Source organism: Aptenodytes forsteri, unplaced genomic scaffold (genome assembly GCF_000699145.1).
Source record: "Aptenodytes forsteri isolate BGI_AS27 unplaced genomic scaffold, ASM69914v1 Scaffold249, whole genome shotgun sequence".
Classification (NCBI taxonomy): Eukaryota; Metazoa; Chordata; class Aves; order Sphenisciformes; family Spheniscidae; genus Aptenodytes; species Aptenodytes forsteri.
The window spans coordinates 1,085,766-1,142,257 of record NW_008796188.1 but is presented as its reverse complement, the minus strand read 5'-3'; the positions used below and the strand labels follow the sequence as shown (position 1 = coordinate 1,142,257).

The 56,492-nt window shown below is 58.7% G+C and overlaps 3 protein-coding genes and 1 pseudogene across 3 annotated transcripts; 1 reads left to right on the top strand and 3 right to left on the bottom strand.

The window, feature by feature from the left end:
- Positions 1-752: 752 nt before the first annotated feature.
- LOC103906098 lies at positions 753-10,498 on the bottom strand (annotated as a pseudogene).
- A 13,292-nt stretch (positions 10,499-23,790) lies between these two features.
- On the bottom strand, positions 23,791-27,974 carry LOC103906050 (1-acyl-sn-glycerol-3-phosphate acyltransferase alpha). Its single transcript, XM_009287875.1, has 6 exons — positions 27,790-27,974; positions 25,230-25,363; positions 24,769-24,944; positions 24,534-24,629; positions 24,218-24,290; positions 23,791-24,032 (listed from the first exon to the last, which is right to left on the bottom strand). The coding sequence occupies exons 1-6, from the start codon at positions 27,972-27,974 to the stop codon at positions 23,791-23,793; spliced, it is 906 nt and encodes a 301-aa protein (XP_009286150.1).
- Positions 27,975-30,890: 2,916 nt separating this feature from the next.
- Positions 30,891-34,457, bottom strand: PRR29 (proline rich 29). Its single transcript, XM_009287936.1, has 5 exons — positions 34,361-34,457; positions 32,405-32,520; positions 31,348-31,484; positions 31,089-31,156; positions 30,891-30,922 (listed from the first exon to the last, which is right to left on the bottom strand). Exons 1-5 carry the CDS (start codon positions 34,455-34,457, stop codon positions 30,891-30,893), a joined length of 450 nt encoding a protein of 149 aa, XP_009286211.1.
- An 8,333-nt stretch (positions 34,458-42,790) lies between these two features.
- On the top strand, positions 42,791-54,354 carry LOC103906049 (vasoactive intestinal polypeptide receptor 1). The gene is made up of 14 exons (XM_009287874.1): positions 42,791-42,862; positions 45,771-45,894; positions 48,872-48,979; positions 49,925-50,034; positions 50,310-50,407; positions 50,959-51,091; positions 51,720-51,841; positions 51,939-51,970; positions 52,663-52,723; positions 53,009-53,075; positions 53,184-53,275; positions 53,516-53,645; positions 53,957-53,998; positions 54,262-54,354. The coding sequence occupies exons 1-14, from the start codon at positions 42,791-42,793 to the stop codon at positions 54,352-54,354; spliced, it is 1,284 nt and encodes a 427-aa protein (XP_009286149.1).
- The last annotated feature ends 2,138 nt before the right edge of the window (positions 54,355-56,492 follow it).

Here is a 56,492-nt window from a genome sequence, read left to right as displayed (position 1 = left end):
CGTGCGTCTGCGTCGGCCCCTCGGCTATGGCTCCGTTAGGTCCTGGTGGGAGCTGTGCTACAGGGAGAAGTGGCTGAGTCCAGAGCGAGCCGTGCTGTGCTGGGTGCCAGCGGTGCTGTGAGCGTCTCTGGGCCACCTTCTGCCACCGTGGAGGGTCGGGGGCCATGGCCGTGGCCAGGGTGGGAGCAGAGACTGTCCTGGTCCTCAGTGGCTGAGGGAGTTGGGGCGGGCAGAGGGCACTAGCTGCCAGGATTTAGGCTGTGCTAGGAGTTTTCCTGTTCCTGACCGTCAACCTCTTCAAAATCAAACACGGGCGTGCTGTGAGAGGAGAGCCCCTCTGCCCCCCCAGCAGAGCACCCTTGGCTGCCCCTGTCCCTCCAGCTGAGCTCCATCCTCGGGAGCTCAGTGTCTCATCCCCTGTGTGACCCCAAACCCGTGGATGGGGAGCTCCATAAGGTGCACAGGAGGAAGGCCAGGGCTGATGGGGGTCTGAGCCCCTTCAAAGCGGCACAGGTCCTCTCTGCACCCCACACCCTGGACTCCTGGGTCCTCCCTGACCTCTAGTCCCCCAGGCTCTGGCCAGCAAGTCCCCATCGATCAATCCAGGGCTCCAGGCTCCTGGCTGGGCTCCTCCGTCCCCACTCACTGCCCTCCTTCCCGTGGGTCCAGGGGCTCAGCACAGCCCAGGTTGGCCCTTCGGAGTCAGCGGGTCCCCATCAGGGTCCCGATGGTGGGGTGACCCCTCTGCCCTGTCACGCTTGGCCCCTACCTGAGCTGCAAGGCGCGCTGTAGGCAGCATCCGTGCGGTCGCCTGCAGCGGGAAGGATGGTGACCAATGGGCTCAGGGTGAGCTGCTCCCGTTAACGAGCCAAAGCTCGTCAATGTGAACTGAAAGCTCAGCCAGACTTCCTCTGAGCTATTGGGGCTGCAGGGCGTGGCAGTGGGGCAAGGCACCCCGGGGCCACGTCCCCGGCAGGGCTCACCCGTTTCGTAGTAGTCGTACAGTGTCACTGTGGCCAGCTGGAGGTTCCTCACTGGGAAGTCCTGCATGGCAGTGAAGGCGAAGGTCTCCTCTTCCTTCGTCAGCTACGGAGACACCCCAAGGGTGAGATGCAGCTGTCCACGATGGGGAAGCGTCCCCACGCCCCAGCACGCAGGGGTCCTGCTCCTGTCCCCATGCCCCATCTCACCTGGTCCAGGGTTTACCTGGTCGGGTGCATCACCTGGTCGGGCTGCACCTCCACCTTCTTCACCAGCTTCTGCCTCTTCAGCTGGAGGGACATGGCTCAGGATGAGCAACAGCTGCTCAGTGGGTGCCCCAGCCAGGGCCAGCACCTCGAGTGGGTGCCCCTCCGTGTCCCGCTGCCCCTGAGGGGTAGGGACTCAGTGGCAGGGTGGGTGCCCCAGTGGGGCAGCGAGGGTCCTGGGGACAGCAGGGTCTTCTCACCTCCACCATGGAGCTCTTGTCTGGGATGTAGCCAGATGGCAGCTTAGCCTTGATGACAACCATGTTGGTGGTTGGACGCTCCTCAGTGTACCTGCAATGGCAGAGCCCCAGGGTGGAGTTGGGGTCTGCCCTCCCCCTGGCTGTCCCCAAACCCAGGGGGCAGCCCCAGCCCCTACCGTGCCCAGAGGAGGAGGTGGAAGCGGGCGCTGGCATCCCCCATGCGCTCCCCGGGCTCCGTCTCTACGCGGAGGTCGAACATCCCTGTGCTCGGAGGGGATGGCACGTTATAGCGCAGGGTCACCTGGGGTGATGCAGGAGGGTTAGAGCCACCGAGCATGCACTGCACGGGGACGGGGAGCCCAGGCCCTACCCACCTGCCCCAGGGCGCAGCCCTGCCCGCGGGCTCGCACCCCGCACATCCCCAGCAGCTCATGCAGAGCCACCCACTGCAGCAGCAGCCGGTTGCTGTTGTGCAGCACAAAGTCCTGCACGGTGCCCGTCAGGGACATCACCGTCACCATGAAGTCCCCGTTGCCGCCGTATGTCAGGGCGGTGTACTTGGCCAGGGCTTGCAGGGCCACCACGGTGGCCTGGGCATGGAGAAAGCACCGAGTCAGGGTCACCCCTAACTGCAGATATAGGGGTGGTGGTGCTTGGAGCAGCCCCATGGACCCTGGTGCCGGTACCTGCGTGGAGGCAAAGTCCCCGTAGGGGTTTTGCTGCTTGCTAAGCCAGAGGACGATTTGGGAAGCCGTCCCCAGGTCGGCAGAAGACACTTGGGGCTGGGAGAGGTAGGCCAGGAGGACGTAGGCGGCCATCTCCACCTCCGCCGGTGCGGCGGCAGCCCAGGAGGGCTGCGAGGGGGGCAGAGCCTTCCCCTTCCTCTGCCAGTAGAGCTGCTCCTCTGGGAGAGAAGGGGGTGGGAGCTCAGCCCCCCTGCTCTTGGGGTCCTGGGGGACTGGGGGTGGGACGGGGTGACCCAGGCAGAGGGTGGCACTGCCCGGAGGTGCCACTATCTGCGCCAGGTGGTACCTGCGCTGACGCTGTGCTGGGCCAGGCTCTGCAGCTGGGCTTGCTGCTGCTCCCCGCGCCCCACCAGCGCAAAGACGTAGGCGAGCAGTGCCTGCGTGTAGGGGTCATCCGTGGCCGAAGCCTCCAGGCACTGCAGGGCTGAGCTCACCTTCGGGTCCTGGCACGGGGCCGGAGTCAGGAGCCAGCCCACGGGCGTGGGCATCGCTCAGAGACCCCAGTTCTGCCCAGTGAGACCAGTTGCACCCAGGTCTGGCTAGGACGTGGCCTGGCGCAGCCAGACCCCCTGTCACAGCACCTGTCCCCACCCCCCAGTGCCTCCGGGGAAGATGGGGTCATCCTTACCGTTGGGGACAGCCCCAGCTCCAGCAGTACCGTCGACAGCGAGATAAGTTGACCGATAAGCCGACAATGAGAGCTTGTCCGAGATGCCACCCTGCAAAGGGGACAGGGGGAATGGGTCTGGCCATGCTGTGCCACCGGCACATCCCCCACACACCAGGGACGTGCTGGGGCCAACCCAGCTCTGGCCACGTGTCCCTGTGTCCCACCCCACCCCACCAACCCACCTGCAGGACGTTGCTGAAGAGCTTCCCCACGCTGCGGAAGCAGCCCGTCTCCTGCTGCTGCTTCTGCAGCCAGCGCAGTGCGTCCATGATGTGCCGCTCCTCGATGGCCACGTAGGCTCTGGCTTGCCCGAAGGACTTGAGGACAAATGCTGTCAGCCTACAAGGCAGAGAGATGTCAGAGGTATGGGAGACTGGGGCTGGGGTACGCTTGGTGGCAGGAGGAGCCCCAGGATGGCCGGTCCCCAGAGGGATGCCGCTGCACAGCCTGCCTGAGCCCCATGCAGTCCCTCACCGGGTATTGCCCCTGGGATCGCTCTTCCCGAACGCGCTGTAAGAGCCGTCATCGTGTTTGTAGAGCAGCTCTCGCTGGTACCCTGCAGGGAGGAGATGGGGACAAGTCTTTACACGGTGGTCTTTACACCCTCAGGGGACCCCAGAGGCAGCCTGGAGCCCAGACCCGCCCCGGGGCGCAGGTAGAAAATGAGGAGGGGGGATATGGGGCGGTGGTGTCCCTTGGCAGCAAGGCAGGGAGAGGAGGGGACCGGGGACGCTCACCGCTCTGCAGGAAGCCCTGCGCCTTGGCGCGGATGTCGGGGTGCAGCTGCCCGCTCTTCAGGTACTTCTGGATGTAGATGTTGGGGGTGAAGCAGACCATGTTCTGCTCCCTGCAGCCACAGGGCATGGCCAGAGGTGGTCCAGGTTCTGCAGAGCACTGCCCATGATGTCGCCTGTCCCGGGGGGACATGGGGGTCACCATCACCGGCTGTGTCCCCCTGCCACCAGCACCCCGTATCCCTTCCCATCTTAGCTTTGGGCAGTCCCACCTCCTGCTGAGCTTGGGCCATGGAGCTCTGCACCCTCCCTGCCCCAGGTGGTCCCCTGTCCCCCACCTGTCCCTTACCCATCACGGTGACATGGGCTCGCTGGGAGCCCTCCAAGATGTTTGCAGGAACCTCCAGGGACATTTCTTCAGCGACTGTGGGGATGGAGGGCAACAACAGTGGGGATGCCCAGCTCCTCCCGGCCCGGCCCCACAGCACCCTCGCCCACACCCTTCCTGCTCTGACCCTCCATGGGCTCAAGGCTGGGTTGGGGCATCTCAGCCAAAAGTGTCTATGGACCCTGGTCCTTGGCTCCTCTGGCCTGGTGGCCCTTGCTACCAGTGGCCAAGCGTCCCTGCCGCACGTCCCCACAGCACTGCCAGACACCCCCGGCCAGTCCTACCTTCCTGTCAGAGCAGGGAGTTGTGCGCCTTCTCCACCAGGATCCCCCGGGCTGTGGGGAAGCAGCATCAGAGTCGGTCAGAAGAAGGGACCAGCCATGTCCCCCAGGGTCATGCCTGCAGCCCAGGCTCGGGGCTGGGTGCTGTCCTGCTCCCGGTCCTCCCACTGCACCCCGAGGGCTGCTTGGACCCTGTCCCCAAACCCATCCCACTTTCCTCCTCCATAAGTAGCATCAGGGGGCAAGGGCAGGAGGGGGAGCCATCTCCCATGGAGGAGCAGGACCAAGCCACAGACATGAAGGTCTCTTCTAGACAAGGATAAAATCAGGCTCGAGGGTTTGGGGATCAGGGCATGGGTGAAAGAGACTGTGACGCTGCCATACATCTGGAGCAGGATGGACCTCAGGGCATGCAGCTATGGACAAGCCACGGAGCGATTCCCCCATCTCCAGCAGCCTCCGCTCACCTTGCCAGGGAAGCACTTGGCCACCTTGAGCTCGGCGCTGTCAGCCACCATCTCACTGTCGGGCAGCACCACATAGCCCAGCACCTTGGCCATGGGCGCCAGCTCGGGGCCGATGGGCAGCTCCAGGGAGAAGGAGCGTCTCAGCCCTGGGCCATGGGAAAGGAAGGGAGGTGAGGACCAGGCACGGAAAGCAGAGCCCTGCACAGCCCGTCCGTGCCTCGGGACCTACCAGCCTCTGCAGCAGCTCTTTCCTGAGGACAGAGGCAATGGTCCCCTTGGCCAGGACCTACAGAGGCGGAGATGGGAACAATGAAACCAATGCCGAGCGGGGAACCAAAATGCCCTGACGGAGGATGGACCCAAGGGCGAGAATGTTGGGATGGTTTTTGACCTTGCCCAGTCTCCATCCCTCCCAACATCTCCTATTGGCGTGCAGGTCCAACAGTGCCAGCAGACACCTCTACTAACAGGCGTAGGTCCCTCGGTCTAGCCAGGACAGATTGCTCATTGTCTTGTCCTCAGGGACACAACCGTGAACATGAGTGTAGATGTGGACCTTCATGCACAACTGCCCTAATGCCTGCTGCCCTCCCTCCCCGGGCCGGGGGTCACCAGGAAGACCGCATCCAGGCTCTCCAGCTGAGTCCCAAGGCCTCCTTGCTGAAGATGTAATCCACCCAGAGCTGCTGGGGCTGGCCGCAGGGCAGCTCGCTCTCCAGCTGGTGGATCCACAGGAAGCTCCTGCTCGCCAAAAAGAAGGGGCTGAGGTATGCGTAGGCATTTTGCTGGATGAGTGTTGAGCCGTTGTTCTGGGTGTGAGCTGCCTCGTTGACTTGACCCTGAGCGATGGAGGTAGAAATCAAGGTGGTGAAGCCATCCAGAATCCATGAGGTGCTGGTCCCATCACCGGGCACCATTGATGCAGGTTCTTGGCTTGGAGAGGTGCACAGCCCCGTACTACTGGAGAAAGCAGCACAGGGACCCCCGAGGGGTGGGAGACGGGTCACTTACATACGGGGAGACCGTGCGACTCCAACCAGAGGTCTCCAGCTCGAAGGAGGCTGTCCCCGATCTGTCTGTCAGGAAGGTCTGTCTCATATCTTTTCCTTGCCGGCTAACGATGAGCAAGAGCTCTTGGAGAGGTGCACAGCCCCGTACTACTGGAGAAAGCAGCACAGGGACCCCCGAGGGGTGGGAGACGGGTCACTTACATACGGGGAGACCGTGCGACTCCAACCAGAGGTCTCCAGCTCGAAGGAGGCTGTCCCCGATCTGTCTGTCAGGAAGGTCTGTCTCATATCTTTTCCTTGCTGGCTAACGATGAGCAAGAGCTGCTTCTGCGGCAGCACAGCGCCGTTGGCTCCCTTCAGCAGCATCTGCACCAGGAGGGAAGGGGAGATGCCCCAGATTGGGCTGCAGGCATGGGGCAGAGGGCAGGGGTGGGAGAGCGGGGTTGGGGGTCAGTGGGGCCCGGATTGTGTGCAGCAGGGTGCAGGGGAGCCCTGCGGGGTGCGGGGACTCCCCCATTACCGTCCCAGTGTAGAGGATGCCGGGCTTCTAGAAATCACAGGTGTTTTCGAAGGTGACAGTGAGGATTTCAGGTAAAATCTTACAGCTCTTGGTGTTTTTCACCTTCTCCAGCCCTGTGGAGAAGGAGTGGGGAGCGGAGGGTGTTGCGGGGACACAGGGCACAGGTTAGCTGCTGCCAGCTCCCCCGTCGCAGTGCAGAAAATGTCCCTGGACATTTTAGGCTTTCCCTCTGCAGGTGGCAGCTTCGAGCACAGCTCGCACCTCCTGCAAGAGGAGCAAAACCTCTACGGCATGTTTTAGACCTAAAGCCAAGGCACAGCTGGCTTCAGAGACTTCACAAAAGGTGCTTCACAAAAGCGCCACGATGCAGGGCCACCTCAGTGCCGGTGGGCCTGGGACAACTCCTGGTCGTCTTCTTTTTTTCTAAAGCAAAGCCACTGGCAGTCATTTCTGGTGGGACCGAGGTGGTGGGTGAGGTGGATTATCTCGAAGAACGAAGCCACACCACCAGGCTGGGTGAAACCACTGCTCTGTGTCGCAAGGACTCGACTCGCTGCTAGCCATAGCATCGGGAGAGTTGTTGGATCTTGGAGAAGTGTTTTTGCCTCCCGACCATTTCTCTGGTCAGAATTAGAAGTATTGCCTGGCTGACCTGGCTCACATCCCTGCCTGGTCCTTGCACACGTGCACCTCTAAATCACAGTGTTGCTTTTGGGCTTCCCCGGAGAAGACCAATACCCCCGTGCCACGTGCATTTGGGTGCACACGGGGATGAATGCAAAACCATGCACCAGCAGCGATGCCCATTCCCAAGCAGGAGAACACCGCCGTCCCTACCTGTCCCGTCCTCCACCAGTGATGCCTGGACTTGGACTTGCTTCTGGTACGTGGAGCTGGTCAGGCTGAAGGCAGTCAACAAAACCTCTGTTGAAAAGCAGCCGTTCTTCTCGGTCTGGAGGGACAGTCAACCCCATCAGCAGCAGTCCCGGGAAGGGGCTGTCCCAGTGGCACCCACACTCCCTGGCAGTGCTCACCTGCCCGCCAACCTCGAGGCAGTTCATCTCTTTCTGGGGGACACCGTGAAGTCCGTGCAGGATCCTCATGTGCCTGAAAGGCTGGCACAAGCTGGCCTGGACCTTCTCCTGGACGGGCTTCCCGTAGGTGTACCTGTTGGGTGGAGGGTGGTGAGGGTGTGCCTGATGGGCCACATCATGTCAGATCCCCCCATCCCCTCCCTCTTCCCGGCGTAGCCTGTTTCAGGCTCACCGTCCACAAATCTCCATCTGGAACTTCTTGTCCTTCTCCAGCACCACAGCGGGGAGATCAATGGTCATCTCCAACTTGGGCAGCACTGATGGAGAAGCAAAAGGAGAGGGGGTTGTCGCTCCCAGGACAAGAGCAACGGTGCCTGGGTGGCCAGGGGGGCAAAGACATGCTGCCCACAGGGACATGCTGAGGTGGGGCTCCCACCCCCCGTGCACCTCCCAGTCCCCACATACCATATTCCTCCATGCTGAAGGAGCGTCTCTTCCCCTCCACCTCGATGATGTGCGTGCCCAGGGCCAGCTCTGCAGCCAGCGGGAGGGACAGGTCCACGATGCCCTGCTGTGGGCTCACCTCCTGCCACTGCGCGATGCGGTTCCCGTTGGGATCCTGCACACAGGGACACGCGGCATCAGCACCCGGGGACCCCAGCACCCCGTGATAAAACAGCCCATGGCTGCGTTATGCTTCTCCTCTCCCAGCCACGCTGCCTTCCCAAGCCCACACTGCCCAGGAACCTCCCTCCATCTCTCAGACTGACCTTCAGGAACACAAAGGGTAGCTGCAGGGAAAGAGAAGGTGGTTAGAGGAGAAATTCAAAGCCTTCCTTGGGGCCTCACCAGGGTGGGGACACCTATGGAGCTGTGGACGGAGTAGAGTGAGGATTATTTGTGGGATGCTGCGAACTTCCAACCTTTCGGTTTGCTTTGGGATTGATTTTGAGCCTGTGGGCAGCTCTAGCTGGGATAAGCCGAGGGCACTGCCAGCATGGCATGGAGATGTGGCATCTCCTAGTGCCTTCGCAAGAAGCCAGCAACCATTTCATCTGGGAACCTCCTGCACTTCCAGAGACCCAGATGATTGCTGGAGGGTGCCAGAGACTAAACTCACCTGCAATCCTGGCGTCTGATGACTTGATGGATATCAATAGCACTTTCCCTGCTTCCCACTTGCCATCACTACATCCCTAACCGAAAGTTTAAGTGGGTACGTTCCCATGTCACACGTGCAACTCTGCTTTCTCTTTCCTTAGCCTGCTGAAGCCTGCGTGAACAGCACAGGGCATCCCTGCCCCTGGGGAACACAGACACCCAGGCAGAGTTGGCTGGGGCAGGATTCCCAAGGGGAAAGGCACTGGCTGACTCCCACAGCTCTCTCACGGCTTGCCGAGACTGTAGGAGGGCAGTGCAGAGGAGCCCTGTCGCCTCCCCCCTTCCCCAGTCCTGCTCTCACCTTCTTATTGCTGGGAGTGAAGTCTTTATCCAGAGACAATTCGAAACTTCACTGGAAAGAGCAAACGGGGATGCAGGAGTGAGTGGTGGGTGCATCCGCAGGGAGGGGGGTTCCCCATAGGGAAGGTGGATGGAAATCCACCCTGAGCCCTGCAGTGGGGCACTGCCCCCCAAGCAGCACAGCCTCCAGCGCTGCCAGCATGTCCTGGCATTGCCCTGGGCCAGTGCTGTGGGTCCCAGTGCATCCCAGGATGAGCCCTCCTATTTCCATGCAGCGTAGGAGCAAGGCTGAGCCTCCTGCACCCCTCTCCCACCAGGTCCTTCAGCCCAGAGCAGGGTGGTCCATCCTGCCCCCCTCACCTTGCTGCCCAGGCTTGTAGACAGCCTTGTCTGTCTATATGAAGATCCCAGGCTCCAGGGCTCTCAGCATCACCTTCTTCTTCTTGGAGACATCCAGGGAGTCTCCCTGGATTGAGATGTGCAGGTTTACGATTTCCTCCTTCCCTTTGGCAGGAGCTGGAGCCTGCCAGGGGAAACACCAGGCACCGGGTGAGGACAAGGGATATGCCATGGCCAGGATGTTCTGCTCACTCCAAGTGACCCACAGCACTCCCCACCCACAGGGACACCTTCTCCAAGCCAGGGGCTGGGAAGAAATGTCCCCCCAACACCCTGTCCTAGTCTGCAGGTCTGCTACCTGGGGATTATTTCAGCCACCGAATAACTGGGCTGAGCCTAGAGTCGTTTTGCCTGGGGGGGGGATGAGACCCTACCAAAAGACAGGGAAGTCACACCTGCTCCCAGCCCCACGTAGGACCACAGCCCCACGCTCAGGGGAGCTGGTGGAAACTGCTCTGCCTGGAGACAGCGGAGTGCCTAGGGCATCCCCCTCCACGCTTACGGCCGTGCATGGAGTGACACGGGGAAGGTGATGTTCAGGTACAGATGAGGCTCCTGGACCTTCCTCTCCAGCAGGGTGACGTTATGGGTCCTGTCTGCTCTCTGCAGCTGGACGGTCACCTGGACGGGCTCGTGGAGGCCACTGAGATGGACCCACAGCGTCGCTGTGTGTGGGTGGTAGATCACAGCTGGGGACGTGACCACATAACTCCTGGCAAGGAGAAGTGCTGACATGAGAGGCATAGGGATGAGGCACATCCCGGTACAGACCCCACGGAGGTCTTGAAGAGCTCCTGGGTGCACAGAAACCTGTGCCGGGGTGCAGAGCCACCTCCCCCAGCCTCCCCGCTCTGCTTCTGGGCTCCCCTTGACTTCTCAGCTCAGCAAAGCAAAGGCTCTGCTCACACAGCAGCTGCAAGTGAGGCAGCACCTACAATAAACCGTCCCAGAGCCACCAGCCCCAGCAGCCCCAGGGTGCCAAGTCCTCGATGCTCATGGATAGGGACAACCCACCAGCCCGACCATTTCCACCCTGGCCAACAATCACATGCACGGGAGGGATTAGCTCCCACTACGTACTGTCAAGGAGCCAAGACTAAATGCCCTCCCACCAGGCACGGACAGACAGACAGACACAGAGAGGGCTTACAGTGCTGCAGACGCCCCAGCTGTGAGGGGCAGGATGAGGAGCAGCAGGACGGGCAGGGCAGCTGGGGACCTCATGTCTCCAGCTGCAAGCGGACGTCAGGGATGGCCACAGCCTCCTTCTCCAGGTGTTGGATTGCTGTAGACCTGCGTCTGCTCTGCTGCAGGCTCTGAAATGAGATCTTTGCTTTCCATCCAGCGAAAAAACAAGGGTTGGCAGAGGGATCCAGCGTGGACCTGCAGACATAGCCAAGGCAATGTTTACCATCTGCCCACAGCCTCCAGGGTTCAAGGCTCTGATGGATTTTTGCAATTTGAGGAAAGGTTCCCATAGGCTACAGAGGTTCAAAACCAGGGGGCAGGACACACTGGTTTGCCGGGAAATGATGGCAGGAGGGAGTGGGAACGAGTTCCCCAAATCAAAGTAGGCAGCACATCACGAGAACAGTCTGTGAGCTGGTGGCGATTTCTCAGAAGGGCTTGTTTCCAGGTATTTCAGATTTAGCCAAACAGCAGCTCTTTGGGCTGATCGCAGGTCTCAGGCTGTCTTTTTGCCCAGTTTCCTCCAATTTCATCACATCAGTTATGGGCACAGGAGCAGGACAGCGTTGGGCTTGTCGTGCCAGCTCCACCCTTTCTCATTCCTCTGTGCACCGTGCCTGGGAGCCGGACACCAGCTGGGGCATGGGCTGAGCTGCCTCTTTCTGTCCTGGTGGGAATTTAGGAAAGTTGAGGCAGCTCCATGACAGCCACACGGTGTCCGGAGTGCACCCCCTGCTCTGGGGTTTTGCAGTCCCCTTCCCCTTGGGTACATGGGGAGAGGTAGAGGCAGTGCTGCGGGAAGCCATGGATGGGGCTGACCTCTTTCCCGTGGGCTCTCGGCTGACCACGACTGCTGTCCCCATGCCTGCCCTGCTTGAGTATTGCTGGATACAGTCCTGTGCTCACCTCCCTGCCCTTTGGGAGCAGCCCCACACGGTGTCGGTGTCCGGAGGAGGCTGGTCCCCACCACCCCCAGGGACGCGAGGCTGGAGCAAAGCCCTGAGACCATCCTGCCACCCCAAGATGTGGGCATGGGTCAGCGCCCTGACAGGCATCCCAGGGACGGTTCAACATGACAAGGAGCCGGGGTCATCGGCACACTGAGCCCTTCAGGGCACGGGGCAGGATGCAGTGGGGGCCACGAGCAGCGTGGCCAAGAGGGGATTGGTTCAGGAGCAGGGGGGGCCTCTGCCTCTCCGATCGGTGCCTGTGGGGCTGCCGAGCGGAAACATTGCACGGAGGATCTGTCATTCGGTGCTGCTGGTGACTTTGGAGCAGGAGCCAGAGTGCGTTGTCCCCCAGCCACTCCTGAACAGGCACCACTGACCCCACGTTGTGCTGTTTCTTCTGCTGCTTTGCTGCCCGTGCAATGAACGCTCTCTCTGGATTGGTCTCAGCTTTTTATTCAGCAAAGTGAAGGCACGGCCCCTCTTGCACATCATTAAGATGGACAGGAACGCTGAGCCCCTAACACAAAGTGTGTTTTGGGACACAGGGCTGGCTTTGGTCGGGGATGGTGGGAAAGGGCCTGAAGAAAGGGAGCTTTTTTGCAAGAAAAACATTTTGCTGCTTCCACTTCCCTTATCCCACTTGCATTTTTCTTCATTTTTCAGCCTGGCTGAGCAGGGACGGGGACAGGGCTGCACTCAGGGCAACCCTGAGCATCCTTTCCACGCCCAGCCATCAGGCTTGTACTCATCTCCCAAGGCTTTTTGTCAGTCCAGGGTCAGCTCACCTGCCCTGGTCCCCTCTCTGAGGGATTGCACTGGCATCAGCTCAAGGGAAACCACGACTCCACGGTGGGCAGCACCTGACCCCCATGGGATGGCAGAGCTGCTGGGGAGAGGGGCTGGGTTTCGGAGTCCTCGTCTCAACCATGTTGCTGCAGGTTCCTGCCGGGTCAGATGAAGGGGACGAAGGGATGGGAAAAGGCTGCCAGCCCTCGAGACCGTGGCTGTCTGGTGGGGTACGACGGGGTCAGGAGCAGAGGGACAGCCAGGCAGCTGCAATTTTCCTTCACATCAGTCTTGGAGGCTTTAAAACCAGGAATACAGCATGTATGAGTCCAGGATCAGAGTCAGCCTGCCCTTCTCTGTCCCAGAAATGCCTCCCCTCTGACAAATGCCCCACCTGGAACTCGTCCCCACCAGCAGCCCATCGGCTCTGATGGGCCAGGAGAGCTTAGGGCCACCCGGGCCAAGCCAGGCTGTCCTTGGAGCAGCCCCGTGCACAGTGTGATGAGGGGAGCAAACTGAACATCACACAGCCAGCGGCCTCAAATCTACCAATCTCACCCCAAAAGGGAAGGGAAGGCACCATCCCACTGATGGTACCTAAGCATGGACACAGACTTTCCCCTTGCTCTGGGTGCTGGTGCTCTCCCCGCACCTTGCAGCGCCCACAGGCACCGTCCAGCCTGGCCGAGGGATGGGGAGATGCTCTGGTCCGCTCTGGGGGCAACTGCTTTGGGTGCAGCTCTGCTCCCGGCGAGAGGACGGTGCAAGCCCACCGCCTCACTCTGCTCACCTGCACCGTCAGTTTTGTCTCAGTGTCCACGCCCGCCTCACTCTGCTCACCTGCACCGTCAGGAGTTTTGTCTCAGTGTCCACGTGCCCCTGGGCTGGCACCACGGACATCTCGGTGCCACAGAGCTTCTCGGAGCGCAGGGCCTTGGCGATGACGGTGACATTCACCTCCCCTGCAGAGGCAGATGTGGGACATCGCTGTGACACTGCCTCAGGGGCTGGCTCCAGCTCAGAGCCATCCTGGGGAGCCAGGGAAGGAGGAGGGTGCAATGGGTGCAACGGGACCAGGAAATGGAGGGAAGAGGCTGGAGAGTAGACAAGAGAAAGGGGAGAGAGGGGAGGGGAGAGGGAGCTGGGAGGGGGAGGAAAGGATCAGAAAAGCAGTGACAAAGAGGAGTTTTGCAAGGAGTCTCACTGCTGGGTTCTCCTCCCCCCTCCCCAGCCCTTTGCTGTCCCCTCCGTACCCAGGCTGGTGGCTCACACACTCCACTGGAAGGTCCTCTCTTCGTCTTCACAGACACAGCCTCTGTACGCCCCGTCTGTGCCCACCAATACCTCCAGCTCTGCCGACTCCACCAGTGTCACCCAAAGCTGCTGGACCACGGCCATGGCTCCATCAGCCCCCGCTGGACCCCAGACCCAGGGCCCCCTCTCCACCCCCACTCACCCGCAGGCACTGCCGCAGGTAGTTGATGATGGTGGCCACGAGGGTGAAGGTTTCGTGGCAGACCACAGCATAGGGCAGCGCCAGCTCCACGAAGAAGGGCTTGAAGGTCGTGAGGGTGATGGCAGGGGCCAGCCCCAAGCCCAACAGGGATGTGCAGAACATCCCGGCTTCCCACTTGGTGACGGCATCGGGCACCGGCACCTCCGCAGAGTTCCCCTCCCTGCAGGGCGGTAGAAGGTGGACAGACCTTGCAGGCTGGGTCTGATGGGCAGAGCCAGCAGAAGGAGCATGCCAACACACTTCCTCTAGGTCCTGGGGACCATTGGTGGCCATCACACGCTTGGAGATGGGCAGAGGTGCTCTTACCTTTTACCAACACACTTCCTCTAGGTCCTGGGGACCACTGGTGGCCATCACACACTTGGAGATGGGCAGAGGCATCTCCTGCCTACAGGACAGATTGCCCCGGTCTCTCCTGGGATCGGTGCTGAGGTCCAAGGGAAGGGGCTGGACATGTCTCAGTGTCACTCCTGGATACATGGACACTGAACCTGAGGTCCAGGTGCTGCACCCAGAGGTGAAGCTGATGGAATAAGGGCAGTCCCCTGGCTTGAAGTCTGCTGGGGCTCCTTACACACCCCACGGGGACCAGCTCCCACAGCCGTGTCCCCAAGAAATCCATCCTGTGTCCTGCATGACACCCGCCTGCTCATCACCCTCCAGTCCCGCTCCTGCAGACAGGGGCACAACTTGAACGTGCCGCCGGAAAGGATGGAAAGAGGCAGGCTGTCCCCACCCGTCCTTCTGCAGCCAGCATGGAGCCTGTTACAGATTCTCTCCACTCACCTTGGATGTATAAAGGGCTTTGGTAGCTTTGGAACTGGATGTTTGGTGCACAGCCCAGCTGAGCGCCCGTGACAGTTTTCAAACCTGCATCCTGAAACATGACACGTGAGAGAGAATAGCACCACGCTGAAGCCCAGAGATACCCAAACGCCTTTCCATCCCTCTCTGAAGCAAGGAATCAACATGCACTTAAAGCCCCATGCCAGAACAGAGCTCCTGAAGATCAGGACCCCCCTGCCACGCTGCAACGGGAGTGCAGGAGAGGAATATCTGTGCCAGGGGAAGCTGCTGCACCAGGGACAGTTGGGAAGGATCTGGTGGATCTGCTTTGCCCGCTCCATTCCCAAACAGCCCCGACCCCTGGGTTTGCTGCCAGTGGGAGACACGCACCCCCAAAAAAGCAGGGGAATGCCAGACCAACCTATGCTGTTTACTCCAAGCCCAGATTTGTGATGGGAAGAGCAGAGCTTAGTCCTGTCCCTGTGAAATGCTGCTGTGCCTGGACTGACAGATGCATTTCACATGTCTGTCCCGGGCTGGCGAAGCGAGGGGCAGGGCATGTTATTTGGACGACGTAAGAGCATGGTTGGTGAGCGCAGACATGGGCTGGGTGGGGGACCGGGTGCCCCCAGCACCCTGAGTAATCCTTCCTGGGAGGAAGAGGAGTGTGAGGTAGGGCTGGAGGGCTCATACCTTAACCAGGCTGTAGGAGCCTGGCTGGATGTCAGACACGGGTGCCTCCCTCTGCCACAGGCTGCAGCGGCAGCCTCTCCAGCTATTTCCTGGCACGTCAAAACAGTTGATGGCTGGAAGGGCTGCTGTCGCACCTCCGAACCCGTTTATCCAACAGTGAAGTAAATCAGGTTCTTCAACTTCAAAAGGATAGGTGTCTTCAGAAAATGTTGGCAGTAAGTTGTAGACCTAAACCGAACATGTGAACTTTGGGTGAGAAAGACATGAAATGCTCCTGGCCCAGCTCCAACCCCTTTTGCCCCTGGCATCGCCCCGTAGCTTCTGCACCTCCCCGGGCATGCCCTGCACCAGCCCTGGCCCCTCCGCTGGGACTCATCACTGCCACATCTCTCTTCTCCCCAAGAGCAGGGGATGCTTCCCACTGCCCACACCCTGTTTTCAAGATTTCCACCCCAGGAGGCATCGCGTGGCAATTCTGTGGCTCAGCGCCCCCGGTCAGCGATGCACGATCTCCCCTGCAAAGCCCCAAAGTCTGTGGGTGGTGGCAGGGGCTCGCTGGGGGGCTTCCGCACACCCGGCATTCATCCTGCAGGGGCAGCTCCCCCAAGGTCCCTACCGTCTTCCCCTAAAATGGGTGACAGTGGAAAGAAACTGCTGTCCCCATGCCCCAGCAGCGACTCCAGTCCAGCCCAGGACCAGCCCAGCACTGAGGTTACTCCAGACTCACCATGCTGGGGTTGAGCTTGCCCTTGGGACCGGAGGACTGCATACGTTGATCCATGGCATAGACAGAGCACAGTGTCCCCGGGGCAGCCTGCACCTTCAGGCGGAGCCGTGAGCCCACCAGAGCCCTCTGCTCTGAGAAGGACAGATTCACCTGGAGAGAGGGGAAACCTTTGGGTTAGGGGAGAGGGGAGCTGGCCCCAGGAGGGACCTCTGTGCCACAGCCTGACCCCAAACGCCAGCGGAGGATGGAGAGTGAGGACTGCGATCAAAGCCAGGAGGTGGTTTGCAGCAGCAGCAACAGGAACGGGAGAGGAAGGAAACCCCCCCCGAAAGGAGTGTCTGGGACCAGCCAGTTGCAGGGGACGAGGAAAGGCTCTGCTGAAGAGCGAGGCTCAGTGCCCACATCTCCCCACCGAGCCCGGCAGCAACTCCCCCGACTCCAGCAGCCCCCGCTCACCTTGCCAGGGAAGCGCTTGGCCACCTTGAGCTCGGTGCTGTCAGCCACCATCTCACCGTCGGGCAGCACCACATAGCCCAGCACCTTGGCCATGGGCGCCAGCTCGGGGCCGATGGGCAGCTCCGGGGAGAAGGAGCCTCTCAGCCCTGGGCCATGGGAAAGGAAGGGAGGTGAGGACCAGGCACGGAAAGCAGAGCCCTGCACAGCCCGTCCGTGCCTTGGGACCTACCAGCCTCTGCAGGCAGCTCTTTCCTGAGGACGGAGGCAATGGTCCCCTTGGCCAGGACCTACAGAGGCGGAGATGGGAACAATGAAACCAATGCTGAGCGGGGAACCAGCACAAGCAGATGAGGGGAGGCCATGGAGGATGCTCAGGGAGAGACTATTAGAGCTGCATCCTGCAGGAGGGATGGAAATGGTGCCCCAAGACCTGACAGCTCCAAGGTCCATCCCCAAGTCCTGAACTTAAGAGTACCTGCCCAGGGCTGGCTGGAGATGGCTTCTGCTGGAGGGGAAGGCTTAACCCCACACCCCAGACAGCCTCATTCTCCTCCCCTGAGCTCTGCCCTTCATGCAGACTCCCATCTCTCCCCAGGTGAAGGCTCACCAGGAAGACCACATCCAGGCTCTGCAGCTCGATCCCCGTAGCTTTCTCATCAGACAAGTAATCCACCCTGAGCTGCTGGGGCTCGCCACAGGGCAGCTTCTTTTCCACCCTGCAGATCTTCAGGAACCTTTTGCTGTCCGAAGAGAAGGGACACAGGTAGCGAGTGACACTTTGGTAGTTGAGATATTTCTTGCCTTGATGCTCCAAGGCTGGAGGGTCATCCCTGAGCTCACCCTGAGGGGTGGAAATCAAGGCTTTCAACCGCAAAGATCAGCTCAGCAGCAGAGCACGGTAGGGGTGGAAAGCCATTCTGCAGCTGCAACTGCCACGCGCTTTGCTGTGACATCCCTGAGGAGCATGCCAAGAAACGCAATCCAGCTGCGCTCAGCACCCAAAAAATAGAGCTGCATGCCACCACGGGGCTTGTCCAAAGGACACTCAAAGGGGTAGCCAGTGGATGGCAAGAGGAGGCAGGCACGGCTAAGCAGCACGTGTGGGCAGATGGTAGGAACTGAAAAAGCATCCCACAACTATCTGATCTTGCGCCCAGATGGTGAAGGAAGAAAGGGTCCTGAAATTTGTCAGTGAAGTATGAAAACAATAAGGCAGAGAGAAGGAATTAGAGGATGAACTTGCAGAATGCATCAAAAGTGAGAGTAGCCCCTTTTCCCAGCGCAGGGGGAGCAGGAAGGGTACTGGGGTCTGTAGGGTCCGACGGGCAATCAAGGTATTAAACAGGGCTAATAAATACATGGAGCTCTTTACCATAGGATGCTGTGGGTGCAAAAAGACCAAATGGGGTCAAGGGGAGGCTGGAAGATTTTGTGTAAGAAAACCTCTGTAATCTTTACCAAATCCAGGGTGCCTGAGGGGTGTGGGACATGGGTCACTTACGTGCAGGAAGACCTTGTAATTCCAACCGGAGGTGTCCAGCTCGAAGGAGGTTCTCCCCGATCCATCCGTGAGCAGGGTTTTTCTTTGCGTTTCTCCTCTAGCATTAACCACAAGCAGGAACTCCTTCTTCTTCAGGGCAGAGCCATTGGTTCCCCTCAGCATCATCTGCACCGGGAGGGAAGGGGAAATGCCCCAGTCTGGGCTGCAGCTGTGGGGCAGAGGGCAGGGGTGGGATAGCAGGGTTGGGGGTCAGAGGGAGAGGGATTGTGTGGAGCAGGGTGCAGGGGGAGCCCTGCAGGGTGCAGGGGCCCCCCCGTTACTGTCCCCATGTGGGGAATCCCAGGCTTGTAGAATTCATCAGTGTTTTCAGAGGTGACTGTGGCCATTTCATACACAATCCTGCAGCTTTTGGTCACTGTACGCCACATCCCTGCAGAGAGGAGGGGGAGATGAGAGAGGCACTCAGCAATTTATCCTGGTGATTCCCCCCAGGAAAGACGGGTCAGAGAGTCTCAAACACTGAGCGTTACCCGTCTGCTCCCTACTGCTGTCTTTGCAAGCGGCCATATGAAACAAAGCTGTCCTCTTGCAGGCAGTGGTTAGGGGCAAGTTTGCACAGTGCAAAACCACACTCGTTGGGCAACAAATGCAAAAAATGGTCCTCGGGTGTGACGGGAGCTGTAGTGTGAGCAGGACCACGCTCAGCCAAGATCTGCCTGCTACCGAAATACCAAGCTTTACCCCAAAATGCCCCACTTAATGGCTGCAAGCAAATAGAAGAGGCAGCTCGCAACTACACTGTGCTGAAATTGGGCTTTTTACTTGACCCTAAGGATGTGTCTAACAAGCCCTCCCAGGCAGATAGTGGCAATTTATAAGTAGATTCTAAGTCAGAAAGACCCAATAAGAAAAGTAGTTATCCTGGTAGCTCTCCAGGCACTAATGAAGCACACTGACTAGTCTCAGGGAGGCAGAGAGTGGAGAAGGAGAGGTGGACGATGGAGGGATATCTGGGGGTGGGAGGTTGGAAGGGGAAAAAACTCCTGATCAGCCTTCAGGACCTAAGGGATTGCTCCAGCAGTCAGGAGTAGAGGAAAAATGGCACCAAAGCAAGTAAGGGCACAGAGCAGCTGATGCTTGGGGATGGGAAGGACAGAGATCCTGGGGACACCCGAATGGAGCAGTTGTGCCACGTCCTCCAGGTGCCACCACCCCAGGACATCACCGGGTGGCTGTCGGCATGGCTGTGCTCACCGGTCCCCTCCTCCAGCAGCGACACGTAGCCATAGAGCCAACTCTTGTAGTGGAAGCTGGTCAGGTTGAAGGAAGCCACCAGCACCTTGGTGGAGAAGCAGCCGTTCCTCCCCGTCTGAAGGAGAGAGTCACCCGCGTTAGCAGCAGCCCTGTGGCTGGGCCCTTGAGTGTCATCTGCTGTCATCCTTGGGCTCCTGCTCGCCTCACTGCTGCTGCCTCCCTCCATCCTGTCCTGCAACCCTTGGATCCTGCAAAATTGCCCCCCCCCCCACCCCCGGGGCTAGTACCACGCTCTGCCATGCAGCTGGTTGTCCCATTTACGCTGAAATAACGGCTCTTCCCCTCCACCTCGATGGTGTACGTGCCCAGGGCCGGCTCTGCAGCCAGCGGGAAGGAAGGTCCACGATGCCCTGCCGCGGGCTCACCCCCTGCCACTGCGCGATGCGGTTCCTGCTGGGATCCTGCACACAGGGACACGCGGCGTCAGCCCTCACTCACGGGGCTGAAGATGGGGTGTGTGGTGGTGGTGGTGGGCTGACAACCTCAAGGACTCAAGTCACCCTGCGCATCCTCGCAAGAAGTAGAGGTTTTGCCCCGCCATCACTTTCAGGGTGGCCCTGAGGGCATCACGTCTCCAGAAGGAAAATTTCCCCCCGGAGGCTGTATTAGCTGAGCTCCAGCCTGGCTGCAGCAGCCGGAGCTGACAGGGAGATGTTCCAGCCTGGACTGGGAGCTCAGGGGGGTTCTCCAGTTTGGGTCAAAGTCTCTGTGGCAATAGCCACTGCCGTCTTCATCCGTGTAACCTGTCCCTTAGGAGCATCTCCCCAGAGGACCCCCTGCCTTGCAGGCAGACAGCAAGCTGACCCTTAGTGGGCTGGAAATGCAGACGAGGAACCCAAGACCTTCTCCCTCCTCCTTGTAACTTCTCTCAGCACCCGCAGCGGGGATGTCCCTGTCCCTCCTCCTTGTCCCCAGCATTACACACATGCTGGGGCCCTTTGCTCCTCCCAAGGGAGCTGACAGGCTAGCACAGGGTGACAACTCACCTGCACAGGCACCAAGGGAAGCTGCAAAGAAAGAGAGAAGAAGCATTTAGTGTGATCAAAGCACGGAGGGCTGAGCCGATAGCTGAGCCGGGGGCTGAGCCTGTGGAACTGGCTTGGCACCTACAGAGCTGGTTGCTGGGCTGAGGGCTCAGCAGGGCTTGGAGCCGCTGTCATTGCCCAGCTCCTGCTGCCACATCCTCCGCCGTCACGCTGCCTTTTCCGAGCAGCGGGAAGTGGGCAGAGAGGCTGCGTTGTGCAAACAGCGTTAGCTGTGCAATTGGGCCTGCCAGCACGGCATAACACCGGGAGTCTAAAACCAGTGGGCGTTATAATGGTGCATAAAAGCTACATGTGAGAGAAGACAGGCAAAGGGGTGCTGTAAAGGGAATAACTCATCTCCTGTGCCAGTGCCAAAAGCAAGGGGCTGTACCCTGGGCACTCAGGCTGGGAAGAGCTGTGTCCCAGTCACATCCCACGTCCCTTCGGTGTTTGGGGGATTCCCTCCCCACACCCGTCTCCTCCATGCTCATGGGGACACTGAATGCTGGGACACTGCTGCCAAGACCAATCGTCTTGGGTGCGTGGGGATCCTATTGCCTCTGCGCCCCAACCCCATCTCACCTCCCTGTTGCTGGGAATGAAGTTTTGATCCAAACGGACAATTCGAAACTTCACTGGAGAGAGCAAAGACAGGAGCAGGAGTGAGCGCTAGGGCCTGGGACCCAAACCTCGGACCCCATCCCAAGAGCCTGTGAGCTCTTCCAGCAGCTCCCGCCCCTCACCAGTTTGTCCAGGCTTGTAGACATCCTTGTAGACAAGGTCCCCAGCTCCAGGGCTTTCACCAGTACTTTCTTCTGCTCAGAGACTTGCAGGGAACCTCCCTGGATGGAGATGTGAAGATGAGCAACCTCATAGATCCCTGCAGGAGGGGTAGAAATCTGCCCCCAGGGAAACAGCAGAAATGGTTGCAAAGCTTTTATGTTGGATGCCAGTGAGACATCATACCTGTCCCCCATTGTCACCACCCCGTTGCCCCATGAAGGCACCAGGGAACGGGTGTGCATGGGAAGATGACACAGATACAGCCCGCAAGGTCTCTGTATATGCCCCATGTCCCTCCACTCTTCACCTCACTCGTTGCCCATCCAGGATGGACCCCATGTCCCCCCCCAGTTCCCCCAGCCCAGCTCTGGCAGTGGGTAGGGGATGGGTACCCCTTCCTGAGGTTCTCAGCCCTGCCGCGGGGCCCTGACTCACATTGGAGAAGCAGGGCCAGTTCAGCTGGAGGATATCGCTGCCCTGCTCCTCCAGGGTGACGTTGGGGACGCCGTGGCCGCTCGCCAGGTGGAGGGTCACCCGCACGGACTCATCCAGGTCCATGAGGTGGATGTGCACTTTGTGCGTGTATGGGTAGTAGAGCGTGGAGGGGAAGAGCACCATGTAGTGCCTGGGGAGGGGACACCTCAGTAGTGGAGGAGAGCAAGGACCCCTCACCAAATCCCAGTGCCCCCCTCCACTCCAGACTCTCAAGGCGGAGGGCACTTGGGTTTTTTCCAGCCCTGGATGCTCTCTGCAGGGCTATGACACCCAGCCTTCCCCACATCTACCCAGGGAGGCTGGCCAGCGCGCAGACCAGAGCAGAGCCCCCTTTGCCTAAAGACCTTGGGAAAGAGCCGAGGGGTCGATCTGCGGATCGAGGAAGGGCCCTGCTCACCCACTGGCTTTTGTGTGAGATTGCACCTACACCAAAGCAGCCCAGAGACACCAACCCCAGGTGCAAAGTCCTCTATGGGGACAACCACCACCCCAAGCATTTCCACCCCGGCCAGCAACCACAGTCACAGCAAGGATTGTCACACCGCTGAGACCAACCACCGTCCCGCCAGGCATGGACAGGCAGACGCAGAGAGGGCTTACGGCTTTGCAGATGCTCCAGCTGTGAGGTATCGGATGCAAAGCAGCAGGCAGGGCAGGGCAGCTGCAGACCCCATGCTTGGAGGACCAGTGGAAGCGAGGTGGTCCCAGAGCCCCCGTGCTGAGTTTTCTTCCTCTCCTCGAGCTTTCACCTCCCCGCTGGCAGCAAGCAAAAGCCAGCGAGGTCTCTGGCTGGGACCCGGCCATCCAGCTAGGACAATGCTTAACGGCCAGACCCAGGCTTTGCTGGGTTCAAGGCTCTGGGCAGCCAAACCACACCCATGGTGGTGGCACCACCGAGCCAGCTCAGAGCTGACAGACTAAGCCGCACGTAGGGAGCCCTGGCAGGAAGGAAGGGAATAAAGGGTCTTTCTGGGAAATGAGATCCTTCATGTGCACGGTGCCCTTGACCATCTCCACATGACAGTTCCTGATTGGTGAGTTGTTACTCATGGGAAGCCTCTTTTCTGTTGCTAGTATTTTTGCCTAGTGGTATCTGTCTGGGCGGATGACTGCCACGGTTTTGCAGAATTTCCTCCATAATGAGCTAGCCGCTCCCGAGAGCAGGAACGATGCCAAACCGGAGCGCCGCGCCCTTGGTTGGCCATGGTTTGCACATCTTATTTGAAGATGGGAGGTGAAGCTTGCCCACCCTGCTCCCAGCACTGGGGACAGCCACGCACTGCGTTTCTCCCTGCCCTACTGTCACCCTGGGGTGGCTGGGACAGGAGCTGCTCAGCTGGGAAGGAGCCAGTAGATGCCTAAAGCCCTGCCTGGCTGCAGGGAACAGGCCAGGGGAGATGGTAGCTGGTGGATGGGTCTGGTTGTGCCATGGTCCGGAGGCCATGGGGAGGTCCCTCCTGCTCCAGGTGGGCATAATCCAGGCACCTCTGCCCTCTGAGGGTTTTGGGCTTTAATGGATGCTCTTCCTGCGCACTTACTGCTTGTCCCTAAGGCAGTGGAGAGGTCTACCTCGGGGGCAGACCTAGTCCGCCCCAGTGTAACTCTCACCATGCCACATGCTCCTCGCACCGTCCAGCGCTGCACCCCATGGAGAAGCTGCGGTGTCCATAGGGATGCTCCGCATGCAGCGATGCAGGCACCCCGCGTGGCCGTAAGGAGACAGATCCCCCTCCCCATGCTCCCTGAGGCACCCGAGGCACAGGCAGGACACCGTGCACACACACCACCAGGTATGGACTGTTTAATCTTGCACCCTTGTCTCATAGTTCAGCATCAAAGATGGTCTTCCCACACGGCAATAATCCCCTGGACCTCCTGCCCCTCCCCGAGCCACACGCTGCGTTCTGGACCCCTCCCCAGAGCTGGCTGCATCTGAACAGCATTGCCAGCTTGCAGGAGCCTCTGGAAGAAGCAACCCAGCAAGCCCACTGGTGAACCCCACCGCGAGTCACACCATCAGGGGTGGAAAATGGTGCAGTGAAGCCCCAGCCCTGCCTGGCACGTCTCTCCCCCCTACCCAGTGTGCAGGCAGGAGCCATCCAGGCAGACAGGGTTTGCTACCCGGGGCCAGACACAGCACCAGGTTTGGGGGAGACAGGCAATGACCTGGGGAGGGGATGCACAGCCAGAGCCAGGGGTTTCTGGGGGCACCTTGCACTGTTTTCGGAGTGCTGCCTGGTCCCCGTCCTGCACTGCTCTGCTTCCCCTTGCACCAGGGCACCATCCTGCTCTCCCAGGCTGCCAGGGCGGTGGCAGGTCTGGTGGACACGTCCGCAGGGGACAAGGGGACAGCATGGCCCAGCCTCTGGCTGTGCCACCTCCCTTACACCCCCGAGAGGCTCGGTCCCTCTGCCTAATTGCTGGTCCCGGTTGTGTCCTCCTCGCACTGTGGGCTGCCCGTCCCCCTGCCAGCACCAGCCGCAGCGCAGTGCAGGAGCGGAGGCTGCTCAGCGCGCTGGTCCCCACAGTGATTTGCAGTCATATCAGCGAGGGCATCAGCCATGGCCTGGCGGACAGTCTCTGTCAGTTCGGGGACATCCTTTGGGCTCAGGCCCTGGGTTTCTACCTTGGGCAGGATTCGGATGGTGCATGTCCCTGGAGAGAGAAGGGAAAGGCCAGGGATACTGTTAGATGAACCCACCAGGAACCAGGTCTTTCCACCAGCATCCTCCACCACCAGCTGCCTCCCCACACCTCAGTGTCCCACAAAGAGACCTCCAAGCCTCATCCACACTGCCAGCCCTGCCTTCCGGCGACAGGGCTTCTTGTCCATCACTTACCAGAGGTGAATTTCTTATCCTTGGAGCTGAAGAAGTCCCAGTACGGGGAGATCACCATGGGGAAAATGGGAACCTGTAGGAAATGGAGAGTCCAGGGGTGTCCTCCATACAGACCCCCTCCCCAGGTGGGACTCCATCTCCTGCCGTGCCCCAGGCTTCAGCAGGTCCCCATCCCCTCCCTGGGTCCTGCACAGCAGGGTGCCTGTCCCTGGGGACTGCAGACCCCAAAAAACCCTAATGTCCCCCATCCCGCTGCCCCAGAGTGCACGCCCATCCCACTCCGTCAAGGGCAAGTGGAGGGGGAGGATGGCCTTACCTGAGCCTGCACGGCCAAGTGGAAAGCCCCACGCTTGAAGGGCAGCATGGGTTTGTCCTGGTTCCTGGTGCCTTCAGGGAAAATCAACACTCGGAGCTGCACAGGACAGGGAGAGATGTGAGCATGGACCCCGACCAGAGCACCCTGGGACCTGCTATGTCAGTCATCCCCGCACCCCCCTTGCCCCATCAGTGTTTGCTCCCCGACTCCCCCCTGCTGTCAGTCCCCCCCTCACATTTTCACGCCGCATGATCCTGGCCGTCTGTGAGATGACATGGATTGCATCTTCTCTTTTTTGGCGGTTGATGAAGATGATGCCACTGAGCCAGCAGGCCCACCCCACAGGGCCCATGTACATGAGCTCCTTCTTGGCGATGGGCACACAGCGGTCAGGAATGACCTCCACCATGCCTGGAGGATGGATGGGAGAGGAAAGGATCCGTCCCTGCCCAATGGCACCCAGAACCAACCAGCCCTGTGGCTGCAGTGACCTGGCGTCATCTTCCATTGTCCCAACCCTCTCTCTGCGGCACACCCACAGCCCTGAGCTCCTGTCCCACCAGCTCTTCTGGCCTATGCCTAATCACACTGCCCTCTACAAATCCTGCTGCTGGCCTCACTGGGAGGCCTCCCACCCCTGCAGCACCCCAAAGGCTGCCCATGCAGTGATGAGCCCCCCCTCTCCCTTGCACGTACCCATGAGGTCAAGGGAAGCTTGGTGGTTGCAAACTATCACATAGGGCTCTGTGATGTTCAGATGCTCAGAGCCCCACACCTGCATCTTGATGCCATAGAAGTGCTTGAGGGGCAGGATCGCAGCACGCAGGAGCCTAGGCAGAGGAACACACGTGGGGAGCAGATCGACACAGAGCGGGGCTGCTTGGTTTTTTCCAGCCCTTCACAATCACTCAGGGAGCAAGGTGCAAGATGGGCCAGGCTAGATCTGGTCTACATGAGCAAATAGTGTGTCCCAAGGTGGATCTGTGTTCAGTCTCAGTGATGCTTTGCTTTTCTAAGCACATTTGTAGCCTGCATAGCTCAGAGCTAACCTTGTAACTATCCCCAAGGGGAGACCAGCTGCTGTCTCAGTAGTAGGAAGTCTGCATTGGAGCTGCTGATGAAGAAGAGCAGCCAGCACAAGCTGGTGGGAGAAAAAAAACAGGCTTTTTGAAGTCCAGGGATGATGGGCAAGCAAGAATGTCTGCCTCCAGCCAAGGTGCAGATCATCACATCCCAATGAGGACAACTGCCTCTGGCCAGGTGAGCCTCACCCTGAGGCTCCTCCACGTGCACAGCTGGATCTGTGTGTGCGGGCTGGAAACCCAGACACCAGGCTCGCAGCCTGCGCTGCAGATAGATACCTAAAGCCAGAGGAGCTGGATCGCAGCCGAGAGGTGCTGAGCTGTAGATGGATGGGCACTGAAGACGGACATGCAGAGGAACAGTCTTGAGACAGACGGGTCTGCAGGGATGCGGATGTCTCCAGGGACTGTCCCTGCAGAGCAGCCAAAGGGCAGCGCTGCAGGCACCAAGCTTTGTGCTGCAGGTGGAGGGGGAAGAGAGCAGGGAAGGGAAAACCAACTCAGCTTCATTCATTAGAGGAAGTCACAAAGAATAGCTCCACTGGACCTGCAGTGTCGGGAAGAGATGGAGGTTTCATCTGTGCAGATGGAAGGGGGAACAAGGAAGAGTGGTGTCACCATCCAGGGAGGGTTGGACAGGAAGGGTAGCATCAGGATGGCAGTGATGATGAAGGGTGACGCTCTGTATGAGAATAACAAGAGGAATGGAGGAAGGATGGAGCAACGGGGATTGCAGCACTCACAATGGAGATAAAAAGCTGGTACGCTTTCGGTGTTGAAATGGGGCACTCTCCAACCCACAACATGAAGAGCACCCGTGCCAGGGTCCACGCATCTGGCAGCAATTGGTCCCAGGGAGCCCGCAGGGGACAGGGCAGGGGACAGGGCTGTCAGCAAGAGCTCAGCACCAGGTAGGGATGAGACTAAGTTTGGGAGGAGAGGGTAGAGGCCAGCACAGAGGGAGGAGGCGGCATGATGCTTAGAGGGTCCATTGTATCAGAAGACCACCCATCCCTTGGGAGACGCAGGCTCAGAGATCCCTGTGTCTGCAGAGAAGCAAAACACTTGTGGCAATGCCCCAAAGCCAGGATTAATGACAGGAACATGCTCCAAGCCGGAGGCTTTGGGATTTGGAGGCTGAGGAGGAAATGGAGCTGGGCGTGCTGCCCCGGCAGAGGATGGCTGCAAGGTGTTGGTGAGACAAGATAAAGCACCGTGAGTCACCGCTGTGTCACGCCAGGTATTTCCACTAAGCCGGAAGCGTTTGCGCCAGGGCTCGGAGCACCTCCGGATGCGTGCGTGTATGCTGAGCATTTCTGCACAGAAAGGACGAGGGAGAGAGGCTACAGAATGGACTGATAATATCAAACCTCTGACCATCCTGCCGAGGGCCTGAAATCCATCAGCACAAATACGTGATGGCTCGAGCTCAGCAAATACCAGAAGCTCAGACATTTTTCACTCTGACATAATTATATCCCTTCTGGTATGCTATCATGCCCAGGAATCCAGTAACAAGATTGCAACACACTTGAAAGCAACCAGACCTTCCTCTCGTGTTGCACAGCGATGTTATCTCGGCTGCCACCACCCTTGAGCACAGCTGACAGCACCAGCGCACGACTCGCAGGGACATGACTGAGCCGTGCCCAACAGCTGATGGTACCGAGACATCCCAAAATCCCTCTGCCAAAGTGCGATCCCTGGGGCTCCCCCTGAGCAAGACCTGGCTGCGCTGCCAGGGAGACAGCAACGGGTGTGCATTTGCATCCTGCTAATGATTGTACCTCCAACCTTTGCCAAACCCCCCCTATCACCCACCCAACTGATGACCCCAACGTTGCGATGGCCAAGAATAATCCCTTTTATGCTACTTCATCCTCCAGGGACCACTAGTCCCAACCCAGCTGGCCGCCTCCATCGTGGCGTAACCCTCCCTGGGCATGGCCAGCACCTCTTGACCACACCACAAGATGCAGATGCACCCTTCATTGCCACATGAACATGACCACAGCCCTCGCTGTGGCCCCAGGGCTCAACCACCGGACGTAACACGGCTGTGGCTATGCCCAGAGCCGGAGAGAGCATGTGTCCACAAGACCACATGAGCTCCTCCATCACAGCCAAGCCCCAGCCATCTCCACATCAGAAGCACATCCCCAGGCCATACTTACCTCATGTTCTCCACGGAGCGTCCCCGAAAAGCCGCAAAGGGGGACAGGAGGGTGGCCATGGCCACGATCCAGCAGTTGAAGAAGGCCATCTTGCAGAAGTAGCGGAAGGTGGCATTGTACCGGTAAAGCAGCAGGGCTGCCAAGGGGAGGAAGAGCAGCAGCCCGTGGAACAGGACCACCTCCATCATGCTGCCCTGGTGGGAGGATGCTGGGGAGTTCAGCCCGCGTCCCCGGGAGCAGGGTGAGTGGAGCAGGGGATGCCAAGGAGAGTGGCAGGTGAATCAGGTGTATCAGCGCGTGGGTGTTTGGGGTTGGTCCAGGGGAAGCTGCTGTGTGTATCTCACCCTGTACAGAGGCTTGAGGATGGACTGGCTGAGGCGGGAGGCAGGCTATCCGACTGAGGGTGGAGAGTGGTAGTGAGTCAACACCAGGAACCCTGGGTCACCCAAGCTGTCACTGCTGATAAATGCCCTCATGGGCTGTTAAAAGCCATTACAGTGCCTCTGACTTGATGCGATCAGATCTGTTGCCCGCAAAAGGGTCCATGCTCTGGGCACCTCTCCTGGCCACAGGGACCCCAACCCCAGGAAAGGGGGATCTCAGCTGGTAGGGACAGCGGGAGCTGGTTCTGGTCCATGCCCATCACCCTGGCAAGGCTTGTCGCAGATCCCTGTTGGCATCGTGGCTAATCCCCAAACCTCACCCCGCAGAGTATCAGATTATTGGAAAATATCTCCTTGCTGCTCCCTGCCTGGGTCTGCAGCAGGCACGTGGTGCCAGTGCTCCCCGTCTCTCTGCTCCCCTCCAATCTGGGCTTCAGGAGCCCCTCTGCCCTTCCTCTCCCAAAGCCCAGCATCTGTCACCGAGGTCCAAGCAATGCCACAGGGGCCTGAGCCCTGCCACCCCCATGCTCCCACCCCTGGGCCGAAGGAGATGCCAGCCCTCGCCCCAGTTGGCAGCCAGGGGCTGCATTGCATTAGGTGTTTACATAGGTGCCATTAGCATGCAGAGGGCTGTAATTAGCTTCTCCTCTTGCTCTGTTGCTTTCGCACTCGGCACACAGGATCCAGGCCAGCTCTGGCCTTGCTTTTAAAAAGCAAGTGCTTGTCATTGCAGAGGTAACTCTGGCCTGGTCTCAGCCACCAGCAGCTTCTCCCAGCCCGGCTGTTCCGCGTCCCAAGCCCTGCCAGGGACATCCACATGCTGCTGCCCAGACCCATCGGTTTGTCTCTGACCCTTGGGGCAGGAGCCTGCGAGCAGAGAGCTCTGCTCATACCTTCCTATAACAACCCCACCAGGGCTCTGGGGCAAACAGTCCCATTATACCGTGCTGGGGAGAGGCATCACATCACCTGGCTCAAACCCAGCAGCCCTGCCCCTCATCTGACACAGCCTACCTTCAGCAAAACCACTCTGCATCTCCCTTGCTCTGTTCCCTTCCGTGCCCGTGGCTGCTCTTTCCATCCACACCTCCTCCCTGTCCCTGCCAATGTGGGTGCAAGCAGATGCCTTTGGGCTCCTAGCTGTGCAATGATCTCCATGCTGCCAGCTGAAGGGTACCCTGGTTCAACCAGTGTGACCCAGAGAGGGCTCCAAGGGTTGCTTCCACCATGGGTGTTGCAATCCCCATTGCTTCATCCTCCCATTCCGCTCATATTCAAGCTAAGATTGAGCCATATCTTGAGCCCACCCTTCCTGTCCACCCCATCCCCAGGTGACTCCTCTCCTCCTTCTTCCCTTTCTGTCTATACGGATACGGAAACCTCTGTGCACCAGCCTGGCTTCCCATCAAACTCAGCTCAGCTTTTGGATGGTCTCCTTCACTTCTGCTCTTGCTGCTCTGCCTGGCCACTCTTGCAGCCTCTTGGGGAGCTCCCAGCTGGAGATGTGCCTTCACGCCGCAACCCAATGTGGCTCTTTTGCTCCACGTTGAGGAGCTTCTTCTCCAGCTTCAGCAGGAGCCAGGCTGAGCTTTGCTGCAGGGGAAGATCTGCCTGTGCCAGAGCACAGCTCGGGGAGGATGAGCTCTCCTTTCCATAGGGATCTCAGAAGAAAGACACAGCAGTCCTCGTGCCCGATGGGGGCAGAAGGAGGGGATTTAAGGTGCAACTGCCTGGGCACCATCTTTCTGCATGCTCTGAGCTCCAGATGACCACCAGCCCTGAAGTCCCCTGTCAGGAGCTCTGCTCATAAGGCAAAGCCTCCTGATAACTGGCATGTAACCCCACTGGGATCAGAGCTGTCACCCCCCAAGTGGGGTTGGGGAGGTAGCAGAGGCAGGGGACAGCTTCCAGCACCCAAAAATGCATCTGCCCCTTTTTTCCTGGTGAGCAGAGGGGACGCTGAGTCCTAGGGAACCCCGTGCTGCATCCCCTTTATCAGACTGCTGCCCTGACCGCATCCCCACCAGGAACAAGCTGCAGGCCACATCCAGCTCTCCCCATGCTGTGCTCAGCCAGCAGCATCCCACTCTGCTTCCCAGCCCAGCACCAACCATCAGCAACTCCCTATATTGCCCCAGCACCCGCATCAGGCACTGATATACCTCCCCCCCCCCGGGTGCAAAAGGTTCACGCCCCCCCAGTTTGGAGGGAGCCCTGTGCTCAGGCACGAAGCCAGCAGTCTGGGTAATTACAGATGCTTAATTAGTGACAGCAGGACACTTTCTTAACAAAGCAAATTAATTACAGGCAATGTGCTGCATTAGATCTGAAGGGACTCATGAAGACCAGGACCACCTGGGCTGGCATCACCCACGCCCCCCACCCACGGGGACACAGCACAGCTCGTGCCGCAGAGTCCTCGTGGCTCGGCAGAGACACGTTCTCCAGCCAGGATTAGGATGTCACACCTAACCTGCTGAGGGATGAACCCTCTGCAGAGCATGGAGATAAAGCCTGTCCTTGTTTGGGGTCCCGCTGTCACCTGGGGTCTGGTGCCAGGCTTTGTGACACCCCCCTGCATTGGGGCACGTTCGCTTCCTCCCCGCGAGCCACCCCGAAACTATGGGTATCATGGAGCACCCATGCTCAGCACCTGCAGGATTTTCTGGGGTTGAGGGCTGGGACGTGCAGGAGAAATCATCTTGGGACGCATGGAGCTCACAGCCTCTCCTCCACCACGTCGTAGTATTCTGCGGAGAGAAAAGGGGACCTGGAGGATGTGCAAGGGCAACCCCCAGGATCCAATGGGCGGAGGGAACAGGGAGGGCTCAGCCTTTGACCGAGGGGTGCCCGGTTGATGCACGCCTGAGGGCAAGACGTCCCTCGTTGAGGGACATGGGGAGAACGTGTCCTTACCCGACGCTGGTGGGACGTTGGGTCCCACGGTCTCTGTGGTGCTGGGGGGTGGAGGGGGGGGCACCGCACTGCGGGAGAGGAGCAAGGACAGGAGTAAGCACCGGCCTAGTGTTGCATCTTGTGTCCCAGCTTAGGCTGGAAGTCCTGTTACACCAGGGGCCACAGGGACACGCACGCAGCCCCACGTCGGGTGGCACAAAGCAGCGCCCTCGTTACTCACACCTCCCCATCCTCGGCTAATGAGCCTGTGCCCAGGTACCGCATGGCCGCCGGCCCCCGATCCCACTCCAGGAATGGCCATGCCAGGACAGGAGCAGGACCGGGGTAGGGGATGTAGTGATGGTGGAAAACCACAGCCTCCTCTTCCTCTCCGGTCTGCAAAGGCACCGCCATCGCCTGCGGGGAGGAACAAAAGGCAGGGCTGTGCCGGGCCCCTTTCGGCAGCCATCACCCTGGGGCACTGCTCCCCAAAGCACCGGCGAGAGAGTTCCCACGGAGCCGTGCTTAGCTGCGATGCCGCCGGCACGGCACAGCTCTCCCAGGGTCTGGCTGGGTGGGCTCGATCCCACACAAAGCCCCGCGGTCGGCCAGCGTGGGAACTCGGCTGCTGGGGACACGGGGAGGTGGCAGCCCCACAGATGGGACCTCAAAACACTGCTGGGAAGAGCCCGTTTGATCCAGCCGCTGACATGCGACAGGCAGGGGCCGGTCTTGGCCAGCGTGGTGAACTGGTGGGCGCTGGGTGGGCAGCACGGGAGGGCGCGTGCCTAGAGATGCCAGCTGGCAGTGAGCCAGGCAGCTGCCCGCAGCCCGGCTCTCGCCCCCGCCGAGAAAGCAGCATTTGTTTCTCCCCATGGAGATGAAATGTTTAATGTGATTTTGGTTCGAGATGGACTTTTAAATGAAAGCCCTTGCAGAGCCATCCTGCCTAATGAATAGTGCTCAGCCTTGCTGCTCGGCTGCTGCAGCCCAGCGCTGCACCCTGCCCATGCCGCAGCACGCGGGGAGGGTCCTGGCTCTTCCCAGCTGGGCTAAATCGCCTCTGAGCAGCCTGGATGTGATCTGTGCTGGCAGACCTGGGGGTCAAACCAGCACAAAGAGCTCCAAAACCCCAAAGGGCTGCAGAGCCTGGACTGAGACAGGCTGAGATGACCCAGCTTCTGCACCTGGAGGGGTCCCACGCTGTGCCAAAGCGGGACACAGGCATTCTGCTTTCCCGAGCAGCTCTGGAAAGGTCCCTTTGCCCACCTCTTTGGTCCTTTTGGTCATCTTTGGTCTTATGGTCCCTTTGCCCATCCAGCATCCCTGACCCTTACCTGGGCAGCAGCTGGGGATGGCCCGAACCCGAAGGACGTCAGGGCCGACACAGCCAGGCTGTTCATCACCACCTGGTGCATTTGGGAGTTTTGAATCATCATCAACTCGATTAAATCTGCCGGAGAGTAAGGGGCTCTGCGTCAGAGAAAGATCAGAGCAAGGGCACGAGAAACATGGCCATGGGAGGAGTGCCGGGGATGGGGCGGCACCAAGGCTTGTCCCTGTGCCCCAGCAGTGAGAGCTAAGCCAAACTCCCCCCAGCCCGATTTGGAAGGCCCATGTGGCACTTAAAAATTATTTTGCTTGGATAAAGCTTTAAAATAGCCATATTTCAGCCTCTTCTTATTTGCAAATGTGATTAAACATCTGGTCTGGCTTGCTGAAGGCTGCTCACAAAAGGTGATTAGTGGTGCTGGAGGCATCAGACTTTCCGCCCATTCGGAGGAGAATTGCTCTGGTCCTGGCAGCACTCAGTGGCTTGGCAAGCCTCTGCCTTGGCACCAGGCGGCAGAGCCGGTGTCCTGGGGGTGGCACCGCATGGGGAGCACGCCAGGGTCAGCTCCATTTTGCACCACGTCATGCACGGGGAAGCTCAGAAACCCCCCCAAGGAGGCAGGAGCTGGGGCTGGACCGTGGGGGCTGATCCCATCTCCATGCCCAGGAGCAAGCACCTACGGAGCTGGGTCCAGGAGAGGAGCAGGCTGGGGATGCTCGGTGCCTCCCCAGCCCCTGCCTGGCTCTGCATGAGGAGCTGGGACCTGGAGCGGCCGTGCACATACAGGTTAGCGTCCCAGTCCCCTTGGCTGGATGCCCAAGCTGCAGTACAGCTGCTGACGGCAATCAGGCTGCAGGGGAAGCACGGCATCTGGCTCTGCATCCCCATTAAAACATCCCCATTTGCTGCAGGCGTGAAGTTCCCCTGCAAAATGCCTGTAAACCTGCTGGAGGGGCTGCCTCCGAGATCCCGCTGGCTTTGTGCATGAGACCCGTGAGTCCCCGTTAGCCGGAGCCATGGGTAAAAAGGGGTTTGGGCATCCCCCTGTCCCACATTCCAGATCCCAAAATGCTTTCACAGCTGCAGGGACGGGCTCCCAGGGCACCCATGAGGCAGCTGACCCTCCAGCGAGGAGCATTACAGAACAACTCGGGGGGGTGGCCGGAGCTGGAGCTGTGAGGAAGGAGTGGGCCAGCAGCCAGGCATTGAACCGGGAGGAGAAGGGGCTGGCGGCTCTTAATGGATCCCACCCGTCCCACTGGAAAGGCAGCCAGCCCCCACCGCAGGGCTGCGAGGGGCCAGGCTGGGGTCTCCATTTTCTTCCCACGCCAATTTTGGGCATGCCCTTTCCTCCGTGTACTTTTAAAGACAGCTCAACCTTCCCCCATCCCTGCAAGGCTGCACGGCTTCACCCACGGCATGTCCCAGGGACTACAAGCCCCCACACGCACACCTCTGCTGTCTGCTCCCCCAGCCCAAATTGCTGGATCCTGGGTTGCACAAGGTTGGATGAAGCCCCTATAGACAGTTGGCCTTTGCTCCTGCTTGCTGCATCCCACGGGCTCTGGGGCTGGCATGTGTCTCCCTCCAGTCCCCCCTAGCATGGCCAAGGAGCCCATATCACCCTGGCTTTCCCTGGTGATGCTGCCTACACCCACATGAGATGGGGTTTTGGAGAACAAAGAGAGGTGGGTTTCAAAAAACACCCCAAAACCATTCCCCGGGAGCATCCTGGTGTGGCCAAAGCCAGCCCAGGCTTCAAGGTTGGTAAAACCGCCGAAAATTGCATCGCATGGGGCAAAGCAGCCATCAAAGCATGGTGCGGCCAGCCCTGTGAGGCTGCGGAGGGGGGGTGCAGCCCCCCTGCCTGCCTCTCATACTGAAAAGGCTGGAAAAAAAAGAAGAGGATGAGGTTAAGCTGGTTTTAACGCTGACCTCTACGACGTCTACCATCACGCACCTCCCCGGATGTGCGGGGGTCCGGCGGGGGGAGCCAGGGCAGCCACGGTCCTGGGAAACTGCTGGAGGATCATCACTGGCTGCTGGGGCACCGGCATGGCCCCACCAGATCTCCCAGGTTGGAGCTGAAAGGCAGAAGGGGAAGGAAAACCCCAGGGATCTCCCACTCTTGCTTTAATTTAGTGCCCTGTTAGTGCTGCAGCCAGGGAGGAGAGGGGAGAGGAGCTGGTGGCAGGGAGGAGAGCCACGCTGGCCCCGGGGGGAGCAGGCATGAGAGCCTCAGAGGAAGGGGTGGCTTGCACTGACCCCCCCTCTTTCCAGGGGTGCAGCGCTGCAAGCCTGGATGAATTGCACACCTGGCAAGTCCCAACCCCAGGGGACATGTCCCCGTGCAGAAGTGTCCTTTCCTGGGGCCCCGGGGTCTGCAGGGAGCAGGGAGGCGTTTTGTGAAGAGCAGCTTTGCTGCCCCAGACCCCAGTGCCCACCCGAAACCCTGACCTCATCCCTTCTCTCCTCCCACACCATCCCATTTTCCCCACCCTACCCCTGTGAGCCCTGATTATCTCATAAATCCAGAGACAGAGCTGCTCTCCAGGGCTTACCCCGTGCGGGATGACATATGTCTCTGCTGGGGTGTCCCCCCAGACCCCATGGGGGTCCCCCGCTGCCCCCACCTCCATGGCTCGGGCAGGCACGCAGGCGATGGGGCGAGCAGAGCTGCTTCAGGCAGCAGGGCTCGTTGCTATAGCTGCTGGGGCTAAACAAACCCTCCCCGGAGGTTTGGCCAGCAGAGGAACGTCCCTGAGCTGGTCTTCCCTGCCGTGCATCCCCAGGATAACCCCTCCACTGCAAAAGGCTGTGGGGCAGGGATAGCTTGTGCAACCCCGATGGCATTTCTGAGCCTGCAGGACAACCTTCCCTGCAGGGAAGCGAGCTGGGAGCAGGGGGCTGCAGGTTTTTCCGAGCCCTGCTGCTGGTCCCAGTGGCAGGAGAGACCTGGTCCCAGCGCTGGGGCTGCTCAGCCCCACTGGCATCTCACAGCTTGTGGCTTTGGGAGCTTTCCTAAAAGCCCAGGTCCTGGCACCCTGTGGTCTCCACAGGTCCCATCCTTCGCAGCCAGTGGGAGATGGGTCTGCTCCTGCCCTGTGGCTTGTGCTTTTTGTACCTCTGTTTCCCAGTCTCAGGGGCTGCATTTCTGAGCTGGGAGATATTTGGGGACACTGAGCCCAAAACACAGCCACCCCGGGACAGAGCAAAGGTCGTTCAGCCAAGGGATAAGAGGGAAAACCTGCAGTGACAGCTGCCTGCTACCTTCTCCTGAGCTTTGGCAATCTGGGGCTCTGGGACATCCCAAGCCAGAGGCGATCCCGTCTTTAACAGCCTTTTCTTTCCAGCTTAAGGGCCATTGCCTTGCGTTGGCTTCGAGCCCACTGCCAGCTCACGTCCCCGGGGCGGAAGGCAGAGAAATGGGAAAACAAGGATGGGGTGGGGGCTGGTGGGATGTGCTTTCCCATCGGAGCGGCTCACTCCTCGCCACACCGCCTCTTTGATTGGGACTTACTGAAAGGTCCTTTCAAGAGCTGGCAGAAAGCACCCGGAGAGGCCGGGAGGCGGCTGCAGCGCGTCCCTGCGGGGCTGAGCCATGTCACCTGCGCCTGGGGGGTGCTCCGGGATGTCGGAGCAAACCTGGTGAGGTGCCTTTTCAGGGAGCGTTGGGAGATGGGTCTGGGTGAGAGTCTGGGATAGCTTTGGATGTCAGGCTGGGACTGTATCTACAAGGCTCTGCGGTGCCTGCCATCGGATGGAGGCATTTCTGCCTGTGCACCACAGGTTTGGGGTCTCTGTCGGTGGAGGGAGAAGGTCTTTCCATCCCATGGGATGTCCTCTTGCAGGTCCTCAGAGACAACATCCCCACAGACACGACCAAGGCACAGTGGCTGGGGATGTCGCTCAGCCCTGCCGGTGCCACCCGAGGTCTGGTCCCCAGGGTGCCTGTGGCACAGCGCCGGGTCCCCTGGGTCTGGCTCCCAGCCTCGTGGGCCACTTCCCCAGGGATGCAGTGACCGGCCACCGCATCCCCCCATGGAAACCCAGGCAAGGCTTAGCATGAGCACGAATCGATTGCACCAGAGCCCAGGCTGCCTGCCGCTCTCCCCTACCACGAGTCCCTCCCAGGATGCTCACAAGGGGATTTGAGTCCAGCAAACTAAAACCAGCTCACATTTTCTGTTTATCTCCCCCTGGCCAGAGAGCTCTGCGTGTCCGAGCTCATCCCAGGGAAACACTGCGGCTGGGAACGGTATGTCTGTACAAAATATTTAAGCCCCAGCAAACCCATTGCAATGAAGAACCGCTTTCTCCCCCAAAACAGCCCAACTTCCCACTGGCCTCAGGTATCTTTCCTCTACCTCCATCAGCTGTATTTCCCCAGACTGCTCTTCTGGGTGATTATTTCCATCAATATTACATCCAAAATCCGCTGTCCACCGATAGCGCAGATCTGGGAACTTTTCCCAGTAACCCAGCCTGCAGCCAGCCCTGTTCACCAAGCGGGAACAGATCTCTCCAAAAACTCTTGTTCTGCCCCAAAATGGCACTGGAGACACCCCCAGATGCCAGGGGAGGGGTGCTCCGAGGCCGGCTGCCTTAGCCCTCCTCTGTTGGCTCCAGTCGGGCTATTTTCTGCTTGATTAGATTTTGCTCTGTGTTCCTAATTTCTCCAAGCCCCTCCGGATTATTTCTCTGCCTTTTGTTATAACTCCCAAATTCCCATTATTTGCACATTTAATTACTGTGCTGATTACCCCCTGCTTCTGGCAGAGCCTGCCTTGCTCTGAACAGAGCCTGGGTATCCGTCTCGCTGGTACTAATATTGTTCTTGTCTGTAAGAAGGATTCAAGCACCAGGGCGAAGGGCTGAGCAGCATAAGAAAACCTTCTGCCAGCAGTGGGACAACAAGGGGAGACAGGAGACCTGCTCTGAACATCCTCAGGCCTCCCCCCGGTGGCAGCCTGAGCCCCTTTGGGGGTGTTCTTAGCTGCCCTCCAGTGCAACCCACGGCTCCGATGCATCTCGTGCAGCGTTGCAGGACGGGGCACAGGCTGGGGGCACAGCTACGGGCAGGGCTGTGCTCGGCTGCAGCCTGTCGCCGTGGCATGTCCCTTTTTAAGTTCCCCAGCACGTCTGTCACACAGAGGGAAGGTTTGAGCATCAGGGGGAGAGAGGGAGCCGGAGACACAGGCATCGTGCACCCATCTGTGCATGTCAGCCTGGCTCTCCATCTTCTTTAAATCACAGCGCCATTGAACTAGGGCTGCAGGTATCAGCGCGGGGGCAGTCCCTGCCCAGGCCCCCTCGGGCAGGAGCACTCATGGCTGTGTGGGTGAGCGGGAGGATCGACTGCCAGGTGATGGATGGATGTCGAGTGGCATCAGAAGCGCTGGCCGGGAAAGCACGGTCTGGGTGCAAAGAAATGCAAGTGTCGAGGCACGTGGGATGGGGACAGAGAAAGGCAGCTGCGGCTGTGCTGTCCCCAGGAAACTGCCCAGAGACACCTTTCACAGGTAGAAATGACCCTCCGGTTGGAGATACCACCTCTTCTCACCAAGGAGGTGGGGTGAGGACCCCCATCAGCCAACTCACCTGCACTGGGGGGAGGTGACAGCCCAGGACCAGTTTATGCTCCCCATCTTGGCATGCTTGGTGATGGCACACAAGCCATCCACATGTGCATCATAGAAAACCAGGGCTCAGGAGGGATCAGAGGATTATGAAGTTCTGGTGGGGATGGACCCTGCTGTCCCCAGTAAGAGCCACCTTGCCAAACCCAACCCCTAGACCGAGATGTGTGCCAAGAGACACCCTGAGGATGCTCAGCAGATAATTTTACTAGCAGCCCTCACTTTGGAAGCTGTTGAGCCTCTCTCTTACTTTAAGTCTGGGATTTCTTGTTCTGGAAACCCTCACCTAAATCCGCACCCTAAATCAAACCCAAGGCCTGGAACTCAGCCCCATCCTCTGGTTAGGCAGAGCATGGGCTCCACCAGAAGCTTTGCTTTGGGCCATGGTCAGGACCAAGGCAGTGGTTCTGAAACAGGGTCAATCCCCTGGGGACCAGGAGGGACAGGCACCCTCTGCCACCACCTTGGACATGAACATCTGTACCATGTAGGTGCAAGCAGACGCCACAGCGCAAGCCAGCACCCTCTGCCACCACCTTGGACATGAACCCAACATCTGTACCATGTAGGTGCAAGCAGATGCCACAGCGCAAGCTGGGAGCAGGGGGTGATGCTGCACCAGGCATCTGGAGCAGGAACAACGTGATCCAGCCCCTCGGAGGCACGCGATGCTCTCTCTGCACGGGTCTCTGCTTGCAATGCAAGCATTGAAAGCTTGGCATCAACAAGCTTTGGCAAATTAGCCGAGCAGCAGAGCAGGCGCACCTGGGGCATGATGGCCGTCCGTCAGACCGGGAACACCGGGACGGTGATGCATCAAGCCCGGATGAGCTGTGCTCTGGTATGGCCTGGCAGCAATGACTCACTGAGCTGCCCTCCAATAACTGGGGGAGGACAGCGAGGTGATGGCACATCCCTTGTGCCATCCCCCTTCCCTGGAGACAAGTTGGAGCCGGAGGGATTCCCAAAATGAGGAAACACAGGCAGGAGGCAGCAACCTTGCCTAAGACTCGTGGAAGATGAAGTAAGCACCACTGAGGCAATACATCCCCCCATAATCACTGCTGGCTCCTAAGGGGTATAAAAAAACAGTCCAAAAACTAGTTTGTCATTGCACATGTAGTCAAACCCCAGATACGGAGTGGCAGCTTGGCAGCCACTGTCCCCTGTACTCTGCATCATGCTGTCACACACAGCCACTCGGGCACACACCTCTCGGGGATGCTCTGTGGGTCCAGGAGCCCGAATGGGTGAAAGCATGTCATTTTGAAAGCTAATTACAAAAAAATAACAACTTTCCCCTTCCAGGAGGTCTCACACTGCTGGTGCTTTGAGCTCCACCTTCCCCGAGCCATCATCCAGCCACCGTGGTCTCCTCTTACTCTGAATCGCCCTTCACAGACTGTTTCCTTCCACAGAGCCTAAAATTAAGCAAGAGGTTGTTGGCGAGGGCTGGGGACACCCCGCTTCTTTGCTGTAAGGTGGGATGGAGGTAACACAATTAGTAATTTCCAGCCCTTGTAAAAGAGCATTTGCCACTTGCAAAAAGATTACTGCGAGTGACTTCATTTGCTTTGGAAATGGCTGAGTCATTTGCAATTACTGATACACACCAGCAGCAATCCCAGCGTTGGTGTGGGATTAATGGGAGCGCCCGTGGCTGGAGGGCAGCCTCCGGGGATCTTCCCCGGGGCTTTGGCACAGACACGGAGCCCCACGGTCACTGTTCCCCACCACCCACGGCCGTGCATGCCCGTGCTGCCACACCAAAGCGATGTGCCTGAGGCAAATCCTCCCGTCCTGTCCCCTCCAGTCATCCACCGCCGTCCCCATCACTGTCACCATTGCATGCCCATATGCTGGTCCAGGCGGGGAGCCCGGAGGGGGCTGGAGGGTCTCAGGTTGGCCAGGATTTGCAATGCAGAGAGTTTGACCTCATTGATTTTCCACTTGCTGCTGTGTAAGAGAGCAATGGCCCTAACGCTGGCAGGGCTGGCCAGGTCACCCAGCGCCAGGCAGGAGGTCAAGCCACCATTGTCTGTCCCAGCTCATCCTCAGTGGAGGAAGGGCAGGACCAGTTCAGGAAGGCGGAGGAGGTTGGGCATCGCCTGAGGGGTCCCCACTGCTCCCCATCGCACCCCCCATCACATGGGGTGCTTGCTGGGGAAGGGAAGAGCAACGCGCATCCTCCAGCGATGCAATGCTTTGCAAATCTCATCTGGCCTTTCCCACCAGGGGGGACCAGACCCGGCCACCTCTGAAACTGGGCTGCTCCCCTCCAGTGACCAGCTGGGGACGGGACCCTCCGGTCAATTTGCCACCAGATGGCACCAAATAAACCAGCCTTGCGAGGACACGTTGGGTGGCTCGGGGCCACCGCCACCCCCAAACCAGACCGTGTCCCCCGTCACCCCGTTCCTCTGCCCCCCACCTCAGCCGGCGGCAGCCGGAGCTGCCTGCACTGCCCGTGGGGCGATGCAGCCGGCTCAGGCACAGGGTTATTTGCACCAGGTATTGTTTTATTTGGTTTTAGCAGCGTCTGATAAGGCACCTTCCCGCTGCGTGTTTATATGCTGTCAGAAAATAAAATGATTAAGATTGGGTGTTTGCATTTCAGTGGAAACTATTAGACGGTAATGAGTCTGGCCTGGTCCCGACAGCCTTTTGTGTCAACATAACCGCAGGCTCAGCCTTTGCCAGTCTGCGCCTCCGAGAGCAGCGTCGGTCGCTCCTAATAATGTCAAACAAGTGCTTTTAAATATTAAGGACCCAGTTCTTTTATTTGTATTTTTTTAGGGGTATTTAATTTACACAGCAATTCTTATTGAGGTCTTTGAATGGCAGAGCAACAGCAGCGGTTCATTCATTGGCTTCGCATCTCATTATGAGAAGTTATGGAAGGAGCAGCTAATGTGGTCTGCTGCCTCGTTAAGAAATGGTAATGACGTAGGATTACTAAAATTAGCAACATAAATGGTTCACCCTCCTCCCACCCCAGTTCAAAGTGCAGTGCAGCCCCCCCAGCCCTCTAACCCTTCAGCAAGGGCCTTTGGGGCCATTTTCAGTCCCTCCTTTCACCGTCGCCCACACCTGAAGTTGTTCCAGTGAGGAGGATTTTGGGTGGTCCAGGGGTGCAAGGCTGGATCTTTAATCCCAGGAGATTATCACGGCTGCCTTCCCTGCGCTCCTGGGTTTCCTCCTCCTTCCTTCGCCCCTCCTGCCCTCTCTGCTTCATCACTAAAAGCATTCAAATGGTGAGGTTTGGGTCAAAATTCCCCTTGCTAAAGGGGCTGGGGCTTTCTAGCATGGAGGATTATATATATATATTTTATATGTGTGTGTATATATATATACATATAAAAAAGGAGGAGATCCCAGGTGAGGGTCTGGGAGTCCATAGCTGGCCCCGATGGCAGCCCCCTCCTGGGCATGGCTGGGAGGGATGCTCTTCTGCGTGTATTGTGCTCAGGGAGGTGTGTGTCCATCATGGGTTGCTCCTGCTCCCGGGGTGCACCAGCACCCCCTCTGCTCTGCTCTGGTTTGGTACTGAGGTTACAGCACCCGGCATCCTGGTAGCACCAAACCACCAAAATCACGAGCTCAGCCGAGACCAAAAACCTCGGTTGGGGCAGAGTTAAGGTTATTTTGCAGAGCTGCGTGCTGCCTGCCAGACACCCGGTGCCCATCCTGGGCCTTTCTGGGCAGAAGGTGCATTTTGGAGAGGGGGTCTGGGGTGTCCCAGAAGGAGAGGCAGGAGGTGAGCAGGCAGGATGCAGCTGGGGATGGGGATGGGCAGCGCTGCCTGCCATGCTGGGGCCGGCAGAGCCTCCCGTGCAGGCAGGGCTTGAAGGAGCGTCGCTGCCCCCACCCCGTGTGCATGCATGTGTCCAGGCACGCACACACGTGTCAGGGCATGTGTTTGTACACGTGTGTGTGCACAATCCCACCATCACGACACCTCCTTTGAGCTCTCTACCTTCCTCTAGTCCCAGGTCCCGCGTGGAGCCGGCCGGGGAGCAGTGTGACCCTCGGCATGTCCCCTGCACCCCATCCTGGCTGCACCCCCACTTCCCACAGCCTTTAGCCAGCAGTTATCCAGCTCAGCAGCCAAGGAGCCAGCGAGAGGGCTCCGTGCTCTTTAGCCAGCAGTTATCCAGCTCAGCAGCATCCAAGGAGCCAGCGAGAGGGCTCCGTGCCTGCCCCGCGCATCCCCCTGGGCCCAGCTGGGGGGTCCCAGGTCCCTGATGGGAGCAGGTATGGGGGTGCTGGGAGCCCGGCGGTAGCCAGGCAGGGCAGTGCCAGGCTGGGGTGTCCCCCCGTGCTGCTCCTCGCATCCAGCCCTCTGGGTGGGGAGGGGGAGCGGAGGGTGGAGCCTGCCATATTACCAGATCCAGGAGCTGTGACATTCAGTCTCGCAGAGAGACAGAGCCCATCGGCACTGGGCAGGGGCAGCGAGGTGGGGGGGGACAGCCAGAACCGGGTGGGCACAGGGAGTGGGTCAGGGCCACCCGAGTGGGACTGAGCACCCTCTGCGGGAAAGGGTCCCGGAGGGAGCCAGAAGCAGGACAGGGCTGGGAAGGAGCAGCGAAGCGGGGTTAGGGGAAGGAGGGTGCTGGGTCGCCCCTTGGAGCTGGGGTCCTGATGCGGCCCCCCACCCGCAGGGCCATGCAGGAGGAGCTGGGCTGTCCCCAGCCCCTCGGGGACTGAGCTGGGACACCAGTGGACGGGGCAGCACAGGGTTGGTTCCAGCTATGGGGGGCCCATGGCAGCCCCCCGGCACCTGCATGCTGCTGGTCCGGCTGCTTGCACTCCCGATGCTTTGGGTAAGTGTCCCCCCGGAGGACGGGACCACGGGGGGGAGAGGGTGGGCAGTGAGCGCGGTGGTCCCCTGCCTGTGAGAGCCACTTCAGGGTTTGGCCACCCCTGAGGAGCGGCATGCCTGCAGTCCCAGTCAGGGGGTCAGGTGTCCCCCAGCACATCCCCATCCCTGTCCCCATCCCTCGTGCTGCCCGACCCAGGGGTGATGCCAAGCCGCAGCCCTGCGAGCTGCCGGCACCACTGCACCCACTCAGGTGCTTTCATCGCAGCTTCTGGGGGAGGATTTGCTGACATGCAGCGCAGGGATGGGCAGGGAGGGAGGTGGGCGATGCTGGGACCCTGCTGCACTCCCCGGGGCTGGGACAGCGCTCGGGGTCCGGCCAGGGCAGCCGGCAAAGCTCCCGCGGGGTTCAGCTCCAGGGGCTGCTCCAGGGCATCCCCAGGGAGGGTGAACCCACTCTGCCCTGCCTCGGGGACGGTCCCCTCCATCCTCACGCGGGTCCTGGTGGGGGCTTTGCTCAGATCGTCCTACGCGCCTCGAAGGAGCTCCAAACCCCAAGGGCCTGTGGGAGCATCCACAGGCGTGAAGGTTGGGATGGCTGGAAGGTGCAGGCGGCAAAGACCATGCGTGGGGTGCTCCCCATGCCTGGGCAGACCCGTGGGGTATCAGCTGGCACCGAGCCCCCACTGAACTGGGGGGACACGGAGCGGCTGTGTTGCCAGAGCAATGCACAGTGAGCCTGGCAGCCGAGCCGGCAAACCCATCCTGAACTTGTCAAAATGTTTCGGCAGCAAACGCCGGGGGGTGGAGGGCTCCGGCGGGAGAAGGTTTCAGCTCAGCGTTTCTCTGCAAAGCCTTCGGGATTTCTCCCAGCGCTGCTTCGCTCCACAAATTCTTTAGCTAACACGGAGGCTTTGAATAACGGAAAGGAAAAGAAAACGAAAAGAAAGGGAAGGGGGGGAAAGGAGGGGGGGAAAGGAAAGGAAAAAGAAAGGGAAAAAAGAAAACAAAGGGACAAAACAGAAAGGAGAGGAGAGGAGAGGGGAAGGGAAGGGAAGGGAAGGGAGGGGAAGGGAAGGGAAAGGAAGGGAAGGGAAGGGAAGGGAGGGGAAGGGAAGGGAAAGGAAGGGAAGGAAAGCGAAGGGAAGGGAAGGGGAGGGAAGGGAAGGGAGGGGAAGGGAAGGGAAGGGGAGGGAAGGGAAGGGAAAGGAAGGGAAGGAAAGCGAAGGGAAGGGAAGGGGAGGGAAGGGAAGGGAGGGGAAGGGAAGGGAAAGGAAGGGAAGGGAAGGGGAGGGAAGGGAAGGGAAAGGAAGGGAAGGGAAGGAAAGCGAAGGGAAGGGAAGGAAAGCGAAGGGAAGGGAAGGGGAGGGAAGGGAAGGGAAGGAAAGCGAAGGGAAGGGAAGGAAAGGAAAGGAAAGGAAAAAGGGGGAAAGAAAAAAAGAGAGGGAAAAGGGAAAGAGCAGGGAAAGCAAGCAGGACCGGGGGAGTGCCGGAGGCTTTGAGGGCTTTATAAGAAGAGCGATGGCATCAGGCCCCTTTGCAGATGGGGAAACTGAGGCACAGCAAGGAGTTGCCTGCCCTGAAGCAAGCTCTGAAGGGAGCACTGCATGTTACCTGCTCTGGTGCTCCAGCAGCCAGGCTGCGTTGCCATCAAGAATAAAAAACAGCAGCTTTGCAGCTAAAAGGGGCTGCGGCACCTCTGCCCAGCGCAGGTCCTTCATCGCTACAATGAAGTAGTGTGCTTTCTCGGTGCTGTGCCCAGCAACCATCCCCAAAACGCATTTTGCAGACCGGGAATTTCCTTGTAAGTCTTGTGTTCAGCAGGAAAAGAAAACGAAATCTCCTGGGGGAGTTGAAGGGACCCCAGAGGAGTGGCTGCATGGTGGCCAGGACAGGGCAGGGAAGGACAGGACTCAACCAAGCGATGCTTTAATGCCCTACACTTCCCTCCAGTCCTTGGGTCCATTTGCCCACCCTCACCCCACTATTTTTCCGGCTTTTATCTCTGTCTGCACACCTAAAACCATCAGCAACCCAACCCCATACCTTGACCCAAAAACCCTGCCCCAGATATCTCCTGTATCTGGATGCTGCAGCCCCCACCGCATCGCCCATGGGCATGGATGCATGGGAATGGGCATGGATGCTTGGGAATGGGCATGAAAAATTCATGGCCTGCTCTCAGTTCAGCCTCAATCTCCCGGCTCTCCAGCTGGAAGCCAAGGGGACAAACCCCAAAAGCGGGGATTCCCGGGCAGCCCTATCCCAGGGCACTGAGCCACCACATCCCTTGTGGTTTTGGGAGCTGTGGGGTCGGAGCGTACTCCTTGGTGTTTCAGCACTTCTGCTAGCAAACCCAAAAGCTTTAAGAAAGTCAACGTGCCCATTTTGCAGCATCTCCCCAAAGAGCTGGGGAACAGGAGAAGGGTGAACTCCGACGGCTGTTGCCGATGCCTCCGATTAAAATACACCAGCCTGAACGTGAGCAAAACCCACGTGAGCAAAACCCAGCCAGCAAAGGAAGGATTAGACATGTCTGAATAGGTGTGAATCTCTAATTACATGGTTTCCTTGCTCAGGCTTTGAACGTGCTCGCCTCTGCCCTGCTGATGGGGTCGGCCCCTCCGTCTTTAAGCTCAGCTCCTCTGCATGCCGCTTGTGTCTTGGCGAAGCGGTGCCCTTAAGCATCACATCCTTTTGGAGGGAATTAGAAATAATTGTCGTGGTTCATTATGGTGTTTACAAGGCAAACAGTAGAAAGCTAAGGAATGTCAGGGTCCAAAAGCACGGTTATGTAGACAGGCTCTCCTGGGGCTGGCTGCAGCAGAAATAGTGAATATTGGCTGGTACCCTGCCTGCTCAGGTCTCTTAATGCCCGGCATCCTACTGTCTGCCCTTTCCCCCCTCCCAAGGTGCGAGCGACACATCCCGACTGCTCCGTCGTCCTCTATTTCCAAGAGCAAGAAGCTGAATGTCTGGAGATTATCAGGACTGAAAGCCAAACGCCAGCCCCCCCGGGACCGCCCAGGCAGCAAGGTGAGTGCGAGCCGCCCGCCGTGCACGGGGCTCATCTCCCTCGGGAGGGGGGGGAGGATTTGCTAAGGGGGTCTTTGGAGGATGATCCATGGTAGGGGGATTGCAGAGCACACGTGGATGCAGAAAAGCAGGTATTTTCAGGAAAACGGAGAGCAGCGCCGAGGCAAAGGCTAAGGAGCATCCCTGGAGAGCCCCGAAAGATTCTGCTGCAGGGAGAGAGGGGGGCTGAGATTGCAGCCAGGGGGTACGGGTGGGCTGAGGGATGCAAACAGCCGCAGGGGCTGAGTCCCCCCAGATTTATGGCATATGGCAATGATGGCGTGGTCCATGCCCCAAGCAGAGCCTCCTGCCCCACTCCTGCCCTCCCTGCACCGATGCTCTGGGGCCAGGCAGGGCTGCGGGCACGGGTGGTGCAGAGCCCTGGCCATCAGCATGAGTGTCACACGGTGCACGTCACCACTTCATGCCTTCTTGCCTTCCTAATTCAGTTAGTTTTAATGCTAAACATGTTTTAGGAAACTTAATTTTTACATATCCAGGACTTTTAAACCAATTAACTAATTGAAAAACAGTTTCAAAATGCTGCTTTTGTACTTTTTTTTTTAATTGCATTTCAATTTCCATCCAAAAGCAGCTTGGCTCAAATTCTGGGTAAAAATTATCACCTAGTGAATAAGAAATGCGTCATTCAATGGGTTTCATCTAATACAAATGTGAAAATGAAGCATCTCAATAAATGCATGTTAAGGTGCATAATTGCTTAAGTAACTGTGCAGAGATGTAACGTATCATCCAGCTTAGCAGAGAAAAGCCAAGTTGATTGGAAAAGGTCCATTCTGCAGCCCAGATCGTGCCAGACAGAGGGAAGGAATCTCGCTGTAGGAAAATAACCAAGAAGCATGAATGCATAATTAAAATCAGTATTTAACCCCAGGTTTCTTGCTTGACTGCCACCTCTGCTGCCCACCGAAACGGAATTTATCCCTTCCCCCTTGCTTGCTTGTGCCAGCGTGGGGAGGGTCCTGCGGAGAACATGGCACGAAGTGACGATGTGGGGGGGGAAGGCTCACATGCCCTGGACGTGGTGGCAATATAGTGTGAAGGAACAGGACAGGGACCTCAGGCTTCAGCATCCTGCTGGGGAACCCACCGTGGGGCCCTAAAACTGATTAGAGATCGTGTTTGCAGAGCTTTCGCTTCAAAGTCTGCTCCGGTGCTCACAGCATTTACTGCTCTGAAATAGCTGGGAAGAAATAACCTGCTGGTGAGGCTCAAATGATCTCTTTTGGAGGTCTCCAGATACCAGTCAGAGCAGCAAGAAATAGGGAGGCAGCCCTGGCAGGTCTGCATATAATTAACCAGCAGAAATGCTGAGCAGGAACTTCCCATCAAACTGCATTTTGATGGAAAAAATGCTCTTTTCGGCCATGTCAAGAACGTCACAAGGATAATGTTGATCTCGGGGATGTTTCAGCCCTCCACTGGGAAAATTGGAATAAAGCAGGTTGCTTTGGGTCAATCCAAACCAAACACCTCGCGCTGCCGGGCTACACCGGCTGGGAGCCCGGGGACAGGGGACAGTGAGAGGATGTGGTGACCCCTGGGGACTAACCGTGTGGGGACACTGAAGGCACAGCTCCTGCCTGCGAGGTGGGCAATGACACACGCTGCCAGATCCTTTGCTCATGTTTTTTTGCCCTGTCCCCCCCAAACTTGCCTCCATCACCTCTTCTCCATGGGAGAGTTGTTCCAATTTTGCACAGCTCTAAGAAATGGGGGTTTTTTAGATGCTGCAGCAGCCCAGGAGAGGGAAACAGAGCGGGAAGGGGGACTTAAACCTTTTCTCCCCATCCAAATGGAGGGATGACTTTATTCCCTGGGATTGCACCGCAGAGCTGCGTGAATCCCAGCTCAACCCCTGTGCCATGGGCTGCTCCTCTGGCTCCCGGCCGGGTGGTCCCACAGCACTCACCATGCTGGAAGAGCTTGTCCATACAGCAAGAGGTACATTTATACAGCAGGACAGCTCTGCCATAGAGACACATCCAGATATTTTGCTCAGACCCCAAGAAATGAAGCAACCGCTCTCAGCACGGGTCCCAGTAGCTGTGCTCAGTTCACCCGTCCTCCAGAGCAAAAACTAAGACGTACCTTGACATTGTAGTGACAGCCCTGCAAACCCCTCCAAGCCTGGCCAGATACATACAGACCGCTTCGCTGAAATCAGAGAAAACTAATTAGACTTGTCTGAGTCCACGTTCCCTGGCTGGGAATAGATGTGGCTCCAGGTTAATAATGTATATCTACAAGGTTAATAATGTACATGTGCAAGGAGGAGAGCTGTCCTGGAAGTGTGATGTCTATGTCTCATCCTGGTGTGCTGCAGCACTAACTCTTCAAGGCCCCACGTCTGCTCAGCCGTGCTTGTTTCCAAGGCAATTGGAGAGTCATTTAGAGACGAACTCAGTGCTAGAGAGAGAAGCAAAACATGTTTAAGCTAATTGCTCTCCAGCAAGTCTTGCGGTGCTTTCTCCTGTCCTCCTTCTTCAGGGCTGGAGAGACGTCCCAAGCTGAGCCACTGCGGCTGCTGGGTGCAGAAATCCAGCATAAACCTGCATTATTTTAGATGCCATCAGGAAAGTCCCAGCCTTTCCCACACCCTCGTCCCCCGGGGTCTCCCTGCAGGAGCTCTGGGTCTGATGCAGCCCAGGAAATACCAAGTCCCGTCTCACCGCAGGGCTAAAAGGAGAGCTCAGCGCTGGCGGAGGTCGTTCCCAGAACTGGAGCCAGAATGCTCCTAATTCCTGAGGGGGTACGGCATGGCCCTGTAGATCGGGTGACGGCTGGCCGCCCTCCACTCTCCCGTTACAGCTGCGCGGCCGTGCCTGCTGCGGGCTGTGCCTGGGGACCGGGGGGCTGTGTGTGTCCGCCCAGCACGTCCCTTCCCAGCGGCACTAACCATCCCGTCCCTCCCCAGGCTGCCTGACCGAGTGGGATGGAGTGAGCTGCTGGTCAGCCGTGCCCGTCGGCCAGTCCCGAGCCGTTGCCTGCCCCGACATCCTCCACGTCTTCAAGAAGTCCAAAGGTGCAGTGCTCTGAATCCGGCCCAGACCGCTCATCCCCTGGGACCGAGGGCTGAGCTGCACCCACCCCTGCCTGCCTGGGATCCTTGTGCCACCCCTGCCCTTCCCCTCTGGTCCCACAGCTCCTGCCCCATCCAAAAGCTTGGCATATATTGCAATCCAAGCAGGGGACAGGCAAAAGCAGAGATACAGGCTGCTGCCACGCCAGGAAAGTCCCCAAACTCTTTCATCACCCAGTACCAAGCATCCCCTGTGGGTAGAGCACTTGGGGACCTCATCCTCCAACTGGGTGACACCAGGACAGTCCCCTAGCTGCTCGATGCCCTCCTTTGCCCATCCACACACCAGCCTAATGCTCCTGACATGCTCAGTACCACTCCAAGCCACATGGATGAAAAACGTAGCGTAAGATCATGATTGTTTCAAGGCCGGGCGCTCTCCCGGGGTGGGTGCCGCTGTCGGGGGAGCCGCTGCCTCCATCCATCTTGGAGGCAGCGGAGTGTGAAGGAGAGCACCCGACAAGCCCCCCCAGCATCCGAGCACTTCCTTGGCTGGGCGTAATTGAAAAGGCGATGGAGGGTTGGTAAGTGCTTGCTTTAGGGCAGAAACAGCTCAGGAGAGGCTTGATGAAGCCCTCAGAATGAAAAAGCCCCGTTTTAGCCTTAATTCCCTCCCACCCTGGGGATTCATGCTTGCTTTCCCATCCTGCCCTAAGATGTCCTGGCACCTCCAGGCACAGCACCGGAGGGCAGAGGTGTGATCTGGATGGGAGGGATGGGGCAGCCAGGCCATTCGGGTACCATGCTGCTGTCACAGCCGGCATGCTGGTGCTGGGATTTAGGCTCTGTCCTGGAGAGCAAGGTGCCATCCCCAGGCTGGACATTTTGGGGGTGCTGATGCAGAGGTGATGCCTGTGGCTCTCGTGAGGTCCCTTCTTGTCGCTGCAGCGCTGATCCAGAGGAACTGCACCGAGTCAGGATGGAGCTTCCCCAGCCCTCCCTACTACAACGCCTGCGAGCTGGAGGCCATTGGCAGCAATAACGACAACGAGGCCAAGGCAAGTGTGTCCCCCGGGGGCCGTGGGGCACCCTCCCTAGCATCACCCTACTCCACGTTGACCCATGCCATCGGGCAATGAAACACGAAGATGCTTTCGGGGATATCTCATTGGCCTCATCCTTGTTGCTGGGCTGCCTGGAGGGATCTGAGCTTGGCTGGGCACAAGCCTAGCCTGGGCAAGGGCTGAGGCATCACCCTGCCTCCTCCCTGTCCATCGCAGACCAGCACCTCCCAGCCCATGCTGCCTCACTCCGCTGGTGCTTTCCCTTCCAGAAAGGCTATTTTGTCACCATGAAGGTTCTTTACACCTGCGGCTACTCCACGTCCCTGGCAGCCCTGTTCTTGGCCATCAGCATCTTCTCCTGCTTCAGGTAGGGCTCGGCGCTGGCTGCTCCGTGGGCTGCAGCTGGAGGAAAGCAGGGTAAATCATCAGCAGGGGATGGCTGCTCTCAGTCTCTCCCCTCCTAGAGCAGCCAGGCTCCATCCCTGCCAACACGGATAATCAGGGAGGCATGAGATGAACTGCAGCATTGTCCTCTCCTGCTGACAGACAGACTTTAAACTCTCAGGTTGCCCTTTCAAGCTTTGTTTTTGCAGACCTCGCCATGCTGCAGAATTATGCTCTCCAGAGGTGGCTGGAGGATGTTCCCCAGCAGACCTTATCCCTGGGCAGCAGCCTTGAGCACAGCACAACGCTGTCCTTCATGATTTCAGAGCAGGAAAACCTCCACCTTGAGCACAGCACAACGCTGTCCTTCATTATTTCAGAGCAGGAAATAATGGGCTTTGTGCTTGACCGCTGCCAGCACACGGTCCCCTGGGCTGGGGGCCAGCCAGGGAAGTGGCTCCCAGAGGAGAAGCTTCTCTGCCCATCTGCTCTCTCTGCTCCTCCCTGAGCACAGCACATCTCTTCCTCCCGTAGGAAGCTGCATTGCACCAGGAACTCTATCCACATCCACTTCTTCACCTCCTTCATACTACGCGGGGCCGCTGTGTTCATCAAGGATGCCGTCCTCTTCTCAGACGAGTCCATCGACCACTGCACGATGTCAACAGTAAGGCGCCGAGTCCCAACCCGGGCATGGTGCAGGAGAGGGCACCATGAGCTGATCTGGAGGGGTCTAGGTGGATTTGCAGTGGATTTAGCAAAGAGGAGAGAGAGAGAGGCTGTGAACCTGGGGAGGAAAGGCTGGCTTGGGTGCACTTCAGGAGGTTCACGACAGCATCTCTGCATGGGCCCTGTCTGCAGAGAACGTGTTCTGCCCTCAAAGCTCTCCCTGGTCTCAGAGAGAGTCTCTCAGCGGGGCTAAAGCTCTGCGCAACCCCAGCAGCACCATGTACATGCAAACAGACCTTGCACTGCTGGATGCGCAGATTTGGGGTTGTCAATAGAAACAGAAACCCCTGCGTGCAGCCCAGATACAACACTGTGGACACCACAGACACAGGTTTCTAAAGGTCCTACAATAACAGCCTGTGGTCATCTGCCCATGTTGCACAGGCAGAGCAGAAAATGCCACAGGTGACATGCAGGGCCGGTGCAGCATCCCTGGCGCCGCACTGAAAGGCCATCACAGGTCTCCTCGAGTGGATGGACGGGGAGGCTGACCATCCCCTGTGCCCCAAGGACAGGGTCTGATGCCAGCCAGCACTCCTGAGCCTTCCCCCTCCTCATCCTCGCAGGTGAACTGCAAAGCAGCCATCTCCTTCTTCCAGTACTCGGTCCTGGCCAACTTCTACTGGCTGCTGGTGGAGGGCATGTACCTGCAGACCCTGCTGCTGCTCACCTTCACCTCCGACAAGAGGTACATCTGGTGGTACACCTCATCGGCTCTACTGGCTGCTGGTGGAGGGCATGTACCTGCAGACCCTGCTGCTGCTCACCTTCACTTCCGACAAGAGGTACATCTGGTGGTACATCCTCATCGGCTGGGGTGAGTACGGAGCCTCCCAGCACATCAACCCCTTCAGCAAGGTCCCATTGACACAGATCAGGGGTAGGCATTGCTTTCGGGGATTGCCTGCTCTGAGACCCACCTGGCCAGAGGTCCACAGGCACGATGCTCCCCATGGCTGCTCTTGGCATGTCCCCCCACCCCAGCATCTCTCTGCATGGCCTCGTGCTTGGTGGGGCACCCACCAGCTCCTGCCAGCCCCTGGAGCTGGTCAGGCAGCATGGCCTGATCCTTGCCCTCGTGGCATGTGTGCAAAATCACTCAAAGGGGAAAATGCTTGCTAACGCCCACCAAAGAGCCTTTGCAGCAGCATCTGCCGCCGACCCATCCTGAACGTCATCAGGATGGGACAGAGGCAGGTCCTTCCTTCTTCCCACATCCATCTGGGTCTGGAAATGCCTGTCCCGGGTGCCCAGGTTAGATGTAAGAACACACAGGAGGGCAGAAGGGTGGCCAGGAGGTGACACACAGACAGGCACATCACCATCAGTGGGCACCATCTCCTCTTAAAACCTGAAGAAGGGGGAAGGGCTGTCACCTTCCTGCCACCTCCAGGGCCCCAGACCTGACCTAGACATGTGTTTTTGGGGACAAGGGATGGAGGGGAGGTACAGGGGCTCCCCAGAGCCCTGGGGAGACTCCGCATCCCTGCCTGGGTCCTGTCCTTGCAGGCGTCCCCATGCTGACAGTCTGCGTCTGGGTGGTCACCAGGCTGCAGTACGACAACCATGGGTAAGAGCAGCCACCCCTCTTCTTTCTCCAGGCCAGCTCGGCCACATGTCCCCCATGCAAGTCGTGGGGGACGAACCTCTTGCACGGGAGGCTCAGGAGGAGATAAGTGGGGCAGCACTTTATTTTAAAGCTATTTCTATTTCCTGGGGGGGCCCATGCTACAGCGGTGCCCCGTTGCAAGAGGTGCTGTGCAAATGGGGCAGGGGGCTGGAGGGGGGGTGGCGGGGTGAGACCTGGGCTAAAAGGGTGCAAGTGGGTGGCAGAGCCATTTCTCCTCTCCCATAGGTGCTGGGATGACTACACCAGTCTCTACTGGTGGGTGATCAAGGCTCCCATCCTCCTGGCCATATTTGTGAGTATGTACCCTGAGCATCCCGGCCCCAGAGCCGGGGGTCCCATATGGACAGGGGGACCCAACCAGCGGTCTGCGCAGAGCCTGAGACACGGTTTCCTGTGGCAGGTGAACTTCCTCATCTTCCTCAATGTCACCAGGATGTTAGCGCAGAAGATCCGGTCCCCGGACATCAGCAAAAACTACAAGCAGCAGTACATGTAAGGGCTAGCTCGGGCAAGGGGGAGCTCCTCTCACCCCAGTTTCTGGGGGGACCCAGGGCAGCAGGGATCCTTCCCTGGCAGAGCACAGAGGAAGACCACCCTTGGAGCCTCCAAGGCCTGCCTTTCATGGAAAACCTATTTTGGGTTAAGACCAAGCACTTGGGAAGGGATTGTCTTGCAGGGCATCAGGACCATCGCCTGCACCCAGGCCCCCGCTCATGCCACCACTCTCTGCAGGAGGCTGACGAAGTCCACGCTGCTCCTCATCCCTCTCTTCGGGGTGCACTACGTGGTGTTTGCGCTCTTTCCTGAGCACATCGGTGTAGATGCCCGGCTGTACTTTGAGCTGGTCCTCGGCTCCTACCAGGTACGGACTAGGGGAGATGGGTAGGCAAAACCCCCATGTACCCATCCTGTCCCATCCCAAGATCACACCAGGAGACCCTGGGATGTGCTGCTGGGGCTTTGCACTCTTTTGGGAGAGGACGATGTCCCAGACACCCCTCAGACACCAGGGACAAAGCACAAGGGTTGTGGTCTTGTGAGCTTGCACTGATCCCATACACCTACCCCCTGTGGGATGGGATAAGAGGTGTGGGAGGATGCTACACGCAGGCAGCAGCTGAACACGGAGGGGTCCAGCCCTCAGGTGAATTTTGCTCTGTCTGTCCTTTCCAGGGGTTCCTGGTGGCTCTGCTCTACTGCTTCCTGAATGGGGAGGTGAGTGTCCCCCCCCAACACCAATCCCCTGGGCACCACAGCCACACACGTGGTCATGCAGACACCCCCAAGGATGCACGCCAATGAGCACTGCATGCACACAGCCATGCATGTGTGCACACCTGGGCATGCAGACATGCATGGGGGTCCCCACCCTCTTGCACCCCAAATCCCTTGTTGAGCCCCAGGTGCAGCTCCTGCCCCTGCAGCGGGTGCTGGCGGGTGCCCCTGGGTGCCAGCACCAGTCCGTGGTGTCGGTTCAGGTCCAGGCTGAGATCAAGAGGAACTGGGGCAAGTGGCAGTCATCCATGGAGAGCAATGTCTTCAACCTGGCAACCCAAGACTTCACAGCATGACAAGGACGGCGTTCAGGGGGAAATACCTCCTCGAGGATGGTGGTGGTGGTGCAGCTCCACAGCTACAGTCCCAGCAACACAATAAAAAGGATTTTGTAGGTTCTGCGTCTGGCATCCTCAGAGGGTGGTGTGAACGGCCGTTGGGAAAGGCTCTGCCTGCTCGGGTGCTGGTGGCTCTCGTGGATCCCTGTCACGGTGTCTCACCTGCCCAAAGCTCTCTTCACAGTTTGGTCAGTGTTTTAGGCAAACGGAAGAGAGTTTCTCCACCTTTTCTACCCCGGGACTGGGTAGGAAACACAAATGTCATTTCACAAAGAACATCTGGCATTTTTCATTTGGCACTGGAATGAAAACTGAAGCGGCCCCAACACTGAAGGGATTTACTGCTGGTTATTTTCCCCTCCTTCCTTGGTTTACAAAATTGTTTCCCTTATGGGAAGATGCCTAGACACAGCCCCCAGGAGCCATTCTGGGAGTGGGAGAAGCAAATACAGAGACAGACAAAAACCCGCAGCTCTCTACATGAGACCCCCGATGGTCTCATGACTCAGATCCTCCCCTGATTTCCAAAATGTTTCCCTTTCTCCTGTGCCTGTTGCTTCAGCTGCTCTCAGTGCCGGGGAAGATGGTCCATCACCCTTGCCATGCCAGCTCGGAGGGGCTCTGCGGCTCTCCCAGGAGCTTTGCACCAGAGGGACGGGATGGTTTGCAAGCAGTGGGGCTCATCCGTCTTTATTGGGGACTCGTTTGCCTGGGACTAGTGAGGTTTTTGCCAATAAAATCATGTTCTGAAATCCAGCGTTGCTTTTCAGAGGTTTGGTTTGCTCTACAGACCCAGACAACTTGGTACCAGGCTTGCTAGAGGGTGGAAACCCTGCCAATGTCTGTAATGCCTGGAAATATTCCCTGGGGGAGAAATATCTGCTTTTTCTCTGCCTGGTGAAGCAGCCAGGCTCTGGGCACAGCCATGGAGAGGAGATGGAGGAGGAAGGTGAGGAAGAGCACAAGGTGGGTGCATCACGGGCTGTCCCGGAGGTGCTGGGGTGCCGTGTCCCCTCTAGGTTGGAGCTGCCACCACCATGCCGCAGCCTGGCCCCTTTTGCCCCCACAAGCATCCTTCGCCCTCCCTGGGCTGAGCTCCTGCCTTGGCAAACGCTGTCTCCAGGACTGAGAAAGGCCCCAAATGCCCTTTCCCCAAACCTCCTGGCCTCTCCTGGCTGCACCGTGTTCCTGAGACCCGAGCCACCCGATCTCAGCAGAGCTTCTCACACTTCCTGGGTTGTAATTTCTCCATGTAGCCACACATCCTTCCTTAAATAAAACCCACTTGTTGGTCCCTTTCCAGACTGCAGGATTTCCAGAGATCCCGTCTGGTTTCACAAAGAGGCATTGAAAGGGAAACAGAGCCCCAGACTTGATTTGAGGTGAAATGGAAGATGTTCCGTTAAACAACCCCTGGGGCTAGCAACATCCTGCGTCGCCAGCCAGGAAACCTCCAGAGGAGCATGGCAGCTGTCAAACAAATGCCTGCCTGCAGCCGTGAAGAGACCACAGGTGAATAAACATATCTCTCTATCATTAGCAAGGAAGATGCTGTTTCGGCAGGGATGTGAGGCAGACAGCAGCAGCAGATTGGACCATGGCTGGGGATGCTCGGTGGGAATGTCACAGTTGCCATAAAGCTTTGAAAAGCACTGGGTTTTGCATGCATTTTCAGCTGCAAATGGGCCTTTCTGGGTGCTAAACCTGCACCCCAAATGATCTGCTGGGGTTTGCTGGGCATCGACCCTGCGGTCTCCCCGGTGCACGGCAGAGCCTGCAAAGCCAGGAGCCCACCATGGTTGCAGGAGGGCTGATGTGCCACCACCACGGGGACTTTGCATTGCTTTCAGTCTGCGGGAAAGGTTTTCAAAAGGGTTAGCTCTGTCTCTAGCATGGAACGTGCCCTACAGCCACGTATTTAGGGTAGCCGAGCCCAGGCAGAGCAGGGCCAGGTCTCCTCCCCATCTCCCCTCCAGCATGGCTCGGGGTGCCACAGTAGCCTGGCATCCCCATTGCCCACCCTGCCCTGGGGGTCCCTTGTCCTCCCCTCAGGCAGAGGGGTGTCCAGGAGAAGTGGGGGGGGGGGGGGTTTTGCC

What these genes read in the sequence shown, in the direction of transcription:
- LOC103906050 (XM_009287875.1), bottom strand. Translation starts at nt 27,974, where the DNA reads ATGGAGGTGGTCCTGTTCCACGGGCTGCTGCTCTTCCTCCCCTTGGCA. An exon ending in CGCTCCGTGGAGAACATGAG is followed by an intron (nt 25,364 to 27,789) that starts GTAAGTATGGCC and finishes TCCTCTGCCTAG; the next exon opens with GCTCCTGCGTGCTGCGATCC. An exon ending in ACTTGGCCGTGCAGGCTCAG is followed by an intron (nt 24,291 to 24,533) that starts GTAAGGCCATCC and finishes CATTTCCTACAG; the next exon opens with GTTCCCATTTTCCCCATGGT.
- PRR29 (XM_009287936.1), bottom strand. Translation starts at nt 34,457, where the DNA reads ATGCCGGTGCCCCAGCAGCCAGTGATGATCCTCCAGCAGTTTCCCAGG. An exon ending in CATCCCCAGCTGCTGCCCAG is followed by an intron (nt 31,485 to 32,404) that starts GTAAGGGTCAGG and finishes TCCTCCCCGCAG; the next exon opens with GCGATGGCGGTGCCTTTGCA. An exon ending in CGGGGGCCGGCGGCCATGCG is followed by an intron (nt 31,157 to 31,347) that starts GTACCTGGGCAC and finishes CCTCTCCCGCAG; the next exon opens with TGCGGTGCCCCCCCCTCCAC.
- LOC103906049 (XM_009287874.1), top strand. Translation starts at nt 42,791, where the DNA reads ATGGGGGGCCCATGGCAGCCCCCCGGCACCTGCATGCTGCTGGTCCGG. An exon ending in GGGACCGCCCAGGCAGCAAG is followed by an intron (nt 45,895 to 48,871) that starts GTGAGTGCGAGC and finishes GTCCCTCCCCAG; the next exon opens with GCTGCCTGACCGAGTGGGAT. An exon ending in CCATCCTCCTGGCCATATTT is followed by an intron (nt 53,076 to 53,183) that starts GTGAGTATGTAC and finishes TTCCTGTGGCAG; the next exon opens with GTGAACTTCCTCATCTTCCT.